Raw genomic sequence first — 72,089 nt, forward strand, 5'->3', positions numbered from 1 at the left:
CCAATTGCTTGAGCAAAATAGTAGAATAGATGTTTAGACTAGCTCATTATCAATGAGCACATGATGAACACATTTTTGATGTATCATGACTTCAATGTGCAATGGTTGGTTATGTGGATGACTTAGTGAATTATCATCCTCTTCAGAAAAGGACAAGTAATGAGGCAAGGTCAAGTGACCCACCATAGATTGAAACTTGTCTAGATCAAGATCTTGAGCTATGTTTGCCTCATTGAGGGCTTTATTGAGAATATTCCTATGAGCAGGCAAGATTTTGAGTAATTCAAAGATCATTATTTGACCACTTGTCCATTGCAATTGATCAAGGATACTATAGTTGGTAACCATAGAAGATGTTACAATTTTTGTACCTTTTCTAGATGGACCAACAAGAGATTTGTATTTTTGCTGATCTAACTTGGGAGTAGAAGACCTAGGGCCTATGAGTATTATCTTGGCATGAGAATGTGTTATAGCATTGGCACAAGATTGTGATGGTTCTTGATCAGTTGTAGGAGATGTAACACCTCTTAAGAAAAATGGTGTTTTTAGTTTTGTATTGTCCTTTTTTCCTTTAATCATGATAACATCACAATATTTAGAGCCCATGGGTTCAACCATGTTAATCACATCATCATCATAAGTGTATGTATAGTTGATCTTGCTATTGGTTTTCTATTTAGAAGTTTCTCCTTTTTCATAGGGTGGAAATGGCTCTTTAAAAGCCTTGTAATCTAAATTCTTATTGTGTCCATCCACAATGATTTCACCATTGTCAATTAAGTCTTGAATTTTGTGATGCAAGTTGATGCAATTGTTGGTTTTGTGACCCTTGTTTTGATGGTATTCACAAAATGCACTCTCATTCCACCATGTGGGTTGCGGTTGTGGATCATAAGGATGAGAGTTATCCAATGGAGAAATGATCTTGTTTTGCAGCAAGGTCTTATAGACCACATCTAGAGGTTCACCAAGAGGTATGTACTCTCATTTTTGGTGTGTGACCCAAGATGAGTTCTTCACTTTATTCCCAAATGTCTTATTATTGGGAGGAAATTTGTCAACAGTCTTAGATGCTTTGATGTTATTCATGAGATTGAAAGCCACTTTAGCAAGTTTGGGAGTAATGTTATCAACGACCTTATTGTGTACTATCTCTTGATTCTTGTTCAAATACTTAGATTTTCCCTTATTAGAGGTAGATCCTTGCTTGATGTCTTTTTGAATGGTTATCTCACCCTTTTTGACCATGAACTTTTATATTTAGAAAGCTTGTGTAATCATATCTTCAAAGGTGCATGGACCTTGAAGTTTTACTTTGTACCCAAACTTGGGCAAGATATTATCTGTAAAGATATCAAGTTTTTTTTTTCAAGAATCTTTCATGTATATTTGGTATACAATTGTTGCCACCTTTGAAGAAATGTGAGGAAAGGTTCCCCAAATTTTTTTTTGAGGTTACACATGTCACATATGTTAATTGGATGTTGTATGTTGTGTGAGTACTATTGAACAAATAGGTTAGCAATCTCATAAAATGTTTTGATACCAGTAGGAAACCTTGAAAACCATTCCATGGCCTGACCACCTAGACTCTGTGTGAACAAATGCATGAGATATGTCTGATTGTGCATGAATTCCATAGACAAAGCATTGAATTCCCTCAAATGATCTTGGGGATCGGATGTTCTAAAGTAATTTTCATATTTGGGCAACTCAACTCCTCTTGGAAAAGGAGGCATGGCTAAACTCTTGTCGAAAGGAAATGGATAGAGAGTGTCTAAGGTGTATTTTTTCTTTGGTTTATCCTTGTCACACATCATTTCAGCCAGTTGTCCTTGGACAACCTTCTGTTATTTTTGTAACTTGGATGTTTCAATTTCTTCTTCATGTGTGATAATTGTTTCAACATTAAAATTTGAGGTAGTTTTGCTCCTTCTTGAGCAAGTTTAAGAAAGTATTTCTCTTTCTCCTCATTAAGTATGAACTCCATTACTTTCTAGAAGTGTTTATCCTTATGCCATTTTTCTATGTCTTCGAGAGGTATCTCTTCAGTTTCTTCATACTAATTTGTGTAGTTGTAAGGTTCTTTCAATCTTTCATTTCTTTGGTGATCTTGTCCTCTACCATGCTCTTTGTTTTCTTGGTCTTGATCAACCATTTTAGAAGTGTAGAAGGTTTTAGTGTATGTTGATTGAAAAGATGTTTTGAATGAAAATTCAACTATATCGTTTGAAAATGTAGGTGTTAAGTTAATTTCAGGACTCTCTTGATACAAGGGATTCCTAGTTTGCTAAAAGTTCATGGAAAGCATTCTCAAAGGACGAGGTGGACTAACAGGTGAAAGAGATCATGAGGACTCTTCACAAGATTTAGACTATGTATAAACTAGAAAGTAACCTCTACCATGATTTTGACCTCTAGTTCTACCACATTGTGGCCTATAGAGAGCAAACAAGTTTCCACTCTTCATGGAAATAGTCATAAATAATGACTTAAAACAAAGTCTAAACAAGGATGACACTAGAACTTTGTCTCAGTGAGATAAGTGTGTTGTATATCTAGGTATGAATAGTCTAAGAAATGGCTAGAACAACCAAGAGTTATGACTATCATGATGCAAGGTATGAGGAACACAAGAGAATAAAATAAGACAAACAAGTAAGGAGACTAGTTCATGTGTAAATCACAAGTTGTCAACTAAGTCAGAAATCAGAATTTGACACTATTATAAATAGAGAAATGACCAAATATTTCAAACGCATATCAGGATTGGATCAATTTTTCATGAGGGAGTGCAGTATAGCTCACTAATTTGGACAAATTTTGATAGACTCACCCGAGGAAATGAGTCCTAGCTAAGGAAATACTAAAAATTGAGTTAGGGAACACCTTTGACAGAGCAATTTTGATAGTTTTAGGACAAAAACTCATGCAAAAATTCACATAGAACTGTACAAGAGAACACAATGAAGCAAGAAAAGATTTAGAACAACAATTTTGGACTTGTTTTCTCATGCGAGCATGTTCATAAAGCCACACAAGGAAAGAACAACTTGATCGAAGAAGACGAGTTTTTGACACAAAAAAAATCAATGTTTTGGCAATGTTTTGCATGAAGATTCATAGACAAATAAGTGAGGAACTGAAAAGAACCCCAAAAGGAAATGTAAACTGATAGTTTTCTTGTAAAAAATTTTGCATAACTGCAAGTGAGAAAAGGACCAAATAGATAGGTTTTGACCATACTTGAAGATATTTTCAATGGTTATAGCAGTTTATGAACAATGACTGATAGTGTTTGAAAGTTTCAGGTAGATATGGACATTATTTTCAAATTTTGGACTTCATTTTGTTTGTACGTAGATAGTTGTTTTTGAGACATGAGAAGCAAGCAGTAGTCACAAATAATCCAACTGAGGAAAAAGAAACTCGAAAGGATGGGGGAGTCTTGACCTTTTGTTGTTTGGATGATATGGATAGTTTAAAGACTCGAAAAAGACACTCTTTATCCCTATAACAAAAAATGGTAGAGGAAGAAAAACCTTTGTCTCACAACTTATGTGCATGCATTCACCTCCCCACTAGAGGGCACCCATGTTTTGGGTGTATTCCAAGGACTCAATAACATATGTAATCAATGAGCACCCTTGAATAGGGGTCAAGGGCATATACCACCTTCCAACATCTAGATGCATGCCTATGGTGAGGATCTACAGGAGATATTCTTCCCTTTCCTTGCACAAAGATTATGCCCCCTTTCAGAGGTGAACTAGGTACCAACTATCTAAAAAAATTTACTTGGCTTCAATTCACATTAATCCCTAGTGGTTTTGTGAATGAAGTTGAGGCTAGCAGCCCACACTAGCATCTGAAAGTGCACACACTTGACAAGAAAAACTAAGGGTGGCAATGCCTAGTGCAAAAAATAGAGCCTCTTCTTGATATGGGATATCAGAATGAAGAAGAAGAAATTAAAATGGCTTTGGAGTCTTTCGCTCTACAAAGATTCTTTATTATAGTGAGTTAGAAGCATCAGCGAAAGGTGTGTGCTCACTTGGGTCATTCCTGGGGGTTGGATCACTCCGGTAGGCCCTCTAAAGGTTGACTTGAACTAGTGGTTTGGATTCAAGGGTCAAAATGTTTTATTTTCCCAAAGGGAAAAGAGCATACTTCTCTACCTCATCACCTTACCCAAACACAAAGAACATGTTCATCACCGAGTTAGTTTATCAATCCCAACTTTTATTTTCTCAAGATTTTGATTTTCCTAAAAGGAAGTCATCATCTCTTCATAGAAAAGATTCATATAGGATAATTGCTAACTTTCTTGCCTCCCTCAGGTACCATCTTCTAAAGGTGTCTAGGTTTCTGATTTACTCTTGGGCATCACTTCCAAGTAGCAAAGAGTATACTCCCCTATTCCTTTATCTAGAGCCCTACAAAGTTCATAAGCCCTATTAAACTATGCGTGTAAGAAAGCAGTAAAAAGACACAACTTTTGAGTGGGTTTGAATTCATTTTTTGACATGTCAAATCTTTGAACAAGTGTCTTGTAATCAAACTATCAGTACTATTTGCGAGTTTATAGTAAGGTCTATTCGACAAGTGATTTGCACAGCACTGTTAGGCTGTTAGAAATCATAAATCAAATGCTTCAAAAACAATTGTCAAATTAAACATCATGAAAAGTAAATCTAAAAATTGAAACCTTCATTTACTAGTGTCAAGTTTTGCACAAGATTCTACACAGAACCATGTGAGAAAATGTTGTGTATAGCGCAAGAAACCACACAATTATACATTGTTTTGCATGAGAAAGTGAAACACTGTAAGCAAAACTTTAGTTTCTTCATGCAAGAATTGAATTTTTTCACTTGAGAAATTGAGGAATTGTACAGATAGAAACAATAGAACATCAAAATTTTGAAAAATAATCAGCAGATGAGGCTAGAAAATTGATTTTTGGCCCCACGGTGGGCGCCAAAAATGTGAGTGCTAATTATGGCCTATAAATTAACTACACTTCAACATGATCATTATATGTAGAATCATTCTGAAATGAACATGGGATTATTCATCCAAAATAATCCAACAAGTTGATCTATTGCCTCCTAACTAGATTGATTTTTCTATTCACTCTCATAGAAGCTAGCAACCAGACCTCTAGTATGAAGGATTTCTTCTAAGCTAGATGATATGTAATATTTAAGCTAGATGTATGCAAGCTTATCTAAGAATAAAAAGAGCACATTAATCTATATGAATGCATGTTTAATCTATATGATAGAGAGCATGTGAGAATAATAAAGCTATGAGTGTAAGAAATTGAATCAACAATTTGACATAAGTTCGATACTTTTCATATGCATCACCTTAAATGAGAGGTTGAAGGTTTCTTAAATAGAATCCAAGAATTTGATCAACGGTCAAGATCAAATAGAATGAATAGTCGAGATTGAAGATGAGATCCAGTTAGAATAGAGCATTCCCTTGTGAAAAGAGAGTTAACTTATCACTTTTGAGTGTGATGAGGAGTTAACTAATCTCATTCCTTTTCCAATTCCAGTTCACTCAGTGTTTCTATTTATGAACTGAAGAAGAGTATTTGAAGAAGATATTTGATTTAAAAAGGTTAAATATGACCTCATAAATGAATAATCTAATTAACTGAATAATACTATTCAATAATTAGAATGAGGATATTTAATAATTAGAATGAGGATATTTAATTAAATCAAATACATTTGATTCCTCATGTATATTAGCTAAAGGGGTGAATTCAATTTAATTAAAGTACTAGAACTTATAATTAAATTAATTCAATTAACAAGTTTAATTTAGCTAATTTGATTAGTATTTAGGAATTAAATAAAGTACATGATTAATGCATATGAGGGATTTTCTGCATTTGACACTTAGGTCAAATAGAGAATATCAAAATCAAAATTGCTTAGTACAATAGGACTTTAGGTAAGATCAATTGACCGAAATTGGTTGAGCATGGGAATGTGCCAATTTAGGAGTATTATAGGTACAAGTGTGTTGATGAAGAGGTCAATTTTCTTAGTCTTAGGAACTGATCGAGGGTACCTAGAATGTAGAGATCTCCATCTCTAAAGATATGTTGTAAAAGGTTCTCCTTGATGTTGCATAAATCCAACATAGTGACAGTTTGAATGTTATAGGAGTATTGTTGGATAAAATGTTGTGCTAGTTCATCAAATGTTTTGTGAGGGGGAGTCAATTTTGTGAACCACTCCATGGCTTGCCCTCTTAGATTCCTAGGAAAAAACTACATAAGATAGGTGTCTTCATGCATAAAATCTATGCTAATAGCATAAAAGTGGTTCACATGATCGTGAGGGTTACCATTTCCATCGTATTTGTCATACTTAGGAACTTCTATATTCCTTGGAAATAATAGCATGTAAAGACTCCTATCAAAGGGGAGAGCATATATTGATTCAATAAAGGAAGTTTTAGGTTACTCTTTAGAAGTTTGTAATTGTGGAAGTTGTTTCCTAAGTTCTTGCATTTCTTTTCTCAATATTTCAGCCTCAGTGGGCTCTCACTTTTTTATTATTCTTTGTATATCAAAATCTTGAGGGAGTTTCCATCCCTTTCCTATCATATATTGAAAGTAAAAGTCCCCATTCTATTCTAAGGCTTTGAGCATCAATTTTTGAGTGACCTCATCTTATTGAAATCTTATGACATGTTCACTAGTGATCTCATCATCACTTCCGTGATGTTGTTGTGATTGTCTAGGTGGTGATGGGCATGCTTCTGTGTTGACTCTAGGAGTCCTTGGAGGTGTGTTGTTGCCATCATTATCACCAAGGGGAATGTGATCAAATGGATTGCTGGAATAGCCCCTCCTATTTTCGTCATTGGTGCATGAGTATAAGTTTCAACTTGTTGATAAGCCCTTTCTCTAGTACGTATGCCTTCTTTGAGACTTTCATTTTCTTGTGCTTGTTCTTCTAAGTGATGTTTGATCTCTTTGGGATGCATGGTGATCAAGATGTTGTTTTCACCCATAGGTGTACAAAAGGCTATACCAAAAGAATTTTCAAAGTTGTAAAGTAGATTATGTTGGATGTTTGTTGTTTACATTTGATTAGAGTTAGAATCTTCCACACAAGCTTGTTCGTGAGGGTGCCTAGGTGGAGTTCCCAATTGTGCAAAAATGAAAGAGGGACGACTATCGTTATTGACTTAGAACCTAGTTGTGACCAACATGTAAGAGTATGTCCTTGCTTAGTAGGATAAGAAAATTTTTTTAGATGTGAATCTCATACAATAAAGAATAATCACTTGTCAAAGTAAAATAGATGGCTTGTCAAGAGTGATCAAGAACTTACAACACTAATGACTCAAGCCAAGAGAGAGTAAGAAGCTCAATAGCAAGTAGCTAGCATAGAAAAACAACTAAGTTTTGACAAGTGATCTTCAATGATGTTTTAAGACTTATATTTGGAAGACTAAACCCATCTTTTCAACTTAAGGCAATACCTAATACAGAGGTTTGAGACTAGATTCAGGAAGGAATGAAGTGACAAGACCCTAGACCAATTAGAACACATTGTAGACTCTATTTTAGAGGCAAAATAACCTAGGTGATACTTTTCCAAGAGCCAAGCGATAGTGGGACAAGAATTTGTATCATATCATATAGTTCAAAATAACCAGGTGACACTTTGCTTGCAAGCGATACTTTCCTTTAAGGAAGACGACAAAATTCACTATAACCAGGTGATAGAACTCAAAGTAACTAGGTGATATATTTTGAAAAAAAGTATCGTATGATATTTCTCTAGAGATGGTACAATAGTGTGCTAGTGAATTGTGAAAAAGGATAGTTTTCACTCAAAAAGTTTGTATTTTGGTTTGACAATTGAGTAGGTTTTAGATCAAATAGTTTAGGCCTTCAATTTTATCAAAGAACAACATGGTTTGCAAATAGCAGAGGTATTTCACATGTCTCAAAAAATTGAACAAGGGTCAAAGCAACCTTGTCAATATGCATTTGTGATATTAGAACATAATTTCTACCAAGGCTATTGAGATGTTTGAATTGAGAGAAAATTTACACAAGTCAACACATTCAAAAATACTGGCCAAGAATATCTACCTAAAACTCACAGTTCATTACTCAACAACTTGGCCCACACTAAGTGCTCCTTCACCTCACACCAAGTGGTTGCCCACAAGAGATATTGGCTTTGTCATGGAAGTGTCATAAGAACAACCAAGATAACATAGATGGTGAGAATAAAATCTTGGGGTGATCTAGGTAGTCCACTAGGATTGATCCTTGCACTAAGAAGTTGAGCAACAAAATAGGGTAGTTACTAACTTAGAGTGTCTAGAAAGGGTTTTCATTTGTAATGTTCCTCTTGCACCCAATTACAGGAAACCCCACCTTGCGATGGGTAATAGACCTCACGGTTACAAGAGCACCTTAAGCATTTTTTTTTAGCATTTTCCTCATGGTCTCAATCCCACAAGTACTCACACTAAGCAAAGACAAACACTACGTCTATCTAGGTTTTGTGTCCTTGATAGCCTTGAGATTATAGTAGGTTAGAATAGTGGGGTTCACTTGTCCCCACTTGGGCCATTCCTCTTGGTTTTCCAAGAGTAGGCCCTCTAAAGGATGTTAACTAAGACAAATTGGATCCACTTTCAAGAGTCAAGATTTCTGATTCACCATGCGGGTGAAGAGTATACTCTCCTATCTTGATCATTTCCTCCAAACATGCCAAAAATTTTCAATTAATCCCCTTGATTTCAAAGTTCAAAGGTGGGTCAAGATTTCTGATTCACCACAAGGGTGAAGAGCATACTCTCCTATCACCAAGGGATTTCAATCACAAGTTTAGTGTGCCTATGAAATGAAAATAACTAATAGAGTGTCACACATGGAATAAAATAAATATAAGCAAGTGTTTGGTTTTTATGCTTTAGGAAGCCCTATAAACAAGTGTTAGTAGCCCTTGCACATTTGAAGCTTTGAAATGCATTCTTTTCAAGGTAAGTATGCAAGAATTTTAAGGCAAAAACTTATAAGCACAACTATTAGATCACTACAAGTTAGTGTAAAAAAACAACAAAATTCGTAAATAAACCTCTATCAGACTATAATGGAACTATAAAATTGAACAAACAACAAGCAACAACTGAAAATTTGATCAAATCACCTAAAAAACAAGCAGTTTCAGGCAGGGTGATATTGTTTTGCTGGAAGAATGTCATATGATACTTCTTAGCACACCCATACAACACTTTTCCTTTGTGCAATACATATCCCTAAGTCATGTGATGCTACTTACTATATCGAGAAAATATAGTTAAGTAAGGGTGTGAGATGCTTTTCCAGGAAAAGTATCACCTAATAGTACAAACAAATATCATACAATATTGGAAAAGTATTGCCCGATACTTGGGACTGTAAAAAAAATAAAGTGCAGATAGAATGCAGAAAATGTAGCAAGAAGGAGCAAAACTAGAGTGTTCAACCTCACGGTGGGCGCCAAAAACATACACTAAGATTGTGTCACAATCTAAACTCTTCTACCCAAGTGATTCATGAGATTAGAATGCTTGAATGTCGACTTAGAGCTCCCAATCCATGGAGTACAAGGGTATGTTTAGAGCAATGCAAATAGCTCTCAGTTGAGTCTTTGAGACACAACCCTTGCTAGTAAACCATGCAAAGGGAGTTTCTTTGAGACACGAGAAAGAATGCCAATGCCGAAGAGAATTCTCAAAATGCAATGCAAGTATGGACTAAGCTAGCATGCAATGCAAAATGCAACTATGTTAAACAAGATTAGAGTGTTACGAATCTAAACTAGTTAAGCTATGTGATCTAGATTATTGCAAGAAATAAAAGCTATACTAATTGCATTGTATGAGATAAATTAGACAAGAGGATAGAAGTTCTCCACAAGCTCTCAAGAATTCGATAATTCGATTGATAAACTTGCAACATAACTAAGAGTGTGGATCCTTTGAGAAGGGGAGAGCTCTTTCTTTTAAAGACATATGGATAGTGGAGATCAAGATCAATGGTTGAAGGATCAAGGGGAAAAGTTGACTTTGATATGATCCATGTGCAAGAGGAAGTTAACCAATAAGAAAAGAGTTGACTTTGCATGTGATACAAAAAGCCTTTTCTTTTAATTTAGAAACAAGAATAATGCTTTATGTGTGCACATTGAGTGGGTTAGAAGAATGGGGTCTTTTATTTAATTAAAAGGGGACACATTCTTTAATCAAATAATGAACTTGGGATAGCATAGTCAAACTATAGGTTATAATTAAATTAATTGATTTTTAGCAATTTGGTCTAAGAAAAATGATTAATAAATTTAGCCAAAATGCTAAGAAGGGAGCTAATAGTCTAGGTGAATATTTTTAGGTGATTACACATAGAGCATTGAAGCTAGTCAATAAGAGCATTGAGAAGCTACCCTGTACAAAAAGAATGAGCAACATCTACACTAATTTAAAAATAAAATAAGAAGATTAAGGGAAAAAAACTACACTTTGAAGGGTCAAAATTTCCTACCACATCAAAAGCAGATGCAAATTTTTTCATAGAAATAGATTCATTAAGAAAAGAGGTGAGGGAGGTAACAATTTGCAAGAGAGATTTATCTATTATTACAGATCAAACAACACCCTACTTATCATACATCAAATTTTGATGCAATTGCATATGCATTGCACACATCAATCTAGATAAAACATAGATCTAGTCATACCAAATAACAAAATCTTAAATTCAAAACCATGAACGAATGGTTTCCAACCACCACTATGAATGGTATTTTTCAGGAAAAAAATCTTTCATTCAAGAAACCAAAGGTCATGATTTTATATCCCATGAAGGCATTTCAGAAACCCACAAGAACACCAAACATTTATTAGACGCTTGTAAAGATATTGGAACTCCCAAGCAAGTCCATATCCATATTTTTGTGACTAGTCTTACTCAAAACCTTCTACAGTGAACCAATCTAGTAGACATGTATAATACATATGAAAACATGAAAGATGCACGTCAAGTGTTTGATAAAATGTTTGAACAAGATTCATTTCTATGGAATGTGATGATCAAAGGGTATGCTACGAATATACTATATGAAAAGGGACTGAGACTGTGTTGTTAAATATAGTAGACAGGTTGCGAGCTTAACAGTAGAACATACACATTTGACCTAAAGGCATGTAGTCGAGACACAATGCAGGTGGAGTGAAACAAGGTCAATCAAATCACTTGGGTAATCAAAACAAATGGACTTTGCATATCTATTGTACAACAGACCTCAAGAACCATGTTTTCAGTGCTCCTCCATTACTAGTGTTCCTATCAGGTAAGGCTACTAAAATCAAGCCCTCTAAAAATCCATATGATCATGACACAAAAAATTTCATAGGGCTTTATAAAAATAATCATGCTTAATGATTTCAAAAACTAAGGTGCTCAATGTAGTCATGAAGTTTAAGAATCTATTTGAATGAATGGGCCTTTGTTCTAGAAAAAATTAGGGCCGAGGAGAGAAAAATTGGGGGATTTTGGTTATAATTAGACAATGATATGAATAATAATCCACAAGAAAAAGACAAAGATGTTTTTATTATAGAACATGAGTTACACAAACATGTAGAGAATTGTAGGTTGGAGGCTGAAGCTCTAAGGAAGAACAATGTCAACCTTCTTGAGAGGTTGATACAATGCAGGCAGAGGTGGCATGATCAAACTTGATCAAGAATACAATAAGATGAAACTATCAAGTAATTAATAGAAAAATTTGACTGATATATAACACAATGATGATGAATTTAATTAATTCAAATGACTCATGCCAGAATAAGCTAAAAGAAACATGGAGAAATTGCTCACCTAAAAATAATAAAGGACTATTTTGAATGGACAAAATGGAATGTGTGTGTGCAAGAATACAATGACCAAATTGGCTTCTCAGAATGTGGCAACCTTGCAGCTTGTGTCATATGTGCATTTGTAGCCTACAAACACTGACTAGAAAATTGATGTGATGGCTGTGGACAAGTGTGTTGTCATTGATGGGATATGAAATACCACTCAGATTGTAAAACTTTATTGCAAATACTATTACATGACATGAAAATTTATTGTGGGGAACAAGAAAGTTCCTCTACATCTAGACATGTTCTAAAATGAGATGGTGCAGTCGATGGTGGTCCTACTACTGCGAGCCCTTATGCCACTGCAAACCATTGTTCGACTACAACTTGTAAAAAATCATTGGACATCATAATTTAGACAAGCAATAAAATATGTTTACTTTCTAGATTTTTATGTCTACCCACAACTCATATTGAATGTGAGGAGATGAATCCAGATACTTTAGTGTCTAAAAAGGAGTCGTTCCTTTCCATATAACCATATGTAATGCCCCGCCTGGAGATCCTTGGAACAAGGATAAATATAAGACAAGATTCAAAAAAAAATTAAACAAGTATGGATGCACACAAAATATGACATACAAGGATCACAAAGGTTGCAACAAAAGACTACACAAACATCCAAACACCAATGGATCTCCAAACACTACTACTGACCAAAAATGATGAACCACAGAAAGATGCAATCAAATTTGAAATCGAAACATCTCAAAATCAAAATACAACTCCAAGGTATTTAGGAACACCTAAGAGGCTATCCAAAACACCTTTGAAAAAATTTTGATCAAACCAAAAATTGGCTGTTGTCTGCCCGGATAGGTTTTTCCAAAACCCAAGTGACACTTTAATTCAGCACTATGCGATACTTTCCAGTATCGTACGACCTTTCTAATGAAGGAGTGCAATACTTTTAGGGTTTGGGTGACACTTCTCAAGAAGGCGTGTGGTACTTCATAAATATCATACAACCTTTCTCCAAAGGGCATGCGATACTTTCCAGTATCACATGACATTTCTCCTTAAGGTGTGCGATACTTTTAGGGATCACATGATATTTCTCCTTTGGGCATGTGATACTTTAAAGTATCACCCAATGCTGATGCATGGTCACCCAGGAACAACAAGAAATGCTCCAAGAACAAATCAAGGTATAAAATAAGAAGTTAGAACCTCCACACCGAGGAGTACTAGATCCATAGTCAAGGCATAAATACTCAAACAATAACTACAAGATGGAAACTGTGTCTAACCACCTAACATAGTAGTGAAAGGAAATAACTAGAAGCAACATCATAGTGTACAGAAGAAACATCGCAATGAATTGAAATAAAAAGCTAAGTGTGCAGTTCCTCCCAACCATAACATCCCCCATGCGTAACATCCCAAACTGCCAACTAGATAATCAGAGTTGTCTTATAAGGACGTCACTACTAAAATGTAATAACATCATAAGAATAGGAAATCTAACATGCTAAACCAAAAGCAATAGATACTCCAACAAAGCAGATAACACCATAACATCATATGCTAAACATCATAATGAGGAAATGTGTCAATACTAACATCATCTAAACATGATATACAAACATTCTAATGAAAGCACAAATCACAAGAAAGCATACTCCAAAACCCAAAGTACCAAGTGATAACATCCAACAACGGTCACACTAGGATAATAGACCATCTCTATACAATGGTCCCTAACAGTGGTAAAGGTAGCTACACCTCCCAACCATATGAAACCCGTAGGTTCACTCCCACCGTGCTGATAGGGATAATGATCCAACCACAAACACACATAAAACAAATTTCCATGGCTAATACTCACACCAGACAGTGTGATGACTTAAACCAAGATCATGGACAATGCATAAACTATAGTTCCTAGTCAAACACTCAACGGGCTACTATGTAGGGGCTGACATCATGGAGAGTCGCTTGGCATCGACAAACCCAATTATGAATCGTACAGTTGGACTCCTCAACGGAAGGCTCTCACACATAACATTTTATTATCTTAAGTTTTATTACCACCTAGTGTTTTATTTAGTTATCACTTAAAAATTTTGCACGCCAACCCTAGGGAAATAGTCACCGAACTACAAAAATAGAAGCCCCCTCTATATGCTACCCTACCCTACCCATAGTCATCACATGATGAGTTCTCGTAGGCATGCATATTCCAACCCAACCCCAAATGATCACACTTCTAGAAAACCATGGAAGATTGGGCCTCGCAAGTCACCCGACAAATGTATGCATGTCTACTTGTGTGTGGCATGCCACCATCATGAAGATCATAACATAAGGACTGGATGAGAACACAAGCAAAAGATCATTCAACCGAAAACAAGCTCAAGAGGACAGATGTGACACATATCTTAATGCAACATAAAAGTGCAATAATGGTCTGACTGATATCCAAATGGATGATCTAGGTCCATGACCAACATCATGCTAAGAAAACCTAAAAAATAGGATGGCACACAAAATGAGGTAAAAAACCCAAAAACTAAACTTCAAAATAAAACCCATTTGTTCTTAGGGCACAAATGCCTCAAAAATCCAATTAAGTTTGGATTTGGACATTTTATGCAAAAATGACCACCATAATGATGTGAAACCCTAAACCCTCATCCCAAAAATTGGGAAAACATCCATACCCGACCAACCAGACATAACCAACAAACAAAAATAGAGTGGAACGCTAGTTCTTAGCCTCCAAACAAACAACTACCAAAAACAAAGCTGAAATGAGAAAATGGAAGAGCCCTACCTGATAGCCAAAAGGGTTAAAATAAAAAACAATTGGGTAAAATAAATAACCTACAGGTACAATAAAAAATGATGACAAAGTAAGGTCTCCCCAAGCTGGATCTAACTAGTTTGTCCTCGCTAAGATCCCATGCCCGTAGCTCCCACAAAAAATTGAAAACCAATCCTTCAAAAAGGGATTTCAGAAAAAGCTCTCAAATTTGGAAATTAAAAAAGTGAGAAGTGAGAAATTAAATTCCTCTTTCAATATTTATTCACTTTTTAAGTGAATAATTGATTAGGGCAAATAGCCAGTTAGAGTAGCTAGACTCTCAATCGATCCAAGCAAAAACAAACTATTTCTAGAAATAGGAATTCATCTATGGCAAAGCTGCTAGAAATTAAATTCAATAAAATTTAAAGCCCGAAAAGCCCAAAATCACATAAATTTCCTTAACAACTTTTGCGACAATGTGAACCTCTAAATGCATAGATGCGCTCACTGGTCTAATCACATAATGCAAATGCGTTCGACTTTAATGATCATCAAAAGGTTTATATAAACAATTAATTAATGATACATCGACCATACAAGGAAGACATTGGTAAAATATGAACAGCTGAATCACTAACTCTATGAGCCACTACCAGGGACATAAATCCTACACACTAAAATAGATGATCAAGTGCAATTGCATATAATATCATAGCTAAAGCAATAAGTGCATTAAATAACTAATTTAACCATTTATTGAATTATACCTAAATAATGCATTTACATCACTCGTCTTCACATAAAAATAATGAGGCAATAATGAAGTAAATATCCATAGCATAAAATCCATCACATAACATAATCAGAGATATGTCCAATATACTAGGTGACCAGATATCATCATAAACCTATCGTCATCACAAAATGGCATCAACATGCAAATATGATAAACTAAACAACATAGCAGTTAGCATCTATGATACTGAAATCAAAGTATAACATCCAACCCTTAGGTCATCTCAAAAGTAACATAACCAGAGTATAGGTATCCCTCGAACTAAAATATAACAAGGTTCAAACTGCAAACATGAGAGAAACTACACCACCTGCCTAGATAAAACATATATCTTTCCCTACTCTACACATAGATTATGTGAATCCAAACTAAATCACAAACAATTGGAAAGATGTGACAAAGTTTGTCTTCTTGTGACCGAAGTATTCAATTCCTATTTGTTGTTGTTGTTGAACAAAGAAAAAATAGCAGAAAACATTTACCCTGAGAAAAATGAAATTATAAAAAATTGGAAAATAACAAACTAAATGTTCAATATAGAAACCATATACTATAAAGTGACTCTCAAAAATATTTAGATTCTATTGGTCTATTAACTATAGCAAATTGACATGGAGTGAATGCTATAGTTACCTACCTTCAGTAAAAACTAATAAGTAGGTCTAGTGAAAACATTACTTCACAAATATGATATGAAACAAGAGACGCAATATGTCATAGTTCTTGCCTAACACATAATGGTTGTAGAAGTGTAGATGAGTGAGAATCTAAATTAACATTGTGAATGCATTAATTTTTGCCCAGAAATGCACTTGTGATTTGATAGGATTGCTCATATTTTGTTGTTAAATTCTCGTCCTAGAAATGCACTTTTGATTTGATAGGATGACTCATATTTTGTTGTTAAGTTCTCGTGCTATATTATTATATCTTTGGGCATTTAAGCCCAAGAATAAGAGGCCAAAATCCCCAATATAGCACTAAGTACTTAATAGCATACTACAATCAATACATATGCTTTACAGAAATTTGCACCTTCTACATTGACGACTTAAATTATGTGCAATGAGGAAAGATATCCATACCAATATTTGAATTATAGAACTTGAAGAAGTGATGAAGCATTTGGAGTATCACATTATATGTTTAAGCATACCATGCATGCTACTAGAGAACCATAAGTAGTTTGAATAACTCCCCCAACTATGTATTATTCTCATCTTGATTATCAAATGGAACTCACACTATTTTTAATCATTAGCACTAGACAAAAACTAGGATAGAGATATAGATAGAGATAAATAGCAATATACAAAAATAAGAACAAAAACATATATGCAGAGGAAAAAAAAAGATAGATAATATAGAGGAGGAAGAGGAAGATAGATAAAATAGTAAGATAGAGTGATAACAACATAAGTTGTGTGTGTGTGTGAGAGAGAGAATTAAATATAATTATTTTTCCTAATAAAACAAATAGTCAAAATAAAATCATGGTTATAATAAAAAATTAAAATATATTATATTTTAATTAATGAAACTAAGAATTTAATTTTTATATTAAAACTCACATTTCTATAAGAAAAAATGAAATGTATTGAAATATAAAAATATTTTATAAGTAAAACTAATTGTTTAATTTTACACAATTAGAAAAAGTTTACTATTTAATGTTTTGTATTTCCAAATTTTTCATAAAATTAATAATTTTTAATTATGAAATAATATCTATATAATTTGATATGTACATTTGTAAATAATAAATAGATTTAATACATATAAATTTGATGTTGATGAATAAATATGATGTAATAAATAAGAAATAAAATATAACTATTTAATTTTAATACATAGTTTATAAAAACATAATAATAATTTATATTTTTTTAAAATTGAATTATTTCCTTTTTGTGATTATTTCTTTAGTATTTTTTTGATATAAAACATAATTTTTAATTTAATATTAAAAAATATATTTAAGTTTTAAATGTATTTAAACTAAATGATAAATTGTTTAAATAAAAAATATTAATAATAATAAATGATATAATTTATAAATTGTAATACTTATCAATTATACATATTACAAACACTATTATAAAATAGAATTAAAAAATAATATTGTTTAATTTATTTTTATAAAAGTAAAATAATAGTAATAATTTAAGTACTTTTATTAAAAAACAAATTTTTTTAAAAATAGAAATTCAAATACAAAGATATAACATATTGAAATTATATTAAAAAGACATATTTATTAGTTTTATATATATATATATATATATATATATATATATATATATATATATATATATATATATATATAAAAGTATAATTTGAACTTATGCATTACATGAAGTTTTAGAAACAAGTTATATCAAATAGTCAAAAATAAACATTAATGTAAAATTAATAATAAATATATATAAAATAAAAAATTAAAATATTTAATAGATTGTGATAATTAATATTGATTAGACATGTTGTATGAGGGGGAAGATAAAATGATTGAAAAAATAAAATCTTATCAACTTGTCACAAATGTTGAAAAGATAAAGTTGTAATTAATACATTCATTAATGCAAGATGAAGTTGTTAAAAAATATTTGTATTTTTTTATGAAGAAAATTAATTTTCTTCCCCACTAAAAATAGTATTGATCAATAGAATAGATAAAAAATGTGATTTATAAAATAATAAAAAATTAGAAAAAAAATAAACATTTGAATTCTCATATAATCTTTTAAATTCTTTGATTTGATTGGTTAGTGTTAATGTCATATTTGCATTCACATGAAAATTGGTTAGTGTTAATGGCATATTTGCATTGACATGAATGCATAAGTATTCCTGCAGGAACTAATAATAAAAGTAATATATCGATAGAATTATTGATCCAAACTCTATCCTACCAAATACAACCCACAAAATTAGTTACCCTGTTTGGTGAGTGGAATAGGAATACGTATTCTGGAATACATTTTCTGGAATACGTATTCTGGAATAGAATGTATTCCTGTTCTCCATTTGGTTCAGCGAATATTTGATGGGAATTTGCAAACCCGAAAATTTATGTTTTCTAAAATTAAAAAAAATGGAATAGGAATACGTATTCCAATACCACCTATTTTGGTGGAATTGCGAAAGGGCCAAAAATAGAATACGTATTCCATTTTTGCTTCGTATTCCAATCCCATTTTGGTGCATCCAAACAAAGAATTCAAAATTTTTGGAATACGTATTCCTATCCCGCTCACCAAAAGACCCTTAAGTCGCTCCAGATATGGAATCTTTCGTATTTCCAAACAATCGACTGCCTAAACCCTAGAGGAGCTTCAGAGTTTGCCTGTGTCCCTCGCTTATCACATGAAACAGGTCAAACCCGTGGCCGGCTGATATCAGCGGACCGGAAGATTTTGTGTTGTTATTCTTACCAATTCGGCATCCCAAATTGCCGTCCAAGAGCAAATTTACGCTTTCTCTGGAGAACCGTGCGGAGTTTCGGGGGAAACAGAAACAGAATGTCAAGGTATGATCTTTAGGGTTTCAATTTCAAGATATGATTTTGCTGCAATTCGTAGTGTTCGTTAGCGTCAAATGCAATGAGAAGAGATGCCAAAATTTGCAGTGCGGAGAAATGGTGGAGTGAGGAGACAGTGGCTCTGGTGACGGGGGCAAATAAAGGCATAGGTTTTGAGGTCGCTCGGCAGCTGTGCGAGAATGGAATCACTGTAATTCTCACTGCTCGCAGTGAGGAGCGAGGAAGAGCTGCTTTACGATCCCTCAGAGATCAGGGGTTTCAACACAATTTGGAGTTCTTCCCATTTGATGTGACTTCGGAGGAGAGCGCGTGTCGTTTGGCAGAGTGGATCAAGCAAACCTACGGAAAGCTGGATATCCTGGTACAAACTCTTTACTCCCACATTGATATCTGTAAATCATACGAGTTTCAAATTGTTTCTTCCGTCCATGGTTGCTGTGAATGGAATGAATATGCCAGACGGGTTTTGCCCTTTCTCAAACGCGATTTCATGTTATTGTTGTCTAAGTGCATTCTCTTTAGCCCATGTCTTTATATTATGGATCACATTTTTTTCCCGTCACTTTGGATATCTATTAAGTTCAAACTTTTTATTAATTAATTCAGCCAATCAAATTGTTGTGATAAAAATAATATTTTTTTATAATTATTTAATTAAAAAAATTATCGTTTATCTGATTCTCTATTGAACTGTAAATTCAGAAAATTGAAATAAAATTTAAATTTAAATTTAAAGAATTATTAAAAAGGAGACAAATTATGATATCACATTGTTTACAACTGCAATAGATCAATGGTTACCATATTTAAAACCTCCCACGGTATCACAATGTTGAGAGCGGCAATCAGACTTAATTCAATCGTATATGGTGGAGTGGGTTCCACAATTTTAATAAGTTAAATTTAAACTTTTAAAATTTGTTGTGTACAATTAGAAAATACGAGAAATGATATTTTAAAATTATTTGAAATATATATATATATATATAGTAGGTGTATATGCACATGCAAAATTTATTAGAGAGATTAACTTCATCATTATTATTGTTGTCATCGTTTTCTATGTCAATATCATTATATTTTTAAATTAAATAATCGAGAGAACAAAAAAGAGGTATAGTATCAAAAGAGGGGAGGAGGCAAGCCTCAACCACCCAGATCAAAGTCCAACAATCAGCTAGAAATAGCCAACACACACATTAAGTAGCAGTTCTAACGAGATAACAAAAAGAGTAGATAGAAAAGCTATTCCAAAACATCATCATGATCATTGAACCAAGTTGTCCATCCCAGCACTCCTTCCATCCACACGACTTTTTTCCACTCGAGAGTGTGAGCAAAGAAGTCATGTTCATCAAAAAAGGGGCCTTTGTTCTCATGTATTTCCTTGAGCAGCTCCTTAAGAGCTTTTCCAAAAGCAGTCTGGTTATCAAGAATGTTGGCCAATTCCATCCCATGCTTCATCTCATAAATGAATATCGTAGCGAGCCCATCATTGAGGAATCTTTTTAGCTTGTTCATCTCAAGCTTGATAATGCAACAAATCTGCGAGACAATCTTAAAACGGATGAGTTTCAAATGAAACAAAGTAAGGGATCTACCAATATCTTGAAATTTGTCCTCATTTCTACATTTCCAAATAAACCAAAGAATGTGAGAGGATAGAATGTTCCAGAAAAAATTAGCATCCTTTTTAAGACCAAATAAGTTGCCAAGAATGGTATCTAAAACAGGAACACGATCAGCTATAGAAATTTCAAAAAACTTCCATATAATCCTAGCAAATTGACAAGTAAAGAATATATGCCTTAAATTTTCAGGAACCCTGCAAATAGTACAAAGTTCAGCATCACCAACATGATTTTTAATAGGAAGTCTATCGAGAAGGAGCTGCCATTTAAAATGTAAGATTTTCGGGGGAATATGTGATTTCCAAAATTTGTCAAGAATTTTTTACCATTCAAGAGAGTTCAAGTTCATATACCAAGTGGTATTAAGGTGAGAAATAATAGAGTTGTCTTTATTGAGAACCTTATATATATCTTTAGCTTTAATTTTATGTAGGAGAGATCCATCATCCCAACGGAAATTAAAAAATCTATGAGAGTCCACATCACACCTGCAGGGAAGAATAAGAGTGCGGCAGGCATTGGCAACCATATTATATGTACGTTTATGGGAGATAGGAAGATCAAACTTGATTCTAATATCTTGCCAACTAACAAGATTATCATTCTCCAAAATGTCAATAAAGCTCTGGATGCCAAGGTTGTTCCAAAATTTCGCAGAACAACCTTGAGTCATGGTAAGAGGCTTACCATTATGATGCAGATTCCACCATATAGAACGCTCACCATGAATAGAGTTATTACTGGCAAAGTTGGAATTATAGATGAAACCCCTCACAAGCTCCCAAGCTTTCCAAATAGACTTGAAAACCATGGAACCTTGGACAGAGACAGGGAATGACCCAGCAACTAGATCAATAAAAGGAAGGTTTTTCCAATGTTTGGTCTGCTTAGGATAACCAGACTGAATGTTGTTTCTAAGAAGAATCTTCCAAGGTTCCTGACCATTAAGAGCCTGAAAGATCCACTTAGCAGCAAGGGAAATTCCTTGGATCCTAAGGTCAATTAGGCCTAAGCCACCAGAGTTCTTGGCAACATGACACCGACTTCATTTAACAGCATGTTTCTTCCTGTGACCTTTGCCATCAGACCATAAGAATCTCCTAATGGCTTTTTGAATCTCAAACACTTGGTAGTTACTAAACATCCAGACAGAGGAGTAGTATATGTTATAGGATGACAAGATTTTCTGACACACCTGCACTCTACCAGTAAGTGACAACACCCTGTTATCCCATTTGTAGAGCTTCTTAACAATTTTATCCTTAATCCAAATCCACATGTCTTTGAGAGATGGGGAGATGGAAAAGGGAATCCCCAAATATCTAACAAGCTTATTAGGTCCACCCCATGAGTATCCAAACTAGAGAAACCAATCAAGAGGCTCCTCTTTCCAACCAAGCATAATAGATTTGGATTTGGAAATGCGAGCTCCATAAATGGTTTCAAACAGGTCAAGTTTAAGATTAAGATGTTGAATATTATTACAAGATAGTTCAAGGAAAAGAGAAGTATCATCCGCAAACTGGATATTAATAAGCTCAGACTTATCAAGGAGAGAAATCCCATTAACTTTGGGAGAAATAGTGTTATCTCTAAGGATATAGTGCAAGGCATCAGAAGCAATGACAAAAAGAGCAGGAGCAAGGGGACATCCTTGTCGAATGGATCGGGACAAAGCTATAGGATTAGAAAGAAAACCATTGATTTCAATTCGAGCAGATGAATCCTTAAGCAAGACTCGAATATACCGAACAAATTCATCAGGGAATCCAAATGCCTGAAGAATAGAGAAGATAAATTCCCATTCAACACGGTCATAGGCTTTCTCAAAATCTAGAAGAAACATAGCAGAGTTTTGATGCGAAGTCTTAGCCCAATCCATTGACTCCCAACTGGTGACAAGGTTCTCTAATATATATCGACCCTTAATAAATCTTATCTGAGTGGGACATACGAACTTAGGAAGAACATTAACAAGCTGAGAAGCCAAGGCTTTGGCCATAATTTTATATGAAACATTAAGCAAAGTAATTGGCAATTCTTGATAAGGGACTTATCTCCATCCTTAGGGATAAGTTTGATAATCCCCATATTGATAGAATGTCCAAGCGTGCCATAATCATAGGCTTCTGAATATAGGTCAAATAAGTCCTTGGCAATCCAATCAATATTGGATTTGTAAAATTCAGCAGGGAGACCATCAGGCCCAGGTGCTTTATCTTTTTTGAGAGCAGATATAGCATCAGAGATCTCTTGAACTGAGATCCTAGCCCTAAGGATGGAGGCAGCATCCTCAGTAATTTTCTTGGGAATAAGCTTCTGACATCTACTTCTGAGATTTTTGGCATTGTTGTTGTCCTCAGACTTGAATAAGGCTTTGTAGAACTTCTCGAATGCAGCAACAATGTCAATAATATCACTGAGCTCCTGATTATCAACCACAATTCTATCAATTTTCTCCTTACTCTGCTTTTGTTTGAGGTAATTAAAGAAAAATTTAGAACCCTTATCCCCATATTTCAACCATTGTTGACGGCTTCTAACAGAGGCTCCAATGGTTTTAATATGTTGATGTTTCCTTAGCGTATCTCTGGCAACTGAGACACGTTCAGCATGAGGAATGGAAGTGGGATTAGCTTGCACATCTATTTCAGCAAAATGAAGGCGTTCATTTAATACACTTTCCATTCTTCTATAGTTTTTTGCCTTCCTTTGGCCAAGGGTTTGGAAAATTTTCCTCCACGAGGAGACATTTCTATTCCACCTATCAACTTGGGAGGAGAAATTATTAGCAAGGTTAAACAACCTAACCATCATAACAGCAACACAAGTATCCTGGTCATTAAGCAATGAAGTATTAAGGATAAATTTTTCATTATGATGAATGCAAGGAGCAAGAGCATTTCTAATGTTAATGAGAGTACTTATAGGGAGATGATCCGAAAGAGTAGAGGAAGAGGCAAAAACGGGAGAATGCTGTTGGTTAGGAGAAAAAGCAAAAAAGTCAGAGTTCACATAGAATCTATCAAGCCTGGAGTAAATCCTCTTAGACCCTTGTTGAAAATTACACCATGTGTACCAAAGGCCAGAGGTATCCCTTTTACGCCCTTCCATAGGATCAAACAAATTAAATTTATGTTTATAGCGATCCCAATGTGACTTCTCTTGATGTTTCCAGGCAAAAGGAAGACCACCAAACTTATCATCTTGATCCTCGACCATGTTAAAGTCTCCAGCAAGGATCCAAGGAATGTCAGGAAGATTATACAACCAATTCCATAAAGTGATCCTATCCTTAACCTCATTAGGAGCGTAAATAGAACAGACACCAAAGGATGAACCTTTAAAGTCAATAACAACCCAAGCTGCTCGGTTACAAGGGGAGCAGCTAGTTGAGTTAATATAATTTCCCCAGTAGGGATTGATGAGTAAAGCAGCACCACCTTTCCCTTTAGGATGATTGGTGAAAATTTTAATAGCATCTCTCCAGATAAAGTCTAGAGAGGAGCTAAGAAGAAAGTTAACAGCTTTAAGCTCTTGCATCATAAAAAAATCTATGTTTTTATTCCCCAATAGAAATCGCTTAATGATAGATTTCCTATCAGGAGACTCAAGGCCTCTTATATTCCAAGATATGCACTTCATGATGAAGAATGCAAAGAAGGGCCAGTAAGAGGAGTCGATATCTCCCCATTCTTCTTTTTATTTTTAGAACCTACGGGCCTGTCTTTTTTCTTAGAGCCATTGGATCCTGTGAGGGAATCATCCTCTTTCTCACCAATAAGTGGCTGGGTAAAGTTGGGTTGGGGGCCAAACAAGTCAAAATCCTCAATAGCATGAGATCCATCCAGGGTCTAGGTCATCATGCAATTAGAATGTCCAAGGTTCCCTATAAATTTAGCACCAACCTGATTCGGAGATTTAGTATTAATAGGACCTTTGTTAGCAAGTATCACTTCAATGAGGCAATCATCATCCAATTCGTTAAGGGTAGAGGTGGGAGGGCTTATGGTGTTATCATGAGAAGGGGGGACAATATTCAGAATAGAACAACTACCCAAGTCTGTGGTGACATCACTCATGGTAGCATCATCAGACCTACCATGAATTAAGCTCTGGTCTTCTGAAGTAGTCTTACCGGAGGTCATACTATCAATAGGGGGTCCATCTTTAATCAACAAACAAGGAGAAGCCAAAGTGGCAAAGGGGTTAGTTTTAGGGGTAACACGTAACTGATCAAGGGCCAATTGTTGAGCATTCTTTTTCCTAGGTTTCTTGTTTTTAACAGCTTGAAAACCCTCATTATCGCTCAAAGTGTTTCTTTGGTCAAAGATGGCAGAGTATTGAATCTTACTAGGTTGATTAACTATAAAGTTATTAGTGTCGAGTTTATCATCACCTTTTCCAGTGAGAGGACCAGAAAGTTTATCAACATTCCTATTAGGGTTCAAGGTAGAGAGAATAATAGCCAATTCTTTGTTGTTAGGGATGCTACTCTCAATGTTCCCTCAAGTCAATTTAGTCTTCTTCTTATTAATAATTGGGCAGTTCTTCCGAATATGTCCTTCTTTTTTACATAAGTAACAGGCGTTAAGACCCCCGAGGATTTCAATCGGGCAGGTAATAGTTTCTCCATTAATTTTCAAGGTAAGCTTATGAGGGATATCAATTCCTGGTTTTAGAGAGACTAAAATCCTAGCATCCAGATTAGACACAAGCTTGGAGGTTTCATCGATTCTGATAATGGATCCAAGCAGTGCAAGCAATTGAGAAAGAAATTTCCATAAGAAAGGAGGAACCTCCTTTATAATCATCCATCTGGGTGAAGACAAAGCCAAAACTTCTTCACAGACCGCATCAGGTGACCAGGCCAAAGCCCTAAAGGAGGTTTTACCGACATTCCAATATTTTATATTTTGATTCTTTATCTAAACATGTTTTGTATCATTAATATAGTTTATATATTTCTTTAAATCAATTGATTTTAAAATCTATTTGCAAATTCAATTATCTTATATTGCTAATTTATAACTATTTTAATCATTAACATTTTCCTTCAATTTAACACATTATAGTCATTCTATAGCATTTGTTAGTCCATACATTTTACTATATTTGTGAGGGGATTGATCTTTTCTCTTTTTTGTTAGTTTGTGTTGTTTTGTCATTACAAGTCAACAAAAACAATGATGAGAAAACGAAAACTATTTTATTGCATTACTCTTTACTCTTAGTATTCAAATTCTTATTAATTTGAGTTCTTAATGTCCTACATTCTTCTAGATTACTAAGTACACCTCTTAGTATTATAACATATATAAAAAGTTGTCTAACTATATTTAAAAAAATTCAATTTAGATCACATTTATTAGCATATTCACTTGTATTTTTTTATCAGTAATTGAGATAATTATATCAACGTCAAAAAAAGAAGAAAGGGGGATACCACAAAAAGCCATCTCATGCATCAGTTCATCCCTACATCACCAAACACATAGATACCACTATGCCCTGGATAGAACATTGTAATCACAACTACCCAAAATGTGATTTGACGACATAGAGGCCCCTTAGTCCTTGGCTCTAAGCCAAAGAGGTTTAAGGCATAAGTGGGCACGTATCGGGTCCCTAAAAAATGTGTGGTGGCCTTCGTTGGTTGGTAGCTCATAGGCTTCTTGCCTCATTGGGTTGCCTCATAGGTTTGAACCCTCCATAAAAAAAAAAGTGATTACAAACAGAGGATACATTAGAAGCCGATAAGGAATATCAACCCAAATCCCTAAACATTATAAAAAGACCCTATTGCAATTCAAATATATTAGAGCCAAAAGAGGGATTAACCATACAAGATGACAACTCCAAAATAGTCTTTCACAGCTTGAACATGGCCCAACACGATCAATTACTTGAACCATTTCACCACTTCCTCCCGAGAGAAGTTGGGAATGGCTTCTGCTCGAGTAGGCCTAGACTTCATTTTGCTTCGTTGCTTAGAAATTTCAGCCTGATCCATATCCCGGTCTGCCAATAGTGAAAATTCAAGACATTGCCCCACAAAATGACCACCATGATCCAATCTGACTAGAATTGAACGTTGTATTCGAGGGTGCCCAATTTCATCTAATGAGGCATTAGATTTTACTGTAGTCTTATTCCACTTTTTGAAGCTCAGCTCGACCCCTAGGGCACGACCCTAAACCAAGGAATGTACAAAGGTTGTCAACTGTCACCAATTAGTTTGTGCCACTGGTATATGGACTTGTGGGTTAGCAGATGACCGGATTAAACATCACACACTAAGGCTTGACTACTAGGCTAAAAGTGTTAAATAGTCAAAGTTGACTTTTTTTTCAAGCTTAATTTCTTCCTTAGTGTGTGATGTTTAAGGGTGGCCGAATTGTAGCTCGCTCGACCCACCTCTAATCAACCTCTAAGTGTTAGAATGGGGTTGTCATTGCACCAAAAGACCGACCTATTAATGCTCGATACAATCACTCAACTTATAGTACATAGGAGGCAGTTAAGCCCTTGTCACGAATCCCAAGGGGAGCACTGAACAAATTTCTAACAATCTCCCCCTCAACATTACTCGAGGGTCTAAGGATTTGAACCTATGACCAAGCTCTAATACCATTTGTTAGAATGGGGTTTTCGTTGCACCAAAAGACCGACTTGTTAATGCCCAATACAACCACTCAACTTATAGTACACAAGAGGCGGTTAAGCCCTTGCCACAAATCCTAAGGGGAGTGTTGAACAAATTTCTAACACCAAGGACAATTGTCCATATACAATCCAACACCAATACTAGCTCTATGAAGGATATCATCGAAGCCCACACCCCATTTGGAAACTAGGCAGTCCCTCGCCAACATGTTTATTTCCAGTTTGGATTCGACCACCATTAAACCCAAGGCCATGAATAATGAAGAAATACCCAAGTTAGATTATGGCCTTAGGTTGTTGTTTAGATATTTATCACCAAATATAAGCTTGAGCGCCTCCCATAACTCATCACCATCTAGCTTAAAGACATTCCTCAAATTTTTGATTGTAATGTCATATTTGAATGTAAGAACATGCCAGTAGTTTTCACAGAGATTTGCCTCCATTGTTCCTTACTGCACTCAAGAGCCCAAGGTTGTGGATGCAAAACATAGCCTAGTCCAAGGGATTTTAAACCCACCAATATCTCTAGAAAGATTGAGCCCATAATAATGAAAGTGTCATTACGTACAAAATCTGTACTTTATCATATGCATTGTGCTTATTTTCGTCCTTGCATCTACCTTCATTTCCATAATCCAAAATTTCCAAAGTCATGAACAACAGTAAGCAAGGACACCTCCCATCGTTTGTCCATCATCAATCAACATGTCTGGTAGTGAAGCTCAAGACTTCAGTGTCTAATCATATGTCCTCACACATGAATGAGGATAAAAAATATTTCAATCTGTGAGAAAGATAAGTACATGGTATGTTTCATATTTCAAGATGACTCTCTTAATGATTCAAAATTAGTACCATGGTAGCCATTATCTCCAATCATTCACATGTAAGTCCAAATCATCAGATTGAATATTTCTGAAATCTTCCAAATTTTCAAATTATAAAGGCCTTGCCACCCCAACATTTGATAGCTTATCAGCTAGAGTGTTATCTTCCCTTAGCAAATGAGACACTTTGAATTTGTCCACTTCATTGAGGAGCTGTTGAATTTCCTTGACACACTTGTTAAGATACTACGTTTCTAAAGTGCCTTTAATGATGACATTAACCACGATCTGGGAATCTCCTTCAAGGTGCAATTTCCGAGCACCTAGCATTAGACCCAACATCACAACATCCACCGCAACCAAACACTCGACTTGATTATTCATCCTGTGGCACACCCTTTTAGCATGGAAAGCCAAAATGATCCCATTATCAGATCTAGCCACCACACCAATACTAGAGGGCCCCAGATTACCTTTGGAGGCCCCGTCAAAGTTATTTTTCACTTGCCTTTGTTTAGTCGAAGACCAAGTTGCACTCTACTTCTTTATAGAATTAACTCTTGAAGGCCCTCGAATGGGTTGATTCACTTGTAATTTTAACTTTGTATGTTAATTCGTATTTGAGAACTGAAATTTTTGACAAAACATTCAAACTCAAATCTCTTATTTCTTAGTAATGCAACATAAAACTAGTAACATGACTTAATCCTAATTTATGTATATCCTAACTCTATTGGCAGGAACTTGACGCTTTCTTGTTTATAGGAAATCAAAATAAGTTTTGAAAAAAAACAAGACAATTGTATTTGTTAACCTCATAAATTTGCTTCCCTATTCTAATACTTGTATTGATATTTCTTTCTTTTTAAATTCAACATAACTACTTAAAAAATTGAGCAATGATAACTAGTCTTAATGTTTAAGACAAAGGTCACTCTTCCCTTAAAAAATGGACCTTCAAAATTATTCCTTGAACGGTTTTCTAAATAGGCAAACAAACAAACAAAAAGATCGCAACAACTACTTGAGCCTTACCTTTTACTTTCCAACTTCACAACAACCATCTTTTAACAAAATCAATGTTGAGATAATTGATGCATAATCTACCAACAAGCGAATTCATTAGTCAAGATGTTGATCCAATTGTAAAAGTAGTGATATCGATTTATATTTGCATCTCCATGTTAGCCATAGTAGAAACCCTAGGGTGAACACCCTCATAATTTCCAACAATCTCCTCATAAACATAACGTTTTGGTAAGCTAGAAGCAACAACATCTTGTAACATGTAAGCAATATTAACATCATGTTCCTTTCAATTCCTGGGGAAACAAGAACAATAAGAGGTGAACCTCCATCCCATCATCTTACATAACAAACTCATATTGAAGTAAATCTGCACCAACCAACCATAGAATTTATAGCCCCCAAATTCTAGAGTAGAAGCCATGGGCACCATCTAGTCTTTATCAATCAAAGATCATCCTTTAGATGAGAGAAGAAATCTTTTTCTCAATCCCAAAATAGTTATCCCTTATGAACTCTTAAATTGTCCTCTTTGTTGGAGGATCTACTATTTGCTGCCATGGAAGGTGATTTTATCTTTGTGTGGGTTATTTTGGAGCATCCCTTATCGATAGTATTCTTGATGAAGCTAGGGTTTGGTCTGAATGTAAGAGGTGACTCTATTTTTGTGGGAACTGTAGAACGTGGTGGTGTCCATGACTACTCATACTAGATTTCCTTTATTGGAGTCTTCCACCAAACTCCTGCAAAGAATGTTGATTGGCCCCCTATTGGAATGATTTTGGCAGGAGAGATTTTGAAACTTTTGGAACCTTCAATATTGTGGTGGCTGGAGTTGTCGTCTTTGGGAGTGGCTTGGTGCTTGAAGGTGTTGCATGGGAGCTTTGGCGTCCTAAGTTTGAGGTGGATGCCTTTGTAGGTTGCAGAGTTTACTAGATCTTGGTGGAGGGGGTTGCACTTTTTGGTTGGGATGTGGAGTGGTTATCTACTTTTGCCTTGTTGGGCTTTCTCCCCTGCTTTATTTAAGGGTTTAGCCTATGTTTGTGTTGAGGACGTTCCTTTTTTTTGGCATGGGTATGTGACTCGAAAGGATGTCTCCCATATGTGGCTAAGTTGTGGTAAAGAGAGGGTGGGTTGGTTTGTGGAGTTAGAGTGTGTATTTTACAGGGGAAAACATCTAGTAGTCGTTCATGCTACTTTCATTCACTTAGAATTTCTAAAATGTAAGTCAGAGTTTGTTAGTTTTGTTGTTGTACCTATATGTGTGAGTGAGGTGCTTTAAGCTAAGGTTTTGACTTTTGGGTATTCATGGATCTCTCTATGGAGATCGTGGAGCACAAAGTGGCCCAAAAGTGTTATTTCAAAATGCTCTTTGGATACCCACTATGTTCATGCACCAATAGTCACTCAATAAAAAATGTCAGTACTTGTGACTAAATTTTTCGATAGTCTTTATGAAATGTCTCAATAATTGTGTACAAATGGACAAATCACCAACCAAAAAAGCTAAAAAGTGATCGACTATTAGCAGATGTGTGATTGGTTATTAGTGCACATGCTTTCATTTTCTGGGCTCTTTTAAAGTAGTAATTGGGGGGTATCTATGAAAAACCATAACAGTTATTGAATCCCTGTCAGTAATTGTGTCTTTTTCCCTAGTTGTGGAGTTGCATTTAGAAGATTATATGTTGGCCTAGCTTTAGAATCTTCACTGAAAAACCTCCTTGGTTTGGATGTTTATTTGAGGGTTCTTAGATGCTTTATGTGGCTTATGCTTTAGCACATGTGTCACTAATAAGATAGAATTTTATTAACAATTAAATAAATGAATATTATTCAATCATATATTACAATTAACATTGAAATTAAATTTTATATATATATATATATATATATATATATATATATATATATATATATATATATATATATATATATATATATATATATAATAAGAAAATGAAATGAATGCCAATAATATGATATAATCGATTATTAATAAAATAAGATAAACAATAATAAATAATATGAATTAACTAAATCTAATGAAAGGTCAAGAGAAAGGCAATAAAGAGATATGACTTCTTCAAAAATAAGTCATCCTTCTCGAGGCATCGATCTTAATTCAAATCCTAACCCACACAAAAAACCCATAGAATTTGAATTAAATAGATGCCTCAAGAAGGGTGATTCTTTGTGTGTGTGTGTGTGTGTGTGTGTGTGTGAATAGTAGGGGCCCTGCTGGCGGTAGAGAAGCTGGTGTTGTTGAGTATGGATCCGTATCTGAAACATCGAGATCTATATCTTGAACATCCAGCTCTGGATCTAGAGTTGTGTGTGTGTGTGTGTGCGCATGCGGTTGGGTGGGTGTGTGTGTGCGCGTGTGCATGTGTAGGTGTGGGTGTGTGTGTGCGTGTGTGTGTGTGTGGGTGCGCGCGCACACTTTGTGTGTGTGTGTGTGTGTGTGTGTGAATAGTAGGGGCCTTGCTGGCGGTAGAGAAGCTGGTGTTGTTGAGTATGGATCCGTATTTGGAACATCGAGATCTATATCTTGAACATCCAGCTCTGGATCTAGAGTCTCTATATATTTGTGTGTGTGTGGATCTATATCTTGAACATCCGGCTACAAATCTAAAGTCTCTATATCTATCTCTGTGGGGGGGGTGTGTGCGCTTGTGTGTGCATGCGCGTGTGTGCGTGCGTGCGGGTGGGTGGGTGTGTGTGTGTGCACATGTGTGTGTGTGTGTGTGTGTGCGCGCATGTGCATGTGTGGGTGTGGGTGTGTGTGCGTGTGTGTGTGTGTGTGTGCGCGTGCACGCGCGTGCATGTGTGTCATGGGCAAGTCCAGTGGGGACACATCATATGGGATAAAGTGGGGATTCATAAATAATCTATTTTAGGGGCTGCCACTTCCTCTGCAAATATAAAGCTAGTAGCAGTCCCATCACACCATGAAAGACACTTTTAAAGAATTTTGAATGATAATAATTTTTTTTTAAAAATTTAGTTTCTAATTTTTTACTCTATTATGGATATGATTGCAATTAGGATATATATACATTCTCTCTCACACACACACACTATCATCCTAGCTTAAGTATATATAGTATGATTGTTAACATATTTCTAATATCTAAATATATGACAGTAAGGATCATTGCTATGATTACTATTGCAGTTATGGTTAATGTTAGTGGTAGACTTATGGTTAAGGTTAATGTTGAGGTTAGAGGGAATGTTATGATATTATAAGAAAATCTATAATTAAATAAAGATAAGGGCTAGTGTTACAAATAATGTTTGTATTACAATTAGTGCTACTACCGTGCGGTTAAGGTTAAAGTTAGGGTCATCTTTAAGGTTAGTGTTAGGGTAACAACTAAGGTCAATGGTGTAATTAGGATGAGTCTTAAGGCTAGTGTTAGGGTTAGGGATAGAATTAAGGTTAGTATGATAGTTAACCTTAGCATTTCACCTAGGTTGAATTGTAGATTTATGGTTACAGTTAGCATGAATAGTTTAAAGTTAAAGAGTAGTATAATGTTAATGGTTGCAAATAGACTTACAGGTAGGAGTAGGGTGGGGGTTAGAGTGAGATTCATATTAAAGTGGAATCTCTCTCTCTCTCTCTCTCTCTCTCTCTCTCTCTCTCTCTCTCTCTCTCTCTCTATATATATATATATATATATATATATATATAACCTTAGCATTTCACCTAGGTTGAATTGTAGATTTATGGTTACAGTTAGCATGAATGTTTAAAGTTAGGAGTAGTATTATGTTAATGGTTACAAATAGAGTTACAATTAGGAGTAGGGTGGGGGTTAGAGTGAGATTAATATTAAAGTGGAAATTACACCCCTCGCCCCCCTCTCTCTCCCTCCAAGTCTTCATCTATCCTCCTCTCTCTAGCAAAAACATAATATGCTCTCTCTCTCTCTCTCTCTCTCTCTCTCTCTCTCTCTCTCTCTCTCTCTCACACACACACACACACACACACACACACACACACACACAATTTTGTTGGGTAAGTTTCTATGAATTAATATTTTCAAAAACTTGGTGAGCCCTTTCTTTAATGATGAAATGTATATTCAATATTGAATTGTTTTTCTCTCAAATTTAGTGTTCATGGTATTCTTGTTACTTTCAAGTTATTTTGAGTTACTTCCAATTTTTTAAATTTAATTTTAACTTTATTTCTATTTATTTCCTTTCAATTTCTTTATATTCTTATTTATTTCAATTATTTTTATTTCCTTTAAAGATCTTCTATATAATTTTGTTTCTACTTTTGCTAATTTAGAAATTTCCTCTCATATCTTTTACATGTTTAGTTGATGTACTTAAAATAACAATTTGTTTACACTTTTCAAAAGCATGAACTTTTACTCAAATGAAGAAATCAGATCGAAATTATTTTAAACCCTTCTTTACAAGTAAATCTATGGCTTCAAGAGGTGTGGAGTTCAAAGTTCCATGCTTTATTGTTTTAGTTTTCCATTTTTATGTAGAAGTAAAAACTATAGTGCTATATTAGGTGCTCCACATTTGCACTAAAAACTAAAATGTTAGGGAGTTTGATTCAATATAAAATAAATGTATTACCTATATGTCATCTTTATGAAAATGAAGAATTAAAGGCAGAAATGTAATTATTTATGTAACTAATCTTAAGTATTTATGACCCTTAATAATCACCAACTAGGAATTTGTTTTGAATTAAAGATTTTTAAATGTGATTTAATGTAAATTTAGTCTCTTGAGCAATTTTAACAATTTCATAATTTTATATTTTTAAGATATTCAAGTTTGTTTTTGTAAATATGGTAAATGAAAGAATATATGTTGCATGTCACATTGGATAAAAGAGTAATGCTGATTTTTATTGTTTGATTTTTGTATTATTGATGAATTGTTCTAAATGTTTAGATAAAATATCAGGATGATTTTTTAATTAAGTTTTTAGTTAGCTATATGATTTATTTATTTTGGTCGGTAACAAGTTAATATTTATTGTTATAATAAGATTTACATTAAACATAAAGGTTCAAATTCATCTATGTTAAAGGACCATCATATCAACTACACAATAATTCCTCCTATACTACCATTACAAAGGAGCCTCTTTAGTAGGCTTATAAACTTTAAATAAACAAACCTTATAAATATTTATTTGATTAGCTTGCTACCTAGGTCACGCCGACCTCAACATCCTTGATCTTGGCTATCATTCACAGAGATGAAATTCTAAAGAATGTTTTCTTTGAATTTGTGCAGATTCTTAAAACCGATTCACAATCTTCATTGCCCTTCATCATCAGCTAGCATTTTCGGCACCAAAGAGCAAATTTTGTCATCAACATTCTCCAAACTGCTCTTGGAAAACTAGGTAACCATACCTTGCATGATCCAAACAAAGTCTTCCTTCTTCTAGCAACAAAAAGTCATTACTTAGCTATAATTTTACTCAGCTTCCAAACATCAAAACTAGGGCATTGCTCTTCCCCTCAGCTTCCAAACATCAAAACTAGGGCATTGCTCTTCCCCTCAGCTTCCAAACATCAAAACTAGGGCATTGCTCTTCCCTTAGTGCATTCATATTCAAAAATCTTCATTTGGCCACCAAACTCGAAACCTCCATCATCTTTCTTTCATCATGCCCCTCATCCCATAATCAAAAAGGCAAAAAAAAAATTAAAATTTCCTTTCACCTCATTCCACATGGGGGAAGTCCACCCACACCACCATCCTTAAGCTATAATTTTACTCAGCTTCCAAACATCAAAACTAGGGCATTGCTCTTCCCCTCAGCTTCCAAACATCAAAACTAGGGCATTGCTCTTCCCTTAGTGCATTCATATTCAAAAATCTTCATTTGGCCACCAAACTCGAAACCTCCATCATCTTTCTTTCATCATGCCCCTCATCCCATAATCAAAAAGGCAAAAAAAAATTAAAATTTCCTTTCACCTCATTCCACATGGGGGAAGTCCACCCACACCACCATCCTTCGTTGGCGAAGTCTAGCCGACCTCTGCCTACAAGGATGTGCCATGGGAAAACCACACACCCTTCTCTTCTACCCTTCTTGAAAGAACTGAATTTCAACAATCAATTTCCTCTGCTCCACTAGAATCTTCTCCCTATAAGCTTCGCTATCTACACCCAATGGCCACCACAAGAAAGCAAATTGCCCTACCGCTTCCCTTTCTGCCTCATCTTCAAAGCATTTGTTCTAATCAAACCCAAAACTTGGCACCGCCTACTCCAACAAAGAGTCTGGCCCAACAACTAGGTCCCTTGTTAACAAAGACTCCATCACCCATTTAACTTCTACTTTCAATGCTTCAAGCTCTAAACCCCATGCCATAATCATCACCACTATGTCCACATTTTTTTTTTTGTGGTGTTTTGCCTCCTAAAACAGGGGTCCCAACATCCGTTTCATTGCGTTGATTACTCCTAGCATAGGGAAAAGTAGCAAAAGCTTCAATCGTTGATCTTGCACCAAATCAAAGATGGCTTTCTGATGTTTCTTCATCTCGAAAGAAAATGTAGCCTCCATCACTAACAACTTCAATTCCCTTATGCAATTTTGATTTCAAATCAGTTGCTATACATATTAAGAGCTACTATACATTCAGTTATAAACTTTGTGCATGTAAACCTCAACTTCCTATTTACACAACCAAACACCACCCATAACTTATTAATGATGTGTCTAATCATCATTGCAAAAACCCATCGCCCTCAAATTGTGGCACCATCCCATCACACCCCTCTAAAAACTCAATATTTTTAAAACAACGCCGTCACTTTGATTTAATTATTGATTAAAATTACTAGCATCAACAAAGAAATTTTTTGTACACCTAAACCTTCATCTTTTATCATCTTAAATATGGGCATTCAACCAATGCCCACCTCGAAGCCATTTAAAATATTTTTGCCCGAATGGCTACAAATCTGAAGTTGACAATCCCCTTCATCTTTCCAATTTGTCTCCCATTTTGATAGCTTATCCGCTTCTCCATTACCTTCCTAGTAGATATTGCTAACTTGAAAATCTTCCAGACTTTCTAACTCTCTTCTGATGGCTACCACATAATTTCTAGATGCCAAGCAACTATCTTATTCCTTCTAATATCCCCAATCACAATTAAATAGTCTCCTAAGTGAAGTCTTTGCACTCCTACCATCTTTGTACATTTGACTGCCATTAAAGTTTCTTGAAACTCTGCACAATTATTTGTTCCATCCATTAATCTCTTACCTCCATAGACTAATGTTTCCCTTGCCCAATTTCTAACAATAAAGCCTACACCAGACGACTCCAAATTTCCTATTGCAACCCCATCAAAGTTTTATTTAGTCCATCCAACCTCTTGGGACTTTCCAATGAACCTCTCTTCTTGCTTTAGTCTCTATTTTATCTATAATCCTACAACCAATCTTCTTGATTTTAACCCTTGAACATTGTTTCTATATAACTCCATCTTCTCTGGAGAAACCGCAACTCTTTAAATCACTTCTGAAAATTGCAACACTTATTACCTTCTCTAAGGAATGATCAATTTGCCATATCAATCTTTTAGTTGATTCATGCTTATCTTGAAAGATGCACCTATTCTGCTCCATCCAAATCTCCCAAATTACAATTGAAGGACAAAGCTTCCACACACTCGACAACATTTTACCTTGTTTAACCCGTGGCCAAGAAATGAAGAAATCATGTAAGGTGGCCATCCACGACCCCTAGCATCCAAGCTTACCCTGCACATTTTGCCAACAAGTTGCTGCCACCTCACAATTTAGTAACAAAGGTCAACAAATTTCTTCCCATTGTCATACAATACACATTTAGAAGGTCCATGAAAGCCTTATCTTTTCCTTCTCTCCCCTGTCAAAATCCTACCTTGCACAACAAACCATGCAAAGGAACTTGCCTTTGGAAGACAATCTTTATGCTAGCACAAATCCCCCACATCAAATGTTGCCAACCTTCTTTGAGAAAATAAATCATAGCCTTGTTTTACCAAATATTCTCCTGAAGAATATGCACACCATCTTGTGTTGTCCTCCATATCAATTAAACATACTTTCTTTTTTTTTTAAATAGAGCCCTAAAAGAGGCAAGCTACCAATTTGATAACCCTTCCATTCTCCAATCCTTCCATTGACATTCCTTTCCTAGGGGTCCCTCTATTTCTATCATATAATCTCTCGCCTTCACTCCCCACCCATTACATAAAAATCTTCTCAAATCTTCATCTTGTCACTCCTCACTAATCACCGAATAGTCATTCCAAGAGTCATCCCAAAAATACGCTTTCCTTCCATCACCAATTTTCCATGAAACATAATCAAAGATCACATGTTTACAGGAGATAATAAAATTCCATATAGCAAAACCAATAATTAAATTGTGAATTGTAAGGATTCTTTCCCACACATTAGAATCCAAATATTTAGCTTTGAATATTTTAATCCATAATTGCTCAGGGTTCCTATAGACTTGCCAAACTAACTTTGCCCCCAAAGCTAAATTCATCAAGTTCCAATCCTGCAGCCCAACACCTCCAAATTTCTTAGGTTGACAAATTTTATCCCAGCTAAGAAAAGGGATCTTTTCACCATCTCCTGGACCATTATAGAAAAATTTCCTCATTATTTGTTCAATTGCCCTAGTTATGTTTTTTGGAATATTTAAACACATCTTTGAGGAAATTGGAATGACAAACAGAACAGATTTTAAGATCAGAATATGACATGGAGAAGTTAACCATTTCCCTTTCCAACCCTCAATCCTTTTCACACACCTCTCCACAAGCCCTTTCCACAGGTCAACCCCATTTTCCCCTTGAAACAGAGGAATTCCTAGATATCAATTGGGTAAAGCACCAATTCTTATATTCAGAAGCCTACAAATAACCATTTGTTTACAAAGAGAAGTATTGAAAAAGAAAACTTATGATTTATTCCAATTAATTTTTTTCCCAGAAGCATTACCATATAAATCAAGAGTTTGTTTCATCACCCTAACCTCCCTTTAAGAGGCTTCATCTGTTAAGGTGGTGTCATCCACAAACCATAGATGAGAGACAACATCTACCCCTTTAGCCACCTTTACACCGTGTTAGTTTTAGGTAGCCTGGACAGTTGTTTGTCCACATGTGATTAATTGGCAAATAATTGTTAAGAGTTACGATAATTATTTGTTAATTAATCGACTCCTAGAAGCCACTAGTAACCTATTGGTTAAGTTATTTTAATTAAGAAGCAACTAGAAACTTCTTGGTTAGGAAACAACTAAAAACTTTTTGGTTGAGTTGTCTTTATCAAGAATCAACTAGAAACCTCTTGGTTAAGTAGGAAAAAAGGGGGTCAAGGGAGGCATTTAGAGAACATAACAGAATAGAGAACAACAAGAGTTGTAGAAGCATTTGCAATGTTAGCAAATGAGTTTGTAGTGATAGCAAACAATCTTGCAGTATTAGCAAGAGCAAAGTGATAGCATTGAGAATAACAATGGGGAATATCAATAGGAGGAATTAGGAGGTTGTCTGAATTCTGCCAGTGAGAGGCAAGAAATTTTGTATCTTTTGATTTGTTGAAGTTAATATATTTTCCATCTATAGAATTGTTTTTCCCTTAGGGGTTTTTCTAGGGACGATTTCTCTGAAAACATTGTGTTCTTTGTGTTCTGAATTTCTTTTCGTATTTTATTGGTGAAGTTGCAGTTGTGTTACTTTTTAATATTAGCTGGAAATTTATTTTCAGCAGTTTAATAATTGTTTATGATAGGAGATTAGTAATTAGTGACTACAATAATGTTAATTTTTGCATGGTATCAAAGCATTGTTGAGGGTAGAAAAGTTTTTCCCTAGGAAAGAAATTGTGATCTCTTCAGAATTATTATTTTAATCCCTTGAGATGGCTTCAACTAGTTTGAGAGATTAGGACAGATGGGATGGTGCCTAGAATTTTGGTATTTGGAAGGCCAAAATTTCTTTATTGTTGGAAGAGAATGGTATCAAGGATTATGTTACCAGTGTTGTACTTGTACCAACGGATGCGACACAACTTGCAACATATAAGAAGGACGATGCCAAGGTGAGGAGGATTATCCTTGATAGTGTCAAGGATCATATTGTTCCACATATCTCAGAGCTAGACACGATGAATAAGATATGGGACGTTGTTTTGAATCTATACCAGAATGCTACCACCAACAAGAAGATTCTCAAAGAGAAGCTAAAGAATACCCGAATGAACTAGGGAGAAGACGTTACAAGTTACCTCAACAGGCTTAGACTTGTCAAGGATGAGTTAACAGCTATTGGAGATAGTCCCAGTGATGGCGAGCTAGTGAGAATAGTCCTAAATGGGTTTTCTAAACAGTGGAGTGTCTTTGTTCAAGTTGTCAGTGTATGAGATACCTTACCGAGTTGGGATTGACTATGGATTGATTTCACTCAGGAGGAGTTTAGACTAAGTCTTGTCAATGGAGCCAACAAGAGCTAGAAAAGTGAGGTGGAATAAGAGAATGTTGCTCTAGCAAGGAAAGGGAAAGCAAAGAAGGGATCTAGCAAAGGATCAAACTCACAAAGTGAGAAGAAGAAGAAGGACATTTCTAAGGTCAAGTGCTTTGGATGTCATGAGTATGCTCACTATGTCAGTGATTGCCTTGAAAGGAAGAAGGCAAAGAAGCAGGTGGCAACTTCAACAAGTGTAGATGAACTCTCTAGTAGAATGGAAGATGAGTTTGCACTTATAGCTTGTATGGTGAGCTCAACCTCACAGACTCTCTGGTATATAGATAGTGGGGCGTCATTTCATATGACAGGAGTTAGAGATTACTTCTCCAATTTTGAGGAGAACACCAATATCCAGATTTCTACGGGAAACTTGTCCAAACTCAACCCAATTGGGAAAGGGACTGTTCAGTTTTAGAGGGAGAATGGAAAGATAATTCCAGTTCATGATGTGTTGCATGTTCTAGGATTAGGTATGAATTTGATTTTTGTATCAGTTCTTTATGGTAGGGTGTATAATGTACTCTTTAGAGGGACACGTGTTGATTAAGCACAAGGATTGGAAATCACACATAACTATTGGAGTTAAGAGTGGTCACCTTTACAAGTTGCAGTTTGACACTCCTAAAGCACTCATGAGCATCACCAATCCTAGAGATCTTGGAGAGCTATGACATAGGAGGATGTGCCATATTCATCACGGAGCACTCAAATTGCTTCATGAGATAGTGATAGGTGTTCCAGAGGTGAGCACAAAGCATGATGACGTATGTAAAGGATGTGTGTTGGGGAAGTTTGCAAAAACATCTTTTCCAAGGGGGACACCAGATCTGAAGGTGTTCTTGATCTAGTACATCAGATGTATGTGGACTGATGTTGACAACATCTATCAAAGGATATGAGTACTATGTTACTTTTATTGATGATTTCTCCAGAAAGACCTCGATATACTTCTTGAAGACCAAGGATGAGGTTTTCAATCAGTTCCAATAGTTCAAGGCTCTAGTGGAGAACTCGATGGGAAAGAAGATAAAGGTTCTTCGATCAAACAAAGGAGGCGAGTACAAAGGAAATAACTTCCAGGAGTTCTATACCAGGGAAGGAATCAAGAGACAGTGGATTGTTCCTTACAATCCACAATAGAATGGAGTTGTTGAGAGGAAGAACCATTATATATCGTAGGTGGAAAGAGCTTTGCTACATGACTAGGATATGCCTTGCTACTTATGGGTAGAAGCGTGTGGTATAGTAGTCTACATTCAGAATAGGATTCCACACAAGGTGCTAGGGAGGATGACATTAGAGGAAGCTTTCACAGGTAAGAAGCCTGATGTTAGCCATTTCAGAATATTTGGGAGTTTGGTATATTGTCATATTCCAGGTGATACATGTACCAAGTTAGATCAGACTACCAGAGAGGGGGTACTTTGTTGGGTATAGTGAAACCTCAAAGGCATATTGGATTTTTATCCCCAAGACCAGAAGAATTATTGTCAGGCGTGATGTAAAGTTCGTGGAGGACAAGGCATTTAGAAGGTCCAAGGATTTTCCAGCAGATGATCAAAGTGAGTAGCCAAAAGAAGCTTCAAGGCCTATTCAAGGGCAACAAAGCACAAGTACAGTTACCAGTACAAGTGTAGGTTTAGGTGGTGAAGTTTCACAGAGCATAGAGCAACAGGTGCAACAGGAAATGCATCTAGAAGACTTAGAGGTTGATATTTCATCCTCTATAGTTGTTAGCAGGAACTGTGAGGTTCAAGAGGCACAAAGGGATACTCATGAGTTTGTGGGAGCTCCTAGGAAGAGTACTAGACAACAGAGACAACCAACCAAGTTCAGTGACTGTGGCATTAGTTAGTTAGTTGGTAGATAGTGAGCCTTCTAGCTATCAGGAGGCTGCAGAGCATCAGATATGGTGAGATGCTATGGTTGAGGAGTATTCCTTGATAATGCAGAATGATGTGTGGGAGGTAGTTCCTAGACCAACAGATAGAGTAGTAGTTGGATCATGTTGGGTCTATAAGATAAAGCACGGTGAAAATGGTAGCATCAAGAAATACAAGGCAAGGTTCATGGCCAAGGGGTTCTCTCAGAAGGAGGGAATAGACTACGAGGAGACATTTTCTCTAGTGGCTAGGTATACTTCTATAAGAGGTGTGATCTCATTTGCAAGACAGATGGGATGGTAGATCCATCAAATGGATGTTAAGACCCCTTAATGGTGAGTTAAAGGAGGAGGTATACATAGAGCAACCAAAAGGCTTTGTAGCATATAACAAAGGGACCCATGTATGCAGATTGAACAAAGCACTATACAAACTCAAGCAGGCTACTAGAGCGTGGTATGAGCGCATTGATACATACTTACAAGAATGGGCTTTGTGAAGAGTGAAGCGGATGCTAACCTCTACTGCTTGGTCGTTGGGGGTGAGATTCTCATTCTTGTTCTTTATGTGGATGACTTGTTTCTTACATGTTCACTAGGGCTCATAGAAGATTGCAAGAGGGACCTTGCAGAATAGTTTGAGATGGACTTAGGACTTATGCACTACTTTCTAGGCATGGAGGTGTGACAAACAAATGGAGAGATTTTCCTTGGTCAAGGGAAATATTGCATTGAAATCTTGAAGAGATTTGGGATGGAGGATTGCAAAGCCATTTCTACACCCATGATCACAAATTGGAGGAAGGTCGATGCATCTAAGGAGAAGGATATAGATCCCACCTTATACAAACAGTTGATTGGTTCGCTTATGTATTTGGTCAATACTAGGCCAGATATAGCATTTGCAGTAAACTCTCTTAGTCAGTTCATGGTTGAACCAAAGAGAATGCATTGGATAGTGGCCAAGCATGTATTGCATTACTTGCATGGTACAATTGAGTATGGGATTAGATATGTCTGAAGTGAAGGTATCAGGTTGATGAGCTATACTGGCGTAGATTGGGCAGGAAGTACAACAAACAAAAGGAGCACTTCAGGGTGTTGTTTCAGTTTGGGATCAAGAGTTGTATCTTGGTTCAGTAGGAAGCAGAAATTCGTGGCTCTGAGTTCAGTAGAAGCAGAATACATAGCAGCTAGTATGGTGACATGTGAAGCTATATGGCTTTGGAAGTTGTTAGTAGCCTTTTTTGGTCAGAAGGTTGAGAATACTGTGATACACTGTGACAATCAGAGTTGCATCAAGTTGTCTAAGAATCCAATATTTCATGATAGGTCTAAACATATAGACATCATATATCACTTTATCACAGAGTGTGTACAATAGAAAGTTGTTCAACTACAATACATACCTACAGAGGAGCACGTAGCAAACATTCTGACAAAGGCATTGAGGAAGGCAAAATTCATCTTCTTAAGAGATAAGTTAGGTGTCATGCATAATAACTTCCTCGCTAAGAGGGAGTGTTAGTTTTAGGTAGCTTGGATAGTTGTTCATCCACATGTGATTAATTGGCAAATAATTGTTAAGAGTTACAATAACTATTTGTTAATTAACTGACTCCTTCTAGAAGACACTAGTAACTTATTGGTTACGTTGTTTTAATTGAGAAGCAACTAGAAACTTCTTGGTTAGGAAACAACTAGAAACTCCTTGGTTGAGTTGTCTTTATCAAGAAGCAACTACAAACCTCTTGGTTAAGTAGTATAAAATGGGGTCAAGGGAGGCATTTGGAGAATAGAACAGAATAGAGAACAACAAGAGTTGTAGAAGCATTTGCAGGTGTTAGCAAAGTTTGCAGTGATAGCAAATAGTCTTGCAGTGTTAGCAAGAGCACAATGCTAGCGTTGGGGATAGCAGTCGGGAATATCAATAGGAGAAATTAGGAGGTTGTCTGAATTCTGCCAGTGAGAGGCAAGGAATTTTGTATTTCTTGATTTGTTGAAGTTAATATATTTTCCATCTATAGAACTGGTTTCCCCTTAGGGTTTTCTCCAGTGATGATTTGTCCAAAAACATTGTGTTCTTTGTGTTTTGAATTTCTTTCCGTATTTTATTGGTGAAGTTGCAGTTGTGTTATTTTTCGATATTAGCTGGGAATTTATTTTCAGTAGTTTAATAGTCATTTATGATAGGAGATTAATAATCAATGACTGCAATAGTGTTAATTTTCACACATCGTGTGAATTTACTTTTTGTAGGGCGCTTGACACCAATACCATCTTTGGATTTACTCTGCTTTTCCCCTCATACTTGTATAGGAATTGACTATCTTCTAAAAAATTGCAACACTTCATAATCGTAGTCCTTTTGAAAAGTCAAAAACCTTCATAATTACAATCACTTCAAAAAGTTACAACCCTTCATAATTACAACCTTTTCAAAAAAGTTACAACCCTTCATAATCATAATCCATTAGAAAATCACAACCCTTCATAATTAAAATCCATTTGAAATGTCACAACCTTTCATAATTACAACCCTTTCCAAAAGTCACAATCCTTCATATTACAACATTATTCTCTTTTTCCCAATGGCTCCTACTCCCGCTTCTACTCGTGCTGCTCAGGTCGGGTTTCAAATTTTGGTTTCTCCCATCCATTGTCCTTTGGTTGCTGCTAGGGGTGATGTTCATTCTCCGGCTGCGGTTGTGGATGCTCTTCGTCCCCCTGCGGTGGCTCAGTTCGTTGTGGATGCTAATCCAGTTGCTTCTATTTTTACGGCTCACCGTTCTCCTGATGCTAAGTTTCGGATTGCTATGGGGCGATTTGCAATTTCTTATGCAGAGGTAGCTGCTTTTGAGGTAGGTATTGGGGGTCATGCTATGAAGTTGGGGCTTTGTTCGGTTGCCCGTATCTCTGTAAGTAACCTACTTGTGCTTTATTTAGATTCAAAAATTGTTGATGAGATCTCTACATATGAGGCCGATTTCTCTTATACAGCTGGTATTTTTCATTTTAGGGGTTTCTAGCCATCTCTTTCGGATCTGCATGCTTGGATTTCCAAATATTGGAACCTATCATCTTGGATTTAGTTCAAACTTGCCCTATGGCAAGGGGTTTTTATTGTGAAATTTGCAAATGTTGAAGATAGAAATTCCATCATGTGTCGTGGTTTCTCTTCGGTGGAGAGGTTCCCCTTGATGGCCAAACCTTGGTATAAGGATTTTGATCCGACTTCTAAATCCTTTAATAAGATTACTCTTTGTGTAAGGTTGCCAAATCTTCCACTTCACTTTTGGCTGGATTCAGTCCTAGAGACTGTGGGGGAGGCCTTGGGGGACTTCTTGTTGGTTGATTCAGGGTCTTCCAATGTGTTCAGGATGACGTATGCTTGCATTCTTGTGGAGATTAATGTCTCTAAGGGGTTCCCTGAAAAGATCAAGCTGGCCTCTCCAAATGGTTCTTGGTTTCAGGTTCTTGATTATGAAGGAATTACCTTCGGATGCAGGAAATGTCATAAGTCTAGCCATCTCGCTGCACGATGCTCCTCTAAAAAGGTTAGATTGAAGAAATCACCTTCCTGGTGTTTGGGGATTTCAGATGATCACTACACGGTTCAAAAAGTATGCATAGATGTAGATGGGCTAGATATCTCTTCTCAGAATGATCTTTCTTTGGTGGAGGATTTTGTTGCTGTCTCTGATGATTCAAATGTTGCCCCTATGACAGTGACTCAGAATGTTGTTGATGTCCCTTCTTCTGTTGTTGAAATTGCTGATTCAAATGTTGTCCCTTTGGTGGCTCTTATTTTGATTGGTGTTGTTGTCCCTTTTTTTGCTACTATTCAGAACATTGTTGGTGTTGTTGCTTCAGTTCTTTTATCTCCTACTGTGAGGATGTTGGGGGGTGGTTGTGGGGCTGATTGCCTTGATTGGGAGAAGGCTGTTGGGAAGGTGGAGGATGGATGGACATCAGTAAAAGGAAAAAAGGTCAAGTCCTCCATTCCTTCATTTGATATGTATTTACATTCTCAAAAGATGAGACCAAAATGTAAATCTTGAAGGTCTGTTTTGAACGAGGTTTTAGGGCCTTTCAAAACTCATTGCTCGCATGCTCTTTTAGAGGTTGTTTCGTTTTGTCAAGCTCTCTTGGCCTTCTATGGCATGTTGTTTGTTTGTTGATTGTTAAGGTTCAAGACTTAATGTCTGTTTCTTTTGTAATCTGTTGGGTTCTAGGCACTTGTTAAAACCTGTTTTACTTAATCAAAAACATTTTCAAAGAATCACATCCTTTCATCATTGTTGCCCTTTTGAAAAGTCACTTCTTTATTATCTTCATTCCTTTCCTCTTTTATTAATCCTTCTGTAACCCCCCTTCTTTAGAACTTTCCTCCCTCTTTGTGCGAAGAGGCATATACAATGAGAGCAAGAAATCACAACACCAAAATATGCCAAAAAAAATTGTGTGTAAGGAAAAAAGATTTGATGGGAGTTATAAACAAATTTTAATTTTAAAAATCAATTTAAAATAGAAAATGTTGTTTGACATTCACAAAAATTAAAAAACAAGAATAAAAATATATAATGCCATTTGGCATTCATAAAAAAGTTAAAAACAAAATTAAAAAAATATGTAATGTCATTTGACAATCATTATTATTAACAAATGGAAATAGAAAATAAATTTGATGGGAGTTACAAACAAATTTATTTTTAAAAAATCAATTTAAAATAACAAATGTTATTTGTTATTCACAAAAACTTTAAAAACCAAATCAAAATATGTAATGCCATTTGACAATCATAATTATTAGCAAATATAAATAGAAAATAAATTTGATAGAGTTACAAATGATTTTTTTTTTTTTAAATTTAAAATAGCAAAAGCCATTTAACATTCTTAAAAACTTTTTTTTTTAAATTAAAAAATTAAAATATGTAATGCCATTTAGCAATCATAATTATTACCAAATAGAAATAGAAAATACATTGATAAATGACATATTTAAAATATTAAACTGAAAAGTCAAATTAAAATTACAAATATCATTGACATTTAACAAATACAAACTCAAATTTCCTCTATGGGTTCGATTGTTGAATCTTCCCCATCACCTGTGGTTGAATTCAATCCTGGAGGCTATGGAGGAGGCCCTTGGGGACTTTTTGTTGGTTGATTCGGAGTCTTCCAATGTGTATAGGACGACATATGCTCACATTTTTGTGGAAATTGATGTCTCCAAGGGGCTCCCTAAGATGATTATGTTGGCCTCTCCTTCTAGTTCTTGGCTTCAACTTCTTGATTATGAAGGAATTCCCTTCAAATGTAGGAAATGTCATAAGACCGGCCATCTCACTGTGCAATGCTACTCTGAAAAGGTTACATTGAAGCAATCACCTTCTTGGTGGTTGGGGGTTTCAGATAATCACTACACAGTTCAGAAAGTATCCTCTATTGCGGATGGGTTGGAATGCTCTTCTCACATAGATCTTTCTTTGATGGAAGATTATGTTGTTGTTTCTGAAGATTCAATTGTTGTCCCTATTGCAGTGTAGCAGGATGATGTTGTTGTCCCCTCTTCTATTGTTGGAACTGTTGGTCTGAATGTTGTCCCTTCGACAAATCAATTTTAGCATGATGTTGTTTCCCCTTCTTCTGAAGCCGTCCAAAACATTGTTGCTGGTGCGGTTTTAGATGTTTTATCTCCTACTACGAGGGGGTTGGGGGTTTGTTGTGGGGCTGATTGCCCAGATTGGTAGAAGGTTGTTGAGAATGTGGAGGATGGATGGACATCAATAAAATGGAAAAAAGTTAAGTCCTCCAACCTTTCGATTGATATGTCTTTACAATCTCAAAAGACGGGACCAAAATGAAAATCTTGATGGTCTATAATGAATAAGGTTTCGGGTCCTTTCAAAACCTGGTGCTCACCTACTTTTGTAAAGGCTATTCCTTTTAGTCAGACTCTCCTGACCTTTAATGGCCTATTATTTTTTTGGTTTCTTTCGATTTAGGACTTACTATATGTATCTTTTGTAATCCGTTGGGTTTCAAACACCCATTACAACCTCTTTTACTTAATCAAAATTAAATACAAACTGAAATAAAATTTTCAAATGACATTGTCAAACATAAAATAGATAAAAACTAATATCTATGCAAAGTGGCATTTTTTCTTTTTTTCAAATTTTTTATAATTTATTTATTTTAGATTCTAGAAATTAGAGAAAAATACAAAGTCACAAGAATGTATATAGGTAGATTTAATAATATATACTTTTAAGATTTAATTATTCCAAGAGATTATGATTATAACTAAATGATTATTTTAACTTAAAAATGATTAATTAAAAATATATTAGTCTAAAAAGAATAATAGAAAAAAGAAAATATATACTTCCTATTTTTCTAAACTAGCAATTGTGTGCTTGCTTTTGTACATGTAACGATGAGCCAATAGGAGTTTTAATTTTTATGAAAGTGTTTGTTTTGTATAGTGCCAAAAATAGACTTGAATACTTATAAAAACAACTTAACCCAACATGAAACTTTGCAAGGAAGCCTAAAAATCTGCAAAATAATTAATTATATAGAAGAAGAAGGTTTAACCTCTAAAGATTCACTTATTTATTAGTCTTATAAGGTTATTTATATACACTGCGAAAACTTCATATTATTGCCAAAATAAACAAATCTGTTTTATTCACAATGGGGATAGTAGAAGATTGAAAACATTGTCAAAACTTTATAGAAATACTCAAAATCAAAAAGCTCTAGTTTGAAGTGCCAAAATTGGAATTCCATTTAAGTGAAAAAAAAAAATGTAAGAGAATAAAACTTTAAATATTCTATTTTGGTGTAAATAAATTAAAATAACATTACAAACAACGTAAAGTAAATTCAACATTATTGCAAAAATAAATTTAATTTAGTTATTTTCATGCATAAATCTAAAAGTTACAAAATCTAAAGTAAGTTAAATTATCTTAACAATATGTGTTGCAATATGAAAGTATAAGAAAAAATAGTTTAAAAATAATATCAATTATAATTTCAACATTTATATTATTATTTCTTTAAAAAATGTGTAACGTATTAAATTTTTACTGATGAATATTGTGCTCCAAGACATTCTATTAAAAAAATCATATACCTAATGGCAAAATGCATGGGGTTTAGGGTTTAGCCATGCAGAAGGTTTTGGTAGGAGGGATTTGCACCAAGAAAATAACAGGCATTTTTGAACTCATCAAAGCCTTTCTTACACAACTCGGTGGAGAAACAGATGGCTCTTTTTGGGGAAGAAAAAAAGGGATTCCCTTTTCTCAATGGAGAGGTTTTAAGGATAGAATGAAGGTGTCCCAACCTGCAGAGAGGTTTAGAGACCAAAATGGGTATGGGAGGGTTACAAATCAATGCCTTCCCTCCCACATAGTACAAATATTTGCCTCTACAAATCTAGGAGGTAGAGTGGATTTTGACACAATAGCCTAAAAGTTTTGGAGACTAAAAGTGGTTGAGAATTAAAAAAAAAAGAGTATAGAGGAACCAAAGGAAGTGAGATGCATAGTTGATAGTTTGAAAGTGGACTTAAATTATGGTGAGAATCAATAAGTTTTTTTTATGGATTTTAAATAGCAAACCTTACTCTCTACAAGGGAAAGATTTTTATATGAAACTGTAGGAGCCCAACTTCAATCCCACAAAGGAAGCCATTAAATCTTTTCCAATATGGATTAGATTAAGAAGTCTCCCTCAAGAATATTGGAATGAGGAATGCTATCAGTTGATAGGAAATCAACTTGGAACCTTTGTTAAAGCTCTTGAGATGGTTGATAGTGTGTGTTTGCAGAGGTTTCCTCACATTTGTATAATGTGAAATGATTGTCGTCCTTTGCTAGAGATGGTGGAGTTGCATTCAATGGAAGGAGTGTGGAGACAAGCTTTGTCTATAGCGGAGGACCTGCAAGTTTGTGTGGATTTCCTAAGTGAGGACCATGATTCAGATGAGGGTGTTCTTGGGGGAAGACTAAAGGAGGAGGTAGATAAACTCCTTAATCAAGCTATGGTGTTGTTTGATTCTTCTTCACTGCAAAAAGAGGAGTGCCAGAAAAAACCAGCTCAAGTGGTTGTATGAGAATGTGAAATGGTCTTGAGAGAAAAGGTGAACCACTTATAGGAAGGTTGGCTTGGAGAATGGTTGGTAGAAGGTAGTTTGGAGAAGGTGCATTTGCATCCAAGATGGGTAGTGTGGAAGGAAGGCCTGGGTGCAAAGGAAAGTCAAATGGGGGAACATGATAGTAAATATGGTGTTGGGCTTGGGCACTCCATAGAAGGGTCAAGATCCGAAAAATAAACAAGAATGGGAGGCTAATTTGTTAAGAAGAATGGAGAAACCAGAGAAAGACTCATGGTGTTGCTGAGAAAAGTTTGAGGTTGGAAATTTGATGCAAAAGAATAATAGTGTTGGGTTGGAGGAAACTAGGGTGAAAGATATTGAAATCTCGCCTATAAGAAACCTAGAAGACTCCTTTAATTTAAAAGAAAGCCCCAACGAGGATTCTGATGCTGATGACCTGGAAGAGGAAGTGAGGGAACATTCAGTGGATGCTTATTTAGAAGCATTACATCTATAACATATAATTTGTGATATAATGATAATAATATGTGCTGAGTTTAATTTTTAATCACTCATTAACACAACCTAGTTGATAGGGATGCATAAGGGAAGGAGTAATTCAATTACTTTGGGACAAAGGGGTCCTAATAAATGTGAGAACCATGAGGGAGCCTCAAGTTAATTATTTTCGTACTTAAGTAACAACAATTGTACCATTCAAGTTGGGGATAATGATTATGATGCAGGAGCATCCTGGGTGTAAGAGCAATCTTGCACACTCAAAAATACTTTTATTTTCAACCTTTTCTATTTTAATAAGGACTAGTAGACAGGGGGTTACTATTTCTGGAAACTTGCTATTTTTAGTAAGATTTTCATACGAGCTCAGAATGTTCTCATTTTCTACATGAAGGTTCATTTTAGAATTATAAGACTACCATAAAAATATCATTGCTCTAGCTTAAGTATCAGAGAAGTTATTGTGGATTTTCGGTAGAAATTTTTGGAGAAAAATATTTGAACTCAGTTTTGAAGGCCTTAGAGGTGCCATATGAGGTCTGAAAACTTGACGAAAGAGCGTTTGTGCAATTTGGAGCCTATAGATTAGGAGCTGACATTTTCGAAAGTGGTTATAATAGCCAATTAGAGCAATGATTCAAGAGTTATGGCCTTCCAAAGTTGGGCTACTTGAAATTCCTAAAATAAATGTCAATATGTATCTGGCCAACTCTTTATGTATTGTTAGGGTCTGTCGACCCTAGATAATAATTTTGAATGTCTAGAAACTTCTCGGATGGCATAAAATTGCCTTTTAAAGAAAAACCCAAACATTGTCTAGGACAACTCTAGGTGGTAGTTCGCAACTTAGTCTTGCAGATTACTGCAATGAAGGCGCCCATGTGGGTTAGCATATTGTACTTGTGAATTCTGTAATTCTATATTTGCGGCGATAATAACAAGTCCATATTTTGTCGTCGCATTTGTTGTTGCTTCTTTGTTTCTGTTATGGGTTTATGGTATTAAAGGGAGCACCCTTCATCAAGTTGTATCAGAGCTAGAGTTCTTGAGTATGTGGACAGATCGCCAATTGTGAGGTAGTTCGCACCAGGGCCGTGATTTGGGCTAAGTGTATAGACAAATCGCTGATTGTGAGGCAATTTGCACTAGGGTTTTAGTGAAAGTGTGAAAATGCCTCCATGAAGAGAGCATGGCGTAAGAGCTATAGGTGTTACACTTGAGGGTTTTAGAGCCCTCCTAGAGTTCTTGAGTATGTGGACAGATCGCCAATTGTGAGGTAGTTCGCACCAGGGCCGCGATTTGGGCTAAGTGTATAGACAAATCGCTGATTGTGAGGCAATTTGCACTAGGGTTTTAGTGAAAGTGTGAAAATGCCTCCACGAAGAGAGCATGGCGTAAGAGCTATAGGTGTTACAGTTGAGGGTTTTAGAGCCCTCCAAAGACAAATGTAAGAATTGGAAGAACAAATGCGCATAGGAATAAATATTGTCATAAGAGATGAAAGCAAGGATGAGGACGAAGAAGAAGAAAGTGTCAAAGCAGAGACAATTCTAAACCCAGAGGAAGAGAGACTTTTTAAGGCCATCTCCAAGATTGGAAAATGACCTAAGTTTGAGGTTCCCACATTTTCGAGAAATCTTAATGCAGAGGAGCTAATTTATTGGATCACTATACTGGAGGAGTACTTTGAGTATGAAGATATTGAGCACCCTGATAGGTTCAAGTTTGTGAAGGAAAAACTAAAGAGACATGCAAAGATCTGGTGGCAGGAGGTTTGGTTGGAGCGAAATAGAAAGGGAAAGGACAGATTGGATGATAGCTAAACTAAAGCAACAATTCATTCTTGTGGATTATGAGCTTGATCTATTGAAGAAAATGTAAGGGTTCAAGCAAGTGGGAAAATCTATTCAAGATTATACCGAAGAGTTCTACCGAGTTCTCATTAGAACTGGTCATGCAGAATTTGATAAGGGGAAAGCGGCTCATTATCTTAATGGGTTAAGGCCAAGTATTCAGGATGAGTAGAGTCTGGTTCAAATGAACAATATTGAGGAGGCATACCAGTTTACCCTAAGAGTTGAGGAGAAACTGAGTAAGAAGTTTGACAATAAGAATAGTGGAAGAGTTCGAAGATCTGGTGGACGATCTTATGGAGGTTGTAATGATGATCAGAAGAATTAGGATGAGGCTGGAGGTAGTAGTCAAAAGCAAAGGGAAACCAATTCCAATCATTTCCATGATTAGAACAATAGAGATCAGAGAGGAAGAGACAGAGGACACGGATCTGGAAGAGGAGGTTTTTCATGGGAATTGTTTTCATTGTGGAGAAGAAGGGCATGGAGCATTTGAATGTTCCCAGCATCAAGGAAGGACAAATCGAAGAACAGAAGACCAGGCCAGTGTTGAACATGTTGATGAAGATGTCAAATCATCACATTTTGAAGATGTTGAAAGAGAAGTCCTAGTTAACAGGAGGGTCCCGCTGAGTGGAAAGAATGAAACTGATCAAAGAAGGAGCTTGTTTTACACAAGGTGCAAATGTGAAGATAAGTGTTGTGATGTGATCATTGATGGTGGAAGTACTAACACTCTGGTGTCAGAAATGATGGTCACAAAGTTGAAACTGAAGAGAAAGAAACACCTGCATCCATACTGTATTTCTTGGGTGCAAGATGACCGCAAGGTCATGGTCAATGAGCAGTGCTCAGTAAAGCTCAAGACTGGAAACTACTAGGATGAGATACTATGTGCTATCATACCTATGGACATATGTCATATGTTGTTGGGTAGGTCGCAACAGTTTGATAGGCATATTGTACACGATGGGCGAGCAAATACCTACATTGACCAAGGATGGAGTGAAGCATAAGTTGAGGTTGTTGAAAGATAAAAAAGAAAAGGTATGTGTGCTACCAGGATATGTTTTGTTCATGGAAAAGAGTTTCTCGAAAGTATAAAGCGTAAGCATATGTGTTATGCTATAATTCCAAAAGATAGTAAAAAAGTAGTGGAGGTACCTACAGAAGTTGTAGATATGTTGGGAGAATTTAATGATATTGTGTCAGATAATGTACCTGATGGATTGCCCCCAATGATGAAGACCAGTCTCTAGATGAATTTGATTCCAAGGGCCAATTTGCCTAACAAGGTAGCGCACAGATTGACACCCGCAGAAAGTGAAGAGTTGGACATACAAGTTCATGAGTTGTTGCAGAAGGGGTTGATTCAAGAGAGTCTGAGTCCATGTGTTGTACCAATTGTATTATCACCAAAGAAGAATAGAGAATGGAGGATGTGCATAGATTCTCACACTATCAACAAGATCACCATCAAGTACAAATCTTCATTGCCAACGATGGATGATATTATGGATTGTTTGAGTGGAGTTGAGTATTTCACAAACATAGATATGAAGAATGGGTACCATCAAATTTGTATCAGAGAAGGTGATGAATGGAAGACTACTTTTAACACAAGCAAAGCACTGTACAAGTGGTTAGTCATGCCTTTTGGGCTAACCAATGCACCGAGCACTTTCATGCGGCTCATGAATGAGGTACTAAAGGAGTTTCTAGGTAAGTTTCTCATTGTTTACCTGAATGAGATTTTGATCTTTAGTAAGACATTGGAGGAGCATTTGATCCATATTCACAAGGTGTTTGATGAGGGAAGAAAAGTTGTTGATAAACCTAAAGAAGTGCAATTTTGTAAAGGAGTTGGTGTATTTGGGATTTGTAGTCTCACCATAAGGTCTAAAAATGGACCTAGAGAAAGGGAAGGCTATCCTTGAATGACCTACTGCAAAGAGTGTGATAGAGGTAAGATCTTTTCATGGACTAGCTAGTTTTTACAAAAAGTTCATAAGAGGTTTTAGCAGTATTTGTGGACCCTTGACTGGAACAATGAGAGAGAGGAAAGAACTTAAGTGGACAGTAGGAGCAAATAAGAGTTTTAATATGTTGAAACAGAAAGTTATCGAGGAGCCTATTTTAACACTTCCAGATTTTAACAAGGTGTTTCAAGTAGATTGTGATACTGGTGATACTGCAATAGGAGCTATTGTGAGCCAAGAAGGTAGACCTATCGCTTATTTTAGTGAGAAGTTGAATGATGCAAAAAAAAAAACATTGTTTATGATCAGGAATTTTATGCATTGAAGAAGTGGAGAACTATCTTCTTCCTAGGGAGTTTTTTTTGTATACTGATCATCAAGCTTTGCAATATTTGAATAGTCAAGGAAAATTAAACCAAAGACATTTGAAGTGGGTTGAGTTTTTGTAGAGTTATACATTTATTTTGAAACACAAGATTGGGAAGTCTAAAAGAGTTGCAGATGCTCTTAGCAGAAGACAACTTTTGTTGACAGAAATGCAGATAGAGGTGGTTGGATTCAAGGAACTCGGTACTTTGTATCCAGATGATCTTGATTTTGGTGAAGCTTGAGAAGCTTGTACAAAACATGTTACACTTGATAGGACGAAATGGTTGGATTTCATGATCCAGCATAGTATGTTGTTCAAAGGAAGCCAGTTGTGCATTCCCAGAAGTTCAATGAGAGAGAATCTTATCAATGAGAAGCATTGTGGAGGATTGGTTGGACATTTTGGTAGAGATTAAACCTTAGCTTTGTTGTTGATATCATTTCATGATAGTGAGGATCTCTCACTGGGTCAAAGTTGTTGTGACCCCTTTTTTAGGAGAGAATAAAAAATGCATAGATGTTGGCCTCATGCCTCTTGGTGGTGTGTTTGGATCAAGCCCTTTTTGTCTCAAGGGAATATTTGGTGGAAGGCTTTTTTTGGACATTTGTTTAGTTCCTTCAATGGCCTTATGGTCTCTGATTTGTTTTATGTTATTGGGTGCATTGGCGTAATGGTTGTGTTCAGTGTTGTAGAGGATTATGATTTTCCCTTTAGTGTTTTCCAACACTTAGTGGGGCTTGGATATTTTTACAGTTCTTTGCTTCTCCTTAATGGGAAGTCGAAGATGGCATCTACTCCAATTTTTGAGGTTGGGTCTCTTTGCCTCGTGTAGCTAGGTTGTGATTGAGGTTGTTGCCAATACCAATATTTCTTTAGTCTAGCTATTATTAGCTAGTATAGGCAACATTTTAGTTTCTTCTGGCAACTAGTCGATCGCTAATAATTTTGGGCTCATTTTGATCTTTAGTTAGTTTTGGTTGAAATTTGTAGATGAATTTGAGGTTATGGTTTAATCCCTATTGTGGTGGAATATTTTTGACTAGCTATGGTAAGGTCTTGACATACTCGATTTTTTTTCTTCTTTCATGGTTCTTATGGAGATGGGGATTTGTTTCATGAAGCATACTAATAACTTTAGGTGGTTGTCTCCTTTATATGATTGCTTGTGCATGTGATGGATTTGTGGTTGGTTTTATAATTTTCTATTCTAATCCTATCGGGGTGGACTCCTTATCTATTGTTGTGAAATGGAGTGTTGCAAATGGGGGGTGGTTCTTTGATCAAAGGGTATTATTTGTTACTACAAGGTGACTTATGGTTACCATTTTGTTACTCATTTGTAAAGATTGAGGAGGCTTTCAAAATCTATTTGTTATTCTATCATATTTGTTTTGTTATTGGTTATCTATTGTTAATGGTCTCATTTGTACTCTATTCTATAAGTGGTCATTCATGGCCCTTTATTTTATAAAAGGCATTTTCAAGAAAAGTGGGTAAATATATTAAAGTTTGTACTTTGTGGCCTTGAAATGTAATAACTAGCACCTATTTTAGTGTGATGTTGATTTCTTAACATCCCTTGGGTTGTGGTTGTGTAGGGTAAACTCCCTTATTTTATTTGTATATTAATATCAAAGTAAGGGCTTTTACAAAATAGGCATATATAAAATTTGTGGAACATTCATTCTCTTCAACCTAATTAATGTGAAAATAGAGTTGTGAAACTCAAGGGCATCTCTATGCAAGTTATCTTCACTTGCTTGTTTAGTCTAATGTAGAAATCGATCTAGTCACTAGGGTTTCGTGTAATATGGAGACACATTGTTGGAGATGCTTATTTTTAAAACTTTTTGTGTTTTGGGTGTATCTAAACATATAGGTTTCTCTTATTTTCTACTTAATGTGATTGGAAACTTTTCTATAAATATTAGACTCAATATGTTTGTAATTTAGTTTTCTTAAAGATGTTATCATGTACTATAAATTGTATTTGATTGACAAAATAAGCTAGCTAAAATTATTGTGTTGAATCATAGATTAACAATGCTGCTTTGGGTGGAACAAAGATTGACATGGAATATTTGAAGGCTCATCGATTATCTCGTCTACAAGCACTTGTATGTTATATTGATTCTAAAATCCTTATTTATTTTAAAGTTTTGAGATATGTGTTGATTTTATTTTATAGAAAAATGATGACAATATCAATATAAGAAATTTTAGTTTCATTATTTAATACCCTATTTTCCTTGATGATTGATCAGAGTGATAATTCTATAATAGAGCCTTTTATTGTCGACTATGAGACAGCCAATGAATGCATTGAAACTAACTACTTTGGTGTAAAGAGGGCTATAAAAATTTTGCTTCCTTTACTTCCATCAAAATCAAGAATCATTAATGTCTCATCTATCCATGGCGCTCTTGAGGTAATTTTTATACATTTATATTTCTATTTAATTACAACTATCATGGATCCTTTGTTAATGTTCACATTTTTTAAAGATAATTTCTTGTACTGTAAAAGTGGATCCTCAATGAGAAAAAATACTTCATTAGTGATGACACAAGAATTAGCAAAGACACTATTTAAGACTGATTTTATTTTCTATTGTTGTGTGATGGCATAGAACTTGGAAGATGATGTTTTGAAGGAGCAACTCTTTAGAATCGAAACTTTGACTGAAGAATATATTGATAGTTTTACAAACCAATATCTCCAAGATGTAAAGAATGGTGATTACCCCAATATTAATAGTAAATGGCCTAAGAAATATGCAACTTATAAAGTATCAAAAATTGCATTGAATACATATTCTAGACTTCTAGCACATAAGTTATTATGTGAAAATGAAAAGAAGATTATATATGTTAATTGTGTGCACCCAGGGTATATAAAGACAGATATGACATTCAATGAAAGAGGAGAATCCCCTGCAATAGGGGCTGCAAATATAGTAAAAGTGGCCTTGCTTCCTCATTCTCATTGTCCAACTGGCCAGATTTTCATGGAAGGGGAGATTGGGAATTTTATTACAAAATGTATTCCTCCTACATAATAAATTCTAGAACTTTTTTTTGAGTTCTACAACTAATATCTATCTATAATTTGAAGGCTACAAATACAGTGAAAGATGCCTTAGTTCCTCATTCTCATTGCCCAACAGATCAAATCTTCATGGAAGGGAGATTGGGAATTTTCTACAAAGTGTATTCCTCCTTTGACATGATAAAATTTAGAACTTTTTTTCAAGTTCTATGATTGATATCTATTTATAATTTGTTTAGTTTACTATTTCATTGCATTGAATATTATTTTTTGTTTAATACGTATAATTAGATCGTCATTTAATTTTAGATTTTTTTAGTAATATTTTGATTATAACATTGATTAAGAATAAAATTATTTGTAATATGTTTTGCAGCAAATCTATTGTTTTAAAATAAAAGTGTTTTTTCATACAAGTTTAGACAAGTTTTGATTCTATAAGCACAAGAAAGATATATAACAAAACAACCATCAAGTTTAAACAAATTTATTTTAAAATAGTTGAAAATTTAATTATTTACAATAAAAGTTATATTACATTTAAAATTTGCTTTAGATTTTTAACCACATTATTATTTACTTTCAATGTAATTTTATTTAGGTGTTTACATTATTAAAAAAATATTGAAATTTGAGTCAAAGAATTTGATGATTTAACTAAAAATGTAAAGAAAGAGTACAAAGCACTTGGTTTAATTACAAATGTCAAAATAAAATATGAATCAAATGGAAATAAACAAAAATTGTCTCTTAGCAGGCCTCCTTGCATGTTTAATAGCTCCCCTAAAGCAAGCCATCACCAAGAGCAACTCTAGCTCTTTGGTGTTTGGAACTACTTGCCTCCATGTCCCCTCTTAATCCCACATTGGCCTTATAACAGGCCTCCTTGCATGTTTAACAGTTCCCTTGAAGTGAGCCATCACCAAGAGCAGCTCTAGCTCTTTGGTGTTTGGAACTACTTGCTTTCCCGTCCCCTCTTAATCCCACATTGGCCTTGTAATAGGCCTCCTTGTGTGTTTAACAGCTCCCCTGAAGCGAGCCATCACCAAGAGCGGCTCTAACTCTTTGGTGTTTGGAACTACTTGCCTCCCTATCCCCTCTTAATCCCACATTGGCCTCGTAATAGGCCTCCTTGCGTGATTAACAGCTCCCTTGAAGCCAACCATCACCACGAGCGGCTCTAGCTCTTTGGTGTTTGGAACTACTTGCCTCCCTATCCCCTCTTAATCTTGCATTGGCCTCATAATGGGCCTCCTTGTGTGTTTAACAACTCCCTTGAAGCAAGCCATCACCAAGAGTGGCTCTAACACTTTGGTGTTTAGAACTACTTGCCTCTCTGTTCCCTCTTGTCTATCTATCTTTCTAAAGACAAGGAGAAGGTAGAACCAGAAGAGAAGGCAAAATTTACTGTCCTGAAATCAAATGACCCTAGATCTAAGATCTTGTATCATGAAATGCAATTTGGTAATTATAGACTTGGCGACAAAACAACATAATATGAAGAATTGAAGATTTATAGAGGATTTTATGAAGTTGCAAGAATATAAACAGTCATCAGGTGTTTTTAGAAGTACCATGGATTCATAAGAATCGATGGAAAAGATACCACATATTCATAATTTCATATTTTATTCTATTTTCTATTTTGTGATTGTTACTCTACTGAACCAAAGGGTAACGCCAAACTATAAATGTAATCTCATTTGACAATACCAAGGTCGACAAACTTGATGGTGAATTGGTCTATAATTCCATTTACCCTATTTGATTGTCATGTTTTGTTGCCCATGCATAGATTAGTTATGCATTAAGAGTTGAAAGACAATCATATGTGATTATGTGATAATCATATGGATTCTAGTTCATTTTGGTAATTACAATGAAGGTGATCCCATTTACTTTCTTCATATATGGTTTTGTTTCTTCTCTTGTTAATTTCATATCATTTTAGATAGTTTCATTGGGAAATGAAAGATAAATGTGTATGAATATATTTTTTATTAGTTGGATTCTATTTCATTCAAGGCTAATAACGAAAGCAATTCCATTTGCTCTCATGTGCATATCTCTTCATTCCTCTTCTGTATTTAGATGGTTAAGTTGTATTTAGAATAGAAGTAAGGGTTAGAAATATCAAGATAATCTATTGTAGTCATTCCATTGGGTGTGATAGTTTATTCAAATCCATCTTGTCTGAATTGTTTGTGTCTACAAACAATTTGGTTATCCTTTATTGCTCTCAGGCTAAGAGCTTATAATGTCAAAACTTACAATCTTATAAAAACATATTGATTGCATATCATTGCAAATCATAGGGAGTAGTACCTAAGTAATTCAGAGTAAAGTGATAGAATACTTACACTGACCATTTGTTGGTAAACATCCTTTTGTCTATCCAAAACATTGGGAATGAAAGAGTCAAGTTATAAAATATAATAGGAGAACAAATTGTTAACCAACAAAGAGACACAACTTGTATATCACATGGCTCATGGAGGAGATAATCTAGACCCGTCCTTAACTTTTCATCAACACCCTCCATTTTGTATGTGATTATTTTCACTAGTTTGGCGGCAACCTATCGGGTATCAAATATATTGGATACTCGATATATCAAGTATATGATATTTTGATAGTGAACTTTTAAACAAAAATGACTATGGTCCTCGAATCTGAGACATGCAAAAAGTGTCAATAGAGCACATGACTTGAGAGTTTCTTAGGAAAAATACAAAATTTGGCACTTAGACTTTCAGAAAGTGGTAAAATTAGTTGATTAGGTGTCTTGGAATCGTTGACACTGTGGGGAGAAGTAGTAGGTGAAAGTTTAAATGGAAGAGGAAGTTGATGAATGAAGAAATTGGAGAACATAGGGCAAAAGATAGGTAAAAAAACACTGTAAAAAGAGATAAGGTATGTTAAATATGAATGAGGCCAAGCCCATAGTAGTAGTTTCTAGTTAAGATGATGTTGAACTTGATAATATGAATCAAGTTAATGTTGTGAATGACAATGTATTCATCAAATAGGAAAATGTAGAGCTTAAAAGGTAAAATATAACAATTGAGAATGACCATGACAATATTGCAAATGAACCTTACACATCTCCCCATTATAATCAAAATGAGATCCCTTATAATGAAGCCTGGACAAACGTCTAACCCTAAACATGGTAGAATACCAAAGTGGTCAATAGAGATCGATGTAACCATTTTGAGAAAATGAATATTTCAACAACAAAACTCCTTTATGCTCATACCATAGTTGACTGATGTACATCAACATTATCATAGGGGGGACTCTTGATTTAGTAGTGCACGGGTACTTTTGGTTATTTGAGAAGGTTCTTAGGTGATAGATTGGATTGTGCTACAATGAGAGATTCTTAAAAGTTGCATTCATTCTGCAACTCTGATTGTAGTACATGGATCATTTGGATGCAAAAACTAGCTTTCTTTTTTCCTAGTTGGTTTCAATATGATTGTGATCATTGTGAGTCAAGTGAGTGGGTGGATACATGGGCTCCAAATTATCTTACTCCATTATCTCTCATGCCCTCTATTAGAATTGATAACATGAAAAGTTCAATTGAGTATGACCATCTATTAGGTCTTCTTTAGCCAAGACACATCTTTGCATTGGTTGCACCACCAGGTATTGATGAAAAATTAGATTATTTGTTAGCATTGTGTTTAAGAGGTAAACAAAATCTTGCACAACTTATTATAAATCATAATGGAGTCACATATCCTACTAGTTTAGATGTTGTTACTAGAACATGACTACAAACATACATGCTTAGAAATTATGGAATTCTCATATATTCACACCTTATTATAGCAGAAAATGTAAAGTTGGTGAAGCATTAAAGAAGACCAAAAAATTAAAGAACTTTTTACTATTGGTAATGCTGATCATGAAACCATGTTTGAGACCCTCAAGAAAAGAGACAACCCTTTAGGAACACTTCACTAGGTAATGCTAACTCACAATCAAGTTTCATATGTTTATTATATGTGTATACCTGTACTTAATATAAAATTCCTATACCTATAGGTGTCTTCAAAAGTAAGAGCGCATGAAGATAGAAACATTTCAAGGAGCAGAAAAAAGACAATTCTATGATAGTTTAGACTCTAGGCTTTTTGGTAGTTGTATATATAATATGGTTGTATCAATTATATACACAAGGACTTTAGTATGCCTAATTATGTACATTGCGTACCTTTTGTTCCATATACATATCACTTTGTATGGAAAAGATAAATTCATATTCTTTGTATGGTAATACTTTTCAAGATTATAATGTGCCTTGTTGGGCTAAAGCCTGGTTTAAAGGCTTGACACCAAAAGTTAACATATTGTTTTGGACCTTACTACGAGATAAAATTCTTACTATTGATAATTTAATGAAGAAAGGTATGTGTCTTGTTAGCAGATGTTATCTTTGTAAGGAATAGGAAGAGTTGGTTAATCATTTGGCCACTTCATTGCTCTTACACAAGAAGGTTATGGGAAAGGATTTGTGGACTTCTAGATGTGGATTGGGTTTTCCCCCTTAGTATTCAAGATTTATTCTTAGCCTGGAAGTCTGCTTCTCATAATGCTTTTCTTATCAATTTATGTGATTTTATCCTTCCATATTTATGTTGGGATGTTTGGAAGGAAAGGAATGATAGGATTTTCAGGGGTAAGGAGTTCACTTCCATTTAGATTTTTCATAAGATTAAGCATATGGTGATTGAGAATATTAGGATTATTAAGAAATGTCAAGAGCCTCATTATGACTGGAAAGCCAAAGTGATTTAGAACTAGAAATTGGAAGGGATCAAATATTCTTAGAATGATAATAAACTTAGAAATTTGGCTAGGTGAGATTGTCTACCATAGGGTTGGTGTAAGATTAATTTTGTTGGGGCCTCGAAGAGAAACATACAGATAGCAAGTTGTGGTGTTATTATCATAAATAAAAATGGGGATAGTTTAGGTGTTATGGCTATTCCTATTGGGGATAAACTAATCATCTTGCAGAAGCTTGGTCTTTTATTTGCCAAGAGCATGAATTTGGAGAAAATTTGGCTAGAAAACGATTCCCTTAATATTATTAATTGTCTTAATAAAATTAGTAACCCCTCTTGGACCATCCATAATATTATTTGCAAGGCTAGTAATTTGATTCATTCCTTTGTGGAATGTGTTATCACTCATGACTATAGAGAAACAAAAGAAAGTGGTCAACTGGGTTGCAAATGTGGCATACAAAAGCCATACCAAGATGACATGGAATTATGGTGACAACATCCCTACTGATGAGCTATCATTGATAGAGTACGAAAAGCTAGAAGTATGCAAAAGAGTTTTAACAATGATGGAAAAGGCATTTAGGAACATTTATGATTTGCATAGGAATGGGGAGTTGTGGATTATGATTATTTTTTATGAGACAAATCATTCATTACCACACGGATTCTTAAGAGAAAACTTTGTTGGTATTTCGATATAGAGATCTCCATTTTGTCTGCACCTATTAGTACTATTAGGAATTGCTACAATTTGAGTAATATGGTTGGTAAGAGAAAGAGGGTTGAGCTTGCAAGTTGCAAGGAATAGAAGCACAATACTAAACTTTGAGATATTTTAGAACAAGGGCAATTTGCGACTTCATGGCGAAGTTAAAGGGCAGTAATCCATCCATAACCCACCAGTTTATCAAGACTTAGAAGAATGGCAATATCTTGGGGGGAAATCAAAGAATGGAAGTCGTGGAAAACATTGTAGTTGAATCCAATAGTCTCGATTTGGATGCGATCAACTTCTATAGAGATAGGAAGTTATCTAATCATTTTATTGATGAGTTTGCAAAGATGACCAAGGAGAGAAATAGGTTGGTCAAAATTGTTAACTCATATTTTAGCCTTCATACCATATCCAGACCTTGAAGGTTTATTATGTTTGTTGTGATTGAATACCTAACCCTTGATGGTCATTTTACTAAGACTTTTGGGCATCACTTTATGCTAGTAAATCATTTTAGGCATAGGATTAGAATCAATTTCCCTTTCTACCTAAGGTAGTCACTGGATAATACTATTTTAGCTATCTAGAATGACCTTTAGGAGGATCATGCTCTCCATGAGGATTTGATGTATTCATCATGAATCTTCTTAAAGGAAAAAAAGTGGATAGACCCCATATTAGTAAAAAAAACCTTGAGTGTGATACAGAGGGGAGTGATCAGGATGAGGTTTATGAAGAGAAAATAGAGGAGGAGGAAGAGGTGATGGTTGATAAGAAGAAGAAAAACCTTTTGCCTGGGAGCTTGTCTACTAAGAAAAGGAAGAATAAAGAGGTGGATTATGAGATGGAAATAGAATTTGATGAGGATAGTGAGGAGGTTATAGGGAAGAAAACGAAGGGCAAAATTGGTATTGTTACTAGAAACAAGGTGAAGAAGACTAACAGAGTTATGAACATTCCCTCAAATGATGAGCCTCTGATAAAAAAGGAGTTGAGAGGTAAGAAAATTCTATCCCAAGGAAAGGCTGATGACATAGGCATCAAGGAGGTGGATACTGAAAGTGACACTATGGATATGGATGAGGAAAACCTAAATCAGAGCAAGGACTATGATGAACAGGGATATATGAAAGGCATCCTTAGAAACCCAAGCATGATGAAAAGGGATATCAATAGTATGAAGGTACAAATGTAGGATATTAGGAGGGATTTTGATCAGCTAAGCAGGACTATCAGAGGTGGGAGGACTCTTTGAGGTAATTGGAAATGCCGAGGAAAACAAGAATTTAATGAAGAGAATCCCATTGCTGGAAGCAAAGAATAGAGCTATGAAATAAATGATGAAGGATATGTAGAAAAAGATGAATATCATGGTCAACAAAGTTGACAACACAGAGAATGTAGTTAAAAAGCTTGCAAACCAGAGTTGCTCCATCTTGAAGATTGTTGTAGATAACAGTAAAAATCTGTTGGACAAGTTGGAATAGGGGAGAATTCAAGGTCTCAAGGACATGAAAGAGGATCAAGGCCCTAGTAAACGCACCAGAGCTAATTCAAAGAAGAGTAAGGTGCTAGAAGACAAAGAAATTGATGAGTTGAGGGCCTCTACTATGAACATGAATATCCTTGCAGATCAGGCCTTTGATTTATTGAAGATTTTGTAATTGTCCTGGTGTTGTCTTTTTGTTGGCTTTTTGCTATTTTTTCTTGTTTGTTGTGTTAAGGCTTCTTGTCTTAGGTTGCTTAGTTTTTTGGTGTTGATGCACAGTTCCTTGTGGGCTTTCTATGCTTATTTTGTGTGATACTATGTAAAAGGTTTCAGGTCCTTCAAAACCTATTTTTACTTAATCAAAAAATTATCATAAACAAGATGCATTATAAGAGAATGGGGAGAGAGACTACTTTTAAAGAGATTTGGATGGTTAGAGATTAAAAGGAAAAAGAAAGAGTGGAGATTTTTTCTTTAGTTGATCCATGTGCAAGATATTCTCAAGAGACAAAAGGGAAGGATGATATTAAGAGGGGAAAAATGAGTGGTGGAGGTTATGAGGCAAAACAGATTTCACTGACCTTGGAAAGTGTACATTTAAGTTGTAGAAAACGTGCTTTTCCTTTTTCTTTTTAAATTCAAAAATGTCTTTTTCTGTGGACATACAAATTAAGAGGTTTTTATTTGATTAAAAGGGATCATGTTCTTATAATTAGATAAACTTAGGATAAGGTGGTCAAGCCATGGGATAACAGAAAATAGATAATTATGTGATGATTTGATCAAATATTGTTGATTGATTAATTTTGAAAAATGATTAAGTGATCAATTAGTGTAGTTTAGTATGGCAATATAAAATATTGGAAAATGGGGTGTATAGCTGACTAGACCAATTTTGAGTAATTACATCAGTGAGACCCTACCAAATCCAATGAATATAGATTTGAAGACCCAATATTCGTGGGGGTGTTGGATGCAATTGCTTAATTGTGTATTGTCTTTGATGTTACACAAATGTCATATCATTATCAGTCAATGCATTTCGAGCTCACTCAGGCAGTGAAGATAGTTTTCTATGTCTACCAAGCAAACCTGTGTTTGCCTAGCTCAGAAGGCAGTGTCTACTGAGTTAACTCGGGCGTCAAAGGAAAGTTTACAGAAGATGATTGTTAACCGAGCTTACTCGATTAATGAAGAAAATGTTCGATGGAACAAATGTTAATCGAGCTCACTTAGTTACCAAACAATCTTCACGAATATGCAATGTTAACCGAGTTCACTTGGTTAACACATAAAATCATTTCTATGTGTCTACCAAGCCGGGTTGGCTAACGAAGGATTTTCTTATTTTGGCATATTGAGTTTAATTAATTTATCTATTGGTTCAAGTCGATTGAGTTGATGAATATTAGTTATTCTATGTTGTATATGAGCTGACTTAACAATATGAATGATATAAGTTCAAGTTGAGAATTTCAAAGTGTATAAGAGTGTGACTGCATGGAAGATTTTGATGATCTAATGGTGCAACAAGAAAGCAAATCAGAAGGATAAACAAAATATCTGTGTGAAGCTGAAAAGAAATATATTCAATCAGGAAGGATCAAGTACAAGCCAAAATAGAGATCTGTAATTAGCAATTTAGCTGCATTAGAAATCAGGCCATCTCATTGTAACTCTCTAACCATTGTAGTAGTGATCTAAATCTTGTAATAGATTTGGCTTAATAGCTATTTGTAAAACCTTTAACAGGGTGGCAGTTCTATTGAATTGTCTAAAGACATCTAACAAGGCCACTCCTAATAGTGTGATTAAATCCTTTAATAGGGTCACACCTAATAGTGTGTTTTGTAACCTTTAACAGAGTTGGCTCCTAACATGGCTCACTTTAGAAGAGTGAAATCAGTAACTAGTTGCAATTGGTGGTTTTCCCAAATTGGGTTTCCACGTTAAATCTTGATATCAATTGTGTTCATGTTATTTTCTTTTATGTGTTTGCATCTAAGTTAAAATAATGGTAATCAATGATAACATCCAAGATTTTCATGTTAAGTACTTACTGAGCATATTTAGTATTTACTGAGTTACAACATTTTATGTGTATTTGTCAAGCATCAACAATATTCATTTTTCAGAGTTTATTTTGTACTGACCTCTAAAGGGACTTGGGATTTATTTTAGTGGTAATTGATTCACCCCTCCCTCTCAATTACTCCTCTTATATTTCCAACAATTGGTATCAGAGCTTTTGGTGCTTGTAGAGAAGGTTTCAAGGACCTAAGCTAAAGATCAGGATGTCTTATAGAAGAGAAATTCTCAAGTTGAGTAGAGACAATTCTATAGCATCACAAAGACTTATGAGGTTACATTTGGCTACCATCAGTGATTCAAGTTATAGATATCTTGATGCTGAATACAAGACTCCCACTAGAACATTATCAGTCGAAGATATTGCTGAAAAGAAGAATCATAACATCATGATGATTGATATTGCATCTGATCTCAGTTATGCTAAATTTGATAAAGTAAAAGATTGTAAAACAGCGCATGAAATGTGGACCAAACTAAAAGAAGAGGTCATTTTGATTAGATGAAAATGAGAGAAGATGAGAATATTGCAAAATATGTGAAAAGAATCAAAGCAAGTGTGAGCGCAATCAAAGCATATGGAGGAGACATTCAAGAAAAAATAGTTGTAAGCAAGGTACTTAGAAATATTCTTCCTATTTATGCAATTAGAGTGCTTTCTATTCAAGAGATGAGATGTGATCCAAATAATGAAATATCTTTGGATGCTCTAGTTGGAAGATTGATAGCTTTTGAGTTAGATAACTTTGATAACTATGTTCCTAGCTCAAAAGGTATTGAGTCTGCATTTGAAGCTAAACTCTCACTCAAGAAAAAGAGTAAGAAATCAAAGTCCAATCAATCAGGAAGTGAAGAAGAAGAAAGAGAAGAAAGCTCAAAGAGTGATCTTAAAGTTGTTGAAGCCCTACTTGCAAGAAAGTATTCCAAAGGCAGAGGAAAGTACAAAGGTAAAGTTCCTCTAATCTACTTTTCTTGTGAAGAAGTTGGTCACATTGTTGCAAGGTGTCCAAATAGAGAAAACAAAGATGAAAAGAAAAGCAATAAGCACAAAGGCAAGAAGGATTCCAAGAACTGCAAGGCCAAAGGTAAGAAATTTTGTTTTATGGAAAAAGATTTTGATAACAATGAAGATGAAATCGTATATATTGTAGTAAAAGATGAATTTGATGATGGAGATAAAATGACACTTATATCTCATGTTAGCAAAAATGATACATGGATTATTGACAGTGGTTGTTCACATCATATGACTGGAGACAAGACAAAATTTGAGCACATGGAATATTATGATGTAGTGTGAGATTTGGAAGCAATGAAGCTTGTAACATAGAAGAAAAAGGATGTGTTTCTTTGACAAAAAAATTTGTATGTGACAATGCTTATTGGGTTGAAGGACTAAAGCATAATCTATTGAGTGTGGGATAGTTGAATAACATTGGATTCTAGGTAGAATTCATGGATGGATAGGCCAAACTATTGGATGGAAAAGGAAATGTGATTGGATCTGGCAAGCAAACAAAAGAAAATCTATTTTATCTTGATCTCAGTGAATGTTCATGGTTTATTGCTCAAGTAGAAGAAATCTAGTTATGACACAAAAGATTATGTCATCTAAACTTTTATAATCTGGTTAAGATAAGAAAACATAAAAGAGTAAGAGGTATTCCTAGTTTGAAGAAGCCTGATACAGGTCTATGCAAAAATTGTCAAATTAGTAAGATGGGAAAGACTAGTTTTAAAAGCAAGAACTATCAGTCAGAATAACTGAGATTAGATGCAATATCAAATTTGAGAGTTATAGTGGAGAAAATTTTTCCATTCTTTTTGTTGATGATTATTCTAGAATGATGATTGTAATGTATCTAAAAGAAAACTTTGAAGCTTTTCAGAAATACAAGTGGTATCTAGCAATAGTAGAAAAAGAAACTAGAAAGAGATTGAAATGTTTAAGATTAGACAAAGGTGGTGAATTCATCTCCATTGAATTCAATAGTTTTTGCGTTGAAAGAGGGATCAAAAGACAAGTATCAACCCCTAGTACTCCACAGCAGAATGGTATAGCTAAAAAAAGAAATAGATCCATCATGGACTATGCAATAACTTTGATGATTAAAAAGAATGTTGCAATCAAATACTAGAAGGAAGCTTTCAGCATTGTAGTTCATACCATGAAAAGAGTACAATTGAAGAAAGATTCAAATCAAACTCCTTATCAACTATGATATGGCTACAAACCAAATGTAAGTTACGTGAATGTATTTGGTAGAAAATGTTATATCTTGAAAGAATCTTAAAAAGGAAAATTTTATGTCAAGGGCGATGAAGGCATTTTTTTAGGATACTCCTATAAAAGTAAACCATACAAATTCTTGAATTTGTCTACTCATAAAATCATAGAAAAAGCACATGTGAGAATTGATGAGTTTGTAGAAAAGAGTGAAGAAGAAAGCAACAAAGAGCCAGGGGATTATAGAAGATTTGTTTACTATGAATTTTATACCATACCAAATCTATCTGAGAGAAAGGAAGCTTCATCCCCGAGTTCCCAAAATCTCCAACAGTTATCGAGTTGCAGATAGTGCAACCTAAGTCACAGTCTGAAGGACCCAAGTCATAGTCGGAAGCTACTGAGCTAGTTCAAGCCGAGTCTGATGGACCCAAGTCGTAGACAGTGGAAGCCGAGCTAGATATGGAAGTTCATGATAAAAATAGTGGAACTCATTCCAAATCCAAAGAACCTATGTTAGCAAGATATGTCAGAAGGCATCATGCACCTGATCAGATCATTGGAGACAAATCTGATGGAACAATAACAAGAAGCAAATTTAAAGGTGCATGTTTACTTGCTGGATTTGAACCTAGAAATGTTAAAGATTCTCTAGATAATAAAAGTTGGTTTAAAGCAATGAATGAATAAATAGAACAAATAGAGAAGAACAAAACCCCAGCCTCTTTCCTAGACCTAATGATAAAAATTTAACTGGCACAAAATGGGTGTTTAGAAACAAGCTGAATAAAGATAGAAAAGTTTTCAGAAACAAAGCTAGATTGGTGTGCAAAGGCTATTCTCAAGAAGAAGATATTGATTATGGTTAAACTTTTTCTCCTATTGCAAGATTAGAAGGTGTTAGAACTCTACTAGCATATGCAACACACAAAGGATTTAAAGTGTATCAAATGGATGTTAAATCTACATTCTTGAATGAAATTCTTAACGAGGAAGTCTATATTGAACAACCAGAATGCTTTGTAGATCTGAAAAAAGAGACATGGTCTACAAATTACAAAAATGATTATATGGTCTCAAGAAAGCTCCTAGAGTTTGGTATGAAAGACTTCATAATTACTTGATACAAATTGGCTTTCAAAGAACAAATGATAACAATAGTCTGTATATTAAAGAAGGACTAGACAAGAAGATTGTATTGGCAAAAATATTTGTTGATGATACCTTATTCATAGGAAATTATGACTTATGAAAAGTATTTTCAGAAGAAATGGGTAAATAATTTGAGATGTCTATGTTTGGAGAGATAAAGTTCTTTGTTGGAATTCATATTCAATAGAACAAAAATGGTATATACATTACTCAATCCAAATATATCAAGGAGATACTAAAGAAATTTGGAATGGAAGATTCAAGACCAGTTGGAACCCCTATGTCTACTAGACATAAGCTTTCCAAAAGTGACGATTCAAAGGAAGTAGATCAGACCACATATAGATCAAAGATTGGAAAATTGCAATATGTAGTGCATACAAGGCCTGACATTGCATTAGCAGTTGGTATGCTAGCAAGATTCTTAGCAAATCCTAGAGAAAATCGCATGATGGCAATCAAGAAAATCACGAGATATCTGAAAGGTACTGAAGACTATGGCTTATGGTACAAACTTGGAGGCAATTTGGACTTAAAAATGTTCACTAATGTTGATTGGGTAGGAAGTATTGATGACAAGAAGAGCACTGGTGGTGGAGCATTCTTTCTTGGTAAAAGACTAGTGTGTTTGACAAGCAAGAAACAAAATTGCATCTCTCAATCCATAGCAGAGGCAGAATATGTGGCAGCATCAGTTAATTGTTCTAACATTGTTTGGTTCAAAAAACTACTAGAAGGAATGAAGATAGAGATAAAAGATCCAGTAGTCATATACTGTAATAACACCAGTGCAATCAATATATCAAAGAATCTAGCGATGCATACCAAAACAAAGCACATTGCAATAAAATATCACTTCTTAAGATAATTAGCACAAGATGATGAAGTCAAATTAGAATATGTGAACACAAAAGAACAGATTGTAGACATATTCACCAAGCCATTAGCTAAGGATGCATTTCTATATCTAAGAGGTAATCTAGGGGTCATTCCCCTATCTGAAGCTCACTAAATGAAGTTTAGTGATGCATCCACCAGAACTTGTTGACAAGGGCATATCGCAAATGAATTAGTACTTAAGGTACATTGATATTAACAGAGTTGTTATCTTTGGCATGTGTTGTCAAAGAGGGAGAAGTTTACTGTCATATCTCATAAGAAATTTTAATTAGAAGGAGAAGTTTGTCGTGAGAGGGAGAAGTATGCTATCATAGAGATGTCTATGAGGGAGAATGAACTTGGTAATAGTTTTTGACAAAAAATTTCTGACAGAGGAAGAAACTGAAGACAAAAAGAGTTCATACTGACAAAGAAAGTTCTCATAGATAAAATTGTCATTATGTTATGACATGGGGTGTTGCCATCAATTCCAAAGAGAGATATTGTTGGCTACAATTGATTAATTGTGTATTATCTTTGATATTCCACAAATGTCATATCATTACTAGTCAGTGCATATCGAGCTCACTCGGGCAGTGAAGATAGTTTTATATGTCTACCGAGTGTTCCTGTGTTTGCCTAGTTCAGAAGTTAGTGTCTACTGAGTTAACTCGAGTGTCAAAGGAAAGTTTATAGAAGATGAGTGTTAATTGAGCTCGCTTGGTTAATGAAGGAAATTTTGGATGGAACCATTGTTAACCGAGCTCACTTGGTTACCAAAGGATCTTCGCGAATATGCAATGTTAATCAAGTTCACTTGGTTAACACAAGAAAATCATTTTCGAGTTAGTGTCTACCGAACTAGGTCAGCTAATGAAGAATCTTCTTATTTTGGCATATTGAGTTTAATTAATTTATCTATTGTTTCTAGCCAACTGAGGTGATGAATATTAGTTATTCTGAGTTGTATATGAGTCGACTTGACAATATGAATGATATAAGTATAGGTCAAGTTGAGAATTTAAAAGTGTGTAAGAGTGTGAATGCATGGAAGATTTTGAAGATCTAATGGTGAAACAAGAAAGAAAATTAGAAGGATAAGTAGAATATCCTTGTGAAGCTGAAAAGAAATATATTCAATCAAGAAGGATCAAGTACAAGCCAGAATAGAGATCTATAATCAGCAATTTAGTTGCATCAAAAATTAGGTCATCTCATTGTTACT

At 35.2% G+C, this 72,089-nt stretch overlaps 1 protein-coding gene across 2 annotated transcripts; it reads left to right on the forward strand.

The window, feature by feature from the left end:
* Nucleotides 1-18,746: 18,746 nt before the first annotated feature.
* LOC149557198 (short-chain dehydrogenase/reductase 1-like) lies at nucleotides 18,747-57,750 on the forward strand. 2 transcript variants are annotated; one of them, XM_089831917.1, is made up of 5 exons: nucleotides 18,747-19,035; nucleotides 19,117-19,408; nucleotides 56,500-56,580; nucleotides 56,728-56,892; nucleotides 57,094-57,750. In XM_089831917.1, the coding sequence occupies exons 1-5, from the start codon at nucleotides 19,028-19,030 to the stop codon at nucleotides 57,520-57,522; spliced, it is 975 nt and encodes a 324-aa protein (XP_089688043.1). In that variant the 5' UTR covers nucleotides 18,747-19,027; the 3' UTR covers nucleotides 57,523-57,750. The 2 variants fall into 2 exon arrangements, with proteins under 2 accessions (XP_089688043.1, XP_089688042.1); XM_089831916.1 differs by having other exon boundaries at nucleotides 18,809-19,035; nucleotides 19,135-19,408.
* The last annotated feature ends 14,339 nt before the right edge of the window (nucleotides 57,751-72,089 follow it).

The sequence above is a fragment of the Cupressus sempervirens genome, chromosome 5, assembly GCF_028749045.1.
Source record: "Cupressus sempervirens isolate cs-2001-9-10 chromosome 5, ASM2874904v1, whole genome shotgun sequence".
NCBI classification, from domain to species: Eukaryota; Viridiplantae; Streptophyta; class Pinopsida; order Cupressales; family Cupressaceae; genus Cupressus; species Cupressus sempervirens.

Bases quoted from the DNA above. Each gene is read 5' to 3' on its own strand.
- LOC149557198 (XM_089831917.1), top strand. The intron at 19,409-56,499 runs GTACAAACTCTT...GTTGAATCATAG, and splicing joins ACGGAAAGCTGGATATCCTG to ATTAACAATGCTGCTTTGGG. The intron at 56,581-56,727 runs GTATGTTATATT...ATGATTGATCAG, and splicing joins TATCTCGTCTACAAGCACTT to AGTGATAATTCTATAATAGA.